This window comes from Girardinichthys multiradiatus, chromosome 4, assembly GCF_021462225.1.
Source record: "Girardinichthys multiradiatus isolate DD_20200921_A chromosome 4, DD_fGirMul_XY1, whole genome shotgun sequence".
In the NCBI taxonomy this organism is placed as follows: Eukaryota; Metazoa; Chordata; class Actinopteri; order Cyprinodontiformes; family Goodeidae; genus Girardinichthys; species Girardinichthys multiradiatus.
In genome coordinates this window covers 40,995,590-41,061,937 of record NC_061797.1, presented here as the reverse complement: position 1 = coordinate 41,061,937, position 66,348 = coordinate 40,995,590, and the positions used below count along the sequence as shown (strand labels likewise).

Below are 66,348 nucleotides of genomic sequence, written 5' to 3'. Positions count from 1 at the left end.
AAAGTCCTTGATTTGAATCACAGGCCTTACAAAAGGAACAGTGCCATCAATGCTTTCCCTCTGGGTTTTTTTAGGCAGAAATTATTCGGTGTTCTAGAATTGTCAGATATTTTCCCCTGCATACATTTAGTAAGAAAATTAAAAGTCATTTGTCTGGTGACAGATATGTTTTTTTTTTCTTTTTCTGGGCAATAGACAGCACATCTGGGGAATCTAATATGGTGAGCTTCCGCTCAGCTCTGTCACAGAATAAGGGGGAATAAAAGAGAGATGAAATCAGTTACTGTTCCAAAAAAGGCAGTTATTAGTTATAACAAGACACTCTTACACATTTAGTTTTTTTGTTTGATACATCACTTTATAAAACAGCATGGGGTACATACATATCAAGTGAGTACAGAGTAATTAAAAGACACAAAAAACACAGCCTGTCAGTTTCAAAGTAAAACATCAAGAAAAGAGTTTTGCTAACCTTTTGTACCAGTTTTACAGTCTTTTTTATAAGTGTTACATACAGGGGTTGGACAATGAAACTGAAACACCTGTCATTTTAATGTGGGAGGTTTCATGGCTAAATTGGACCAGCCTGGTAGCCAGTCTTCATTGATTGCACATTGCACCAGTAAGAGCAGAGTGTGAAGGTTCAATTAGCAAGGTAAGAGCACAGTTTTGCTCAAAATATTGAAATGCACAAAACATTATGGGTGACATACCAGAGTTCAAAAAAGGACAAATTGTTGGTGCACGTCTTGCTGGCACATCTGTGACCAAGACAGCAAGTCTTTGTGATGTATCAAGAGCCACGGTATCCAGGGTAATGTCAGCATACCACCAAGAAGGACGAACCACATCCAACAGGATTAACTGTGGACGCAAGAGGAAGCTGTCTGAAAGGGATGTTCGGGCGCTAACCCGGAGTGTATCCAAAAAACATAAAACCACGGCTGCCCAAATCACGGCAGAATTAAATGTGCACCTCAACTCTCCTGATTCCACCAGAACTGTCCGTCGGGAGCTCCACAGGGTCAATATACACGGCCGGGCTGCCATAGCCAAACCTTTGGTCACTCATGCCAATGCCAAACGTCGGTTTCAATGGTGCAAGGAGCGCAAATCTTGGGCTGTGGACAATGTGAAACATGTATTGTTCTCTGATGAGTCCACCTTTACTGTTTTCCCCACATCCATGAGAGTTACGGTGTGGAGAAGCCCCAAAGAAGCTGTCAAAATAAGGTGAGATCTTTCCATGTAATCCATGCAACATTTAGTAACTGCTCACAGTTAACTCCATAAAAGTTACAATAAATATCCTTATATCCTTATGTGTAATCCATGCAATAATTATTAAAACACACAGTTGAAGCAGTGGGTAGTGAAACAAGCATGTTCTCATATTCTGGAGCTGAGAGACTGGAGAGGCATGTGTGGAGCCACATATTATCTGCCACATGTTATCTGTTGTATCTTTTGCAAAAATATAAACAAGAATATCCAAAGAAATGATGTATGATGATTTTACATTCTTTCACATGTATTAAATGAAATTAGTAATCTTTGATTAACAAGTTAAAAGATGTATGATTGAAATGTGGTTAAGAACTGAGAATTGGAGTAAAAAACATTAAGGTTTGACATTCTCAGTCAGCTATATATGAAATAAATATAACATCAATCATTTGTAAAGCATAAATAAAAATAATGAAGTGAAGGTTTTGTAACTGTGTTTTAAAGTAAATGCTGAAAGCTGAATAATGGAATGTGTAATACTGTGTAAAGTTTAAAACTGAGCAGATTAGGGAAAGATGTAGGATGACTAGGAGTGACGAGAGCCAGCTGCATGCTGGCAGCGAACCTTTTCAAGACAAACGGGAGGAAGGGAGGATGCAACTACAGACTAACGTGGCTATTATCGGCATCTCCAAGGCTGAGTAACAGAATCAGTAGGTCACAGTGACCATGACTAAAGTATTGAGCAATAATCAAGAAGCTGAGCTGAATAGGTTGCGCAATAACTGAGAAGCCTAATAAGGGGCTGACTGGTGAAAGCATCAAGCACCATAAAAGCAACGCTGAAGGAGGGAACGAGGTTGTTTCCTCGCAGAAGACCAGCGAACAAGATCGGACGGAGAAAATAAGCTTAGATGGAAAAGGAACAGAGACACAGCCCCACTGATCGACTGCATTAAAAAAAGAGGATCAACCGGTAGGCCCAGAAAGGACTGTGCCTCAAAATTAAGAATTTGATTTCATCTAGAGCCTTTTTATCCAGACAACAGAAGTGAACTTGATCGGTGAACAGCTGATTGCTCTAAGTTTCAGGCTTCTGGAAGTCCTGAATCAACCTCATTTATGTCTCCGGGTTTCCTTCAACTTTTCAGCCTCTGGAAACTACTGTCTTCAGAGACATATAACAACAAAGATCCTGTTTAACCATCAAAGTCTGGAGCATCAGTGCCTGCCACTTAAAGGAAGAAAATTGAAGATTAAGTCGTATTCCTTTCAAGAAACCACTCATTGTTACCAGAAGAAACATCTCCATCAGGTGCATGGATGAGCCTGCGTCTTCAAAGCCTCTCCAAACTCACTAGTTTCAGCATCAGGGAAAGACAGGTTGAGTTGATTGATTCATTTCTATTATTGAAATTATTTTGTGATGCCAAATTTAAGCTGTTACTGACCCCTGCAAAAGCATTACTAATTAAAGAAAGCATATAAAATTCTATTTAAATCGTGGACATTCAATTATTTGAGTCACTGTATTGTTTGGTTTTTGGTGGTAAAAACGTCTTGTTGACTGGTTTCAAGATATTTTAGGAGGTTTTTATAGGTTGCCTTAGCCAAGTTTGTTAAAACAGCGCCCTTGGGGCTCGTGCCAAGTCACTAAAATTAACCTAGCCCATATACCAAGAGCCAGTTGTAAAATTAGGGAATGAGCAGCCGTGAACAAAAGTGACCGTTGAAAGTGTGGATGACTGCAATAGGCTACTCAGTCGTCCAGACCACCAGTTGAAGAAGGGTGAGACTTTTGTATGAAGGCTGTCAGAGGCGTGTCATTTCCCGACACCAGTTTAAACAGAACTTTCATTAAACCTGCTTAGTAAGACCTTTCAGGTTTGGGGAAGTCCAGACCCGTTGGATGGAGAGCTGGTTTGAGCAATCCCTTTAGACATAGGAAAGTAGGAGGGAGGGGTTAGCTCATCAGACAATGAAAGGTGGCGCCCGAACAGGGACCCTGACAGAGATAAAGGGGCCCCAAAAGAAGGATGCTCAGCAGAAGGATGTCTCTGCCTGAGTACCCCGGACCGACAGCCTGAAAGGGAGTAAGGTTGTCTGTGACTGATAAGGGCGTCAGTCACAACCCTCGCAGTAACTGCATAGCGTGCAGGTGAGGATAGGGCTTTATTGAGGGTAGAATGACCAGACCCAGATAGTAAAGCTAGTAGCCAAATAGTCTTAATCCATCTCTACTCGAAGGATCCTCGAGAGGCTTTGGAGACGGACAACTCGAGACGACAAAGACATAGCGATGGACGAAGAGAGTGAAATGTAGGAATGGACAGAGCGGGGAGCTGAAGGACCACTCCCGTCAACAGAACAACAGACATAAACACCGTTAGAGCTACACCGCTTACTTACCGAGTTGCTGTTAGGTGGGGACGGATATTCAACATGGGCTTCATCGGTAAAGAAAATGTTCTTCAGTTTCAACAAAGAGCAATCAAAAGAAGAACTACAGAGTCAGCTAGCATACCACCTCCAAAGAGATGAAGCATACTTTTGTTCAGAGATAAAACATGGATTTAGACTGGTCGTGATACCATGCCCCAGAGCAGTCCAGAGGAAGGAAGACATTAATCGATGGTTAAGATGGTGGACAGGGTTCCTTAAACTTTGGAGACTGGGGAAACTGGTGTCACTGAACAGTCCATCCGAAAAATATGACCCGATTGTAAAGATGGTTTCCAGTGAGTCTGGACTGAACGGGTACCTCACAAACCCCAACACTAGAGCCACGGCAAGGTTGAAAGATTATGAAATAGAGACCAGAAAGATGACCCAGTTCAAAGAAAAGCTCTGAGCCATCCAAGATGACGACAAGGAGAGTTTGCTTGAGCAGTGTAATGAGTATGGCAGACCACATCATAGAAAAGACCACAGAGTTGACTATTACCCCGTACCACCCAGATTGTTGCATGCCCAGAGTGAAGCATGGGGGTGGATCAGTGATGGTTTGGGCTGCCATATCATGGCATTCCCTTGGCCGAATACTTGTGCTAGATGGGCACTGCCAAAGGCTACCGAACCATTCTTGAGGACCATGTGCATCCAATGGTTCAAACATTGTATCCTGAAGGCGGTGCCGTGTATCAGGATGACAATGCACCAATACACACAGCAAGACTGGTGAAAGATTGGTTTTATGAACATGAAAGTGAACTTGAACATCTACCATGGCCTGCACAGTCACCAGATCTAAATATTATATATTTGGCAAGTAAAAGACAAATAGATTATTACCAACCTCAGGGTGACCCATCCTTTAATATTACACAGGAAAAGTATTTGCCTATGGCCCAAAGAGACCATCTGGAAAAGAATCAAATGCAGAGAAATGAAACACCCAAAATACTGAACAAGAAAACAAACCCCCGCTGCAGATAATGGTGCTGACATCGCTGTCGGACAACCCATATTTAATTTAGTATCTCAAACTTTGCCCTCTCCCGGACCTTCGCTGTTCCTATAAACCATTGAATGGGAAATTGGAAAAAATCACTTTCCTGAAACAATAATGGGAGAGAGAAAATCAACAAGGTGTCTTCTGGTGCAGTGAGGAAACCTAACAATGAGGTTTGAAGGAACTCCCTGAGGAGTTAAAGCAGTACAGGCCTGCAGGAGTCATGTGTGAGGTGTGGAGATGAATGCTTATTGAGTCAGCAGAAAAGTCAACCAAATAAAAATATTTTAAAAGTTCACATCTTCTTCTAACAGAGCAGTTGGACTATCAATCCTGAGTGCAGACATCCAGCCATGTTGCCAAAGATTCTGTTAAAGATCCAACAGTTTATAAGTTTAAAAAATGCTCAGGTCATTTGTCAAGTGCTTTTGTTTGTCATACAGTGGTGTACAAACTCACATATTGTGGTACATTTCTGACAAGGCTGATACAACTGGTAAGAACAATTTAGGTTAAAATCAAAACTTGCAACCTGATACATTATGAGGGTTTTCTTTTTTGTTTTGTTTTTGCGGTTTCTTTAGTGTATTTGACCGAACACCGTTTTACTGTTTTAGGTATTCAGCATGTTATTTCCAGTATTTACAATAGCACGTCTTGCCCTGAAGTTGCATACAGGAATGTTTTTGGACTTCTCTAACCTGTAGGCTAGTGTTTGTGCACAATGTGCTGACCTTTTGAATTCCCACATCTATGTTCGTCAAGCAGGATGAAGGCAAGGTCAAAGGAGTGTGTATACACACCCAGGTATCCTGTTGTTATAGGCGGGGAAGTCCATTCTATAAGAGCACATGGTTTAAGTAACTTGGATTTTGTTCTCTCATGCAACATTCTTAAAACGTGTGTATTAATGATGCATCAGCCACTAAAAGGTATCTGTTCATGCTGAGAGTTTTGCACGACTGGGTAGGTCGCATGCACTGGAAATAGGGTGCCGTGTTAATGTATAAATGTTTAACGTTTTGTCATGTCACAGCCACAAATTTCAATGCATTTTTTTGGAACTAGCAAGTCATCACAAATAAGCACATAACTGAGAAGAGGAAAAAAAGCATGCTTTTCAACATTATTTAAAAACAGGAATCTGGATAGTGTGGCGTGTATTTGCATGCACCCCTTTGTACTCCCCATAGGCAGGGTAACTGGTCAGAGTTGATGGAAGGAGGGTCAGGCCTAAATCCAATTGAGAATGTGGTGCAAGACATGAAAATGCATGTTCACAGACACTGTCCAATTTGACTGAGCCAATACTATGGGAAGAAACTTGTGCCATCAGAAACTGAATTTGAAAATCTGTATTTGGGTAATTTGAAATTAAATGCATTGGTTTGAAAAATAATTTCACTAAACTGAAACTGAATTTAATAGTTTGAAACTGAATTTGTTTGCTTTAAGTTTCATCACATACAATACATTTTACATTAAAGAATAGGGAGAAAAATCAGTTTCTAGATGCAAAACTAGTAACGGCAACAACAGCCAAAGGTTGCTGTGGAAGGTTCTGACCCACTGGGGCTGAATACCTATGGGTTAAATATTTTTCATTTGTAAAAAAAAAAAAAAATGAAAGCCATGAATCCTTTTCGTTCCATATCACAATTATGCACTAGTTTTTGCTGGTCTATCAGTTAGGGAGTGTTGCTCACTGGATCACTGGAAGAATTTAATTCCCCCACCCTGCCACATGTGCTCTTGGTCAAGGCCCCTAACTGCAAGTTGCCTAACATTCATAGTATAGGTGGATGAATGTGTGTGTGTTGTTAATATAACTCTAGTAATAAAAGACTTTGATTGCCTTACTAAAGAAACACATTCGTGATTTTATGTAACCTGAGAAAATGTGAAAAAGTTAAAGAGGTTTGTAGACCTTTTCAACAGCACCGGTAAAATAATGTAAAGCATTCAATTTACTAGAAAATTGGAAGCGTACATGCAGCCTTTTTCCATTCTAGGTTTTTGCCATGCACAGACTTGACAGTTCTATATGAAACAGAAAAATGTCAGTTCTTGACCTTATTTTGCCTAAAAATTTAGTTTTTGGTAGATTTAATGCACCAAGTTGTGACACATCAGTTTAACGATGAGCCCTGTTGATTCTGACCTTTTCTTCCAGCCTGACAATGTGATTCCCCCAACAGTATGAGGGCTTGTGTCCCTATATGGTTGTCTGTTATTGTTCACAAGCACAAGCTACTCATTCACTCAGGTCCTCAGGAGACCAAATCAAATTACCAACACATATCTCCCACAATCTACTGCGACAGGATCACCCTTCAGGCAGGGTTGAAAGGGATGCAGCAATATACAACCAAGGGAAAAGCAGCAGGATGGAGTGGTGTGGGGGATAGAGAGGAGAGCCGGCACTATGGGTGGGGGGGAATCCAAATTGTTGTAAGCGTGTCGACAAAAGGCGGTTTAATTGATTCCATGGCATCTCATCAATTTTGATCAAAATGAAATGAGCCTCTGTATGTCTGAAAAGGTTAAAACAAATTGAATGAGGAAATCACAGCTGGTAATCACAGTTAGTCTAACAGGGAGCCTTTGATGAGATTGTCTCTCCACACTTCATTTCAACCTCCTTTGTGCCCTACATGCATTTTTGTGCTTCTATTAATATTGGCATGCATATTAACATGATGCTCACAACCATGTACAAAAATCAGAGCCCATGACCAATGAAAAAAAATACATTTGAGTACTTTGCTATACAAAAGAAACTTTATGGTAAAACATTTTATTTGGAAATAACAAAAACATAGAGACAATTTTGAAATGCATTACTTTGTGTTCCCCAAATTGAGAAAGCCAATGAATATATGCTTTGCCAAATGGTCTTTTTCACATATATGTGCTAATGATACGCTGTATTTCTATCTCATCTCACAAAGGCTGGGTCATACAGATACTGAATGAGGAAATTGAACTGTACACAATCATGCATTCTGTAAAGATGACTAAAATTGTCTGGTCTTTGAGCAAATGTTTTAATTTCATATCAGCAACAAAAACAATAATAATAAAATTGTGCCTGCTTCAATGTATAAACAAAACAGCCCATTTCCTAAATTTTTATTTATCTTATTTTTCTATTTTATTTTGTCTGTTGCTTTTTTAACATTACTTTAGGCTTAACATGACTAAAATATAAATCAGTGTTTTATCTCTATTTATATGTCTTATGGTTAAGGTTTTTAAGTGTTTAACAGCATTTACAGTTCCAGAATTTTTATGTTTAAATCCATCTCTGGTGTTTTCTTGTTCATGATTGTATTTTCCTAATTATTTTCCTCCATTTTATATGACTTTTTATTTCAGCTGTGCAATGATTATGACAAAATATTTGCTTAGTTTGTTGATGGTTGTTTGCATTCGTGTTTCCTTTTCTAACTCCTGTAAAGCGGTTTGTGTTACATGTTATTGTAAGAAATGTTCTATAGAAATAATATCTGACCGATTGATACATGTCTGAATGGGTTTGCATGTAAATGTGCACAGAAGTGGGGATAGACGCTGTCTGTTGTAAAACAGTTGGAGTAGCCTGAGAGGGGGAAAGAGAGCAACCCCAAAAATCCTGAGAGACACCCCCTCCAGGGTTGCAAGCAGGACAAAAAACACAGGTTCTAGGATCAAATCCCAGCTGGGGCTTTTCTGTTTAGTTTGCATGCCCCCCCCGTGAGCCTATGGGTTCCCTAAAGGTACTCAAGCTTCCTCCCACAGTTGAAAGATATGCATCTTAGAATATTTGGCCACTCTAATTTCGAAGTAGGTGAAAGTGTGGTGGAGTGAAACCCACTGAACATTGGAGATGGGCACCAGCAACCCCCCACCCTTCCCATAACCCTAAATAAGATTAAGCAGGTAAAGACAGTGGATGGATTAATGTGTTTGCTTTATGACCTCAAACTAGTAAGATATTGAGTTGAGAAAATAAATCATTTGGGTTCATTGTCCCCTCTAGCTTTCATGCATTTGCTAAAAATTTATTGCCTAGGGTTAGAGTTCACCAAATATGCATTCATTGTTTACCCAAATACTTCTATTTTTATAAGGAACAACACCAAGTATAAGGAAGACACGAGACAAAGAGACATTAATTCTCATTTTACAAATGTATGTGTCACATTAAATCTAATTGTGTTTTCTAAAGCACAAATGACATTAAAACTCACAGAGCTGGATGGACACATTAGTTACAGAGAATAGCTAACTACTGGCACCTTGTGGTTGTTTTAAAGAAAGCATTGCAGCTGCAGTCTGATGAAAAGTAATTACAAGTTCCCGGTTAATGAAAAGCAAGCAAAAAAAGAAATCAGACAAACTGCAAAAAAAAAAAAAGAGAAACAATGGGCTAGTATTCTGTTCTTTTATTTCAAAAAGCAAACTTTGCAATGTTCACAAATAACATACAGCTCACATAATTGCAATACGCTTCACTAAATAACAATATGGCTTGTTAAGACTCAAAGCATACCCCGCTGGAATATGCTACTGTGAAGAAGCACTGTTGGCTTTTTGCTCACAAATTGCCCTATTTTCAATGCTTGATTTGCTTTAGTCAACTTAAAGCAGCACAGGCACAGTGCTGTCTCAGCAACAACTGTCTTCAGTAGAAATGCAAATAGGTACATATGCAAAGCAAACTTCTGGCTAATTACATGGACGTCTTACAAGGTTTTTGTCCCTGAGCGCTGCAAAAAAGTGTATGGCACAGCATCTATGCTCATTGTAAACATAGCTTTAGTACAGAATATAACTCTGGCTCACCAGACTGGAAAGCTCTTACTGCAGCTTACTGAACATTAATTATACAACAACACAGAAGCACAGGGACTCTTTGCTTATGATTAAAGATATGTTGGTTTGGCAAATTTTTCCTGTCATGTAAATACAAACCACAAAGACAAAGGATAGGGTACATGGGGCTGTGTTCATCTCAGTGCAACAAAGAGTGAGGCTACAAAACAAATTTAAAAATAAAATTCAAGTATATAACTCTGTAAGACTGACTAACTCCTGCTGGGTTTAGATGTTTTTTAACAGATATATTAATTTGATTTTACATAATTTCATCCTATTACAAATACTCCTTATGTGATGACTCATTTAAAATCCAAAAGGCACTACTTTTTAAAAACAAAAGAATTCTACAACAAAATGCATGCATTTTTATATTAGAAGGAAACATGTTGGCATATGTTGCAGCCTTGCATTTGTTTTATGTTTGTTTGTTGAACAAAGATTACAGTTATCAGTGGTCTCAGTCGTCTTTTTTGTCAGAGCTGCTGTCCTCAGTTGTTAGCATTGAACTGCACTGCCCGGCTAATTCCAGATCACCCGGCATTGCCTCTTGGATCGCCTGGTATCTCTGAAGCTCCAGGTAGGTCGTGAAGAGTTTGGCATACTGAGGGTGGTTAGAGGCATAAGCCTGAAATTCATCTGAAGAAACACAAGCAAAAGAACAAAGAATAACCATTAATATCCAGTGGAGCTAGATGCATGACTGGAACTAAAAGTGGTAGTAAATGTTCTTAATTATTTACTGCACACATTCTAACGTCCACGCCAAAACACTTGTAAAAACCCATCTAGAGCATCTAAATGCTGAAATGTAGCTGGCTGTTACAGATCTGGCAAAATCCACTCACTGAAAGTCACAAAGCCAGAAGAATCGGCATCAATCTCCCTGAAGAGTTTGGCCATGTTCAGGTCTGACACACCCAGAGCAGAACGCAGCAGAGCGTTAAACTCATCGAGGGTGATTTTCCCATCTTCATCTGTATCAAACAACTGCAAGCAAAGAGGAGCTAAGTTAATGTTTCATTCAAATGTTAGCAAACATGGAAGACAATTATTAAAAACAAGGAGGGTTTTAGGAGATAAAATACAGGGGTTTACATTTTACAATTATGATGGGAAAAGTTTCAGTTACAGTGAATGAATGTAAAAAAAATGTTTGTTCAAATTTATATCTGGTCTCATGTCCGGCAAAATGACTCCAGGAGACACTCTTTGTTAGCTTGATGTTGTCCATGCCTGTCTCTGTTTTCCTGCTGCTTCTGACTGCTGTGCACAGACAGTAAAGGCAGAGCTGGGGGCAGAATCTTTGTATTTTCAGCTTTTCTTTATCATTATTTACTGGTAAAATCTAATAAAAAATAATAGCAGCAGGAAACACATGATCTAATAGAATAAGTCAGATGAATACAGAATTGCAAAAAAAAAAAAAAAACACTAGTTTTGAAGGGGTCTCCCTATTCAAATACCAATAGGTTAGAGCCAGTGTGAATATTTTTCCCCATCCTACCCGGAAAGCCATTTGTAGAACATCTTCAGTGTTCGCTGGTCGACACAAGATGGTGACACCGATAACATACTCCCTAAAGTCGATGGTGCCATCCTCGTTCTGCGAATGTGAGAGACAAGCAATGTTTACCATGTTGCAAATTCCTATATTACCTATTATCTATCATATGGAATTAATTGATTATCATTATGCATTTGATTTGATTTATCCAGCAACCAGTCTCATCAGTTCAGACACAGTTGCACAAGAACAGCTGGTGGGAAATGAAATTTATTCTTGATAAAAAACATTGTATAGTGTACAGATTAAAAATGATGCTTGAAGCTGTTTTTGCATTTAACTCGGTTTTCTAACTCAAAACTGCCTGCTTATTGGCATCCCTGAAACGGATGTGTAAAAAGACTTCAGATAAATACATTTTTAATGGGGGTACCAAAATCTCACGCTTGAAAAACTCCCACTATAAACCCACATTAATCGCTGCTAAAATAACATTGATTATTATGGTTATGTAAGCTCTTATTTTTTATTTTGATTCATAGACATGTTGAGAGTAAAGGGTTGAAATATATTTCAGTCGCATGTAGTGAGTCAGTTGTCAGTCTAAATTGTAGGATTTCTTACAAGATGCAGTATTTACAGATGACTTGTGAAAGAAATACAAGCTCATTATAATAGCTTAGGCCTTTCCAGATTATGTCATATGCTGACAACAAGGGCTTTGCAAGAAGGGCTTCACTTTGATGAGAAACATGTGTCAACCTTGTAAGGAAGGAAAAAGTGTAGGAACAACCCATACCAACCAGAATCAGGTAGGGGAGGAATGCAGTGCTGCTTTGCTCAGTGCAGTACAGCACTCAATCTGGTATCTCATTAAAACAAATTTGAACCATAGAAACAGTGGAGGAAAGTTTAAACGGTTTTGAGACAAATTCGGTCTACTTTAATACTGAAACCTGCCCCATGTCTAACTACAACACCGGTTTTTTAGCAATAGTACTATTCAGTGGTCAAAGCTGCATTGGGGCATACATCCTCACCCTGTCAAACAATGCAAACAGCTCCTCAAGAGCCGGGTTGACCGGTAGCTTCAGGATCCTGGCGAACTCCTCAATGGTTATGCGCCCTCCCCTGCAGGTGGAGGCCATGGATGCAAATCCCTCAAGTTCCTTCTTAACACTGTCCCACTTCAAACTACAAGAACAAAGTAAAAAAGATTAGTATTTTTATCATTTTCCGATATAACAAACTGGCACTGAAAAAAACAGATAACGTCGGAAGGGGGGCAGTTGTTGTTCTTACTTGAGTTTGCGACTAATCTTTGTGAACTCCACCAGGCCAGCCTCCATGGGAAGTGTTAGCTCTCCAGCTGAGATCATGAGGCGACAATCTTCATAAGTGTGGTCTGTCACTGGAACGCCCAAAACCCTGTAGTTAAAAGGCTTAGCAATCAGCCTGAATACTTTTAGAAGATGGTGTGAGGAAAATTTAGATATGAAGACAGTATTGGTTAAATGATCAAACTCAGTATGCTCTGACGTGTTTCTAATCAACAAACTTCATATGCCTTCACTTATTGTACAAATATAACCTTTCAGTTTCTATTGAGTCTTGTTCCTCAATGTGCTCAAGGGTAAAACGTGAAATGGGAAATTCAAAGCATAGGAAGTGTTTTGTATAGCAGCTTTAAACAACAGAACAGTGACTTCCTTGAGACCTAACAGACATATAGACAATGAGCACTCACTTGGCCATAGCGTCTCTCACTCTGCTGGCAAACAGAGCGGGGCTTTTCTTTTCATCCTGTGTGGGGAGGTGTGGTGGCAGGAACTGGAAAACAGAACAAACGGGGAGAAAAGGGTTACAAGGAAGGTCAAGCAGAAAGCAAACCTCTAAACCAGATATGCTGTTACCTCAACCTCCACTGTGGTGTAGAGCTGGCACAAAGTTAGCAGCAGTAGCATCTTCCTATTCGTAATACAAGAAGGACAGTCTAGTGCATACAGCATATTCAGTTAGGGAATATAGAAAATGTTGTTAGTGCTTCGTCTTTAAAATGTTCCCGGATATATAAACATGAACATGGATTTCATGTAGGTAAAGTGTTCCAAGGAACCAAGTCTAAACTCGCATACTATTAAACCTATAGATTAAACTGCATCAATTTAACAGCACTTTGAATCATACTCACGAGCTGAAACCTTGCCAAGTCCAGGTCACTGTATCCTAAAGAGCAAACATAACATACAATAAAGTCTGAAATGCATAGAAAACATAATCATAAAAAAACTTAATCTAAAACAACACCGAGAACCAATATAATTTGTTGAAATGAAGTAAACCTCTGCTTGCTCATTTGCATCACAAGGGGATTATGGGGTCAAACTGTTAATTTTATGATTTTTTGTGAGTGTTAAATATTACTTTTCCGTTGTGATGGTACTACATCAGGTTGGAACGTACGCACATCGTCGTCATATTGTGCGAGGATTGCTGGAAAGGTTGTTCATTTGGCCTGTTTTGGTCCCACTCTAATCAAGGCAGTGATTTTGGTCAGAGTTGTAAGTCAGCACAGTTGCTCAGATAAGAAGTAACCAGCCAGCACTGGGACAGAACCAGGATGCATGACTATTAAACCAAGACTCATAGCAGCTCTCACCTTTTCTTACCTTAGTATTTGCGATTTATTCTGTTTTTACTTTTTGTTTCAATTACATGTTTTAGATCTTTTAAGAATTTTAATATCAGATAAAGATAACATGAGTAAACATAACATGCTGTTTTCAAAGAAACAAAACCTAACAATGCAGACTAACTTATAGAGTAGACCACATTGACCTAATTTTCAGTAGTCTAACATTTTTCTATTAAAAATGATTTTTATTGGTCTTATGTATCAGAAAATGAATCAGACTCCCACTAGCTGTGAGAAAAGATATTTAAAATTAAAAAATGCCACAAATATAGTGAATCTATATAACATATGAGTTTCACTTTTTAAACTTACTTTTGATTTACTCTTATTTACTGAGATGCACCTTTTTGGTATGACAATAGTGAATGAACTTACTGTAAAGTCATTTTAGTCACTGCTGAAGCTCTTTGCCATTAATAAATATCCATCTGATCGTATTGCACAGTATGGCAATACGATCAGAGAGTATATCAATTCAATTCAATTCAAAGATACTTTATTGATCCCCGAGGGGAAATTAGAATTCCAGTACAACCCATCCAAACATACATCATGACACAAGACAAGGGGGTATATCTGTTCTGTATCACCACCAAAATGCCTGAGCATTATTATAACACTTAAATAGATGAGTTAGTGTAAAGCATACTCACCAGTTTGTTGGGATATCTAATGAGGACAGGCTGTACAGGGACACCTGGAATAAAGGCACCTGCAAATAAGATGAGATAGTTATTACTGTAGACTGACAAATATGTGGCTTTAATTTATGTTTGTATTTTTGCTCAGTGGGTTAGATTTAAGCTTAAAAGGCTGCCTGTGCTAAAACACAGAAGCAGAAGAAGAAAACATTGAACAGGAAGTGAAGTGTCTGCTTGGTAGTTTTCTTTTCTTTGCTTATTATCCTTTATTCTGTTTTTATTTTGTCCTTTACATGTTTCAGATAGCAGATTTTAATATCAGACAAAGATATCCTGAGTGAAAGGAGCATGCACTTTTCAAATGATAAAGGGAAAACGTTATCCCAGCCAAGTTGTCCGAATGTGAAGAAGTAATTTGCAGTGATTGGCACTTTGTTGATATATGGCTGTAGAAGAATTTTTGACTACTCTTTGCAGAATTATTTATTCAGCCAAATTGGAGGCTTTTTGAACATGCACATCCTTTTTAACATTATACCATAACATCTTAGGAGGATTGGGCAGGGGACGAAGGTGGAACCCATCTCCTCAAGAGGGGCTGGCATTTATTCTACTCTGGAGTGGCCCACAGGGGGAGGCGACGGGCTGGGGTAGGTTTGCTTTTTGCCCCCCAGCTCAGCCGTCTCGTGTTGGGTTTACCCCAGTGGATGAGAGGGTCGCATCCCTGCGCCTTCAGGTTGGGGACAGGTCTCTGACTGTCGTTTTGGCCTACGGGCCGAGCGGTTGTGCGGAGTACCCGGCCTTCTTGACATCCCTGTTGGGGGAACGACAGTGACACCTGGACAGGCGTGATCGGGAGGAATGGCCTCCCCGATCTGAATCCGAGTGGTGTTTCGTTATTGGACTTCTGCGCTAGTCACGGATTGTCCATAATGAACACCATGTTCAAGCATAAGAGTGTTCATCAGTGCACTTGGCACCAGGACACCCTAGGCAAGAGATTGATGATCGACTTTGTTGTCATGTCGTGAGACCTTCGGCTGCATGTTTAGGACACTCAGGTTAAGAGAGGGGCTGAGCTGTCCACGATTACCACCTGGTGGTGAGTTGGAAAACGGACAGACTTGGCAGGCCCAAGCTCATAGTGAGGGTCTGCTGGGAACGTCTGGCGGAGCCCTCGGCCAGGGATGTATTCAACTCCCACCTCTGGGAGAGCTTTGACCAGATTCCGGGAGAGGTTGAAGACATAGAGTCCGAGTGGACCATGTTCTCCGCATCTATTGATGATGCTGCTGCCCGTAGCTATGGCCGTAAGGTCTGCGGTGACTGTCACGGCGGCAATCCCCGAACCCGGTGGTGGACATCGGCAGTAAGGGATGCTGTCAAGCTGAAGGAGGAGTCCTATAGTCTGTGGCTGGCTTGTGGGACTCCTGAAGAGGCTGACAGGTACCGTGAGTCCAAGCGTGCTGTGGCAGAGGCAAAAGCCCGGGCCTGGGAGGAGCTCGGTGAGGCCATGAAGAAGGACTACTGATTGGCCTCGAAGCGATTCTGGCAAACTTTCCGGCACTTCAGGAGGGGGAAGCAGTGCTTCGCCATCACTGTTTACAGTGGGGGTGGGAGGTTGCTGACCTCAACTGGGGACATTATCGGGCGGTGGAAGGAGTACTTCAAGGTTCTCCTCAATCCTGCCGTCACACATTCCCTGGTAGAAGCAGAGGCTGGGGACTTGGGGTTGGGCTCTTTCATCACCCAGGCTAAAGTCACCGAGGTGGTTAAAAAGCTCCATGGTGGCAGGGCTTCAGGGTTGGATGAGATCCGCCCTGAGTACCTCAAGTCTCTGGATGTTGTGGGGCTGTCATGGTGGACATGCCTCTTCAACATTGCCTGGCAGTTGGGTACAGTGCCTCTGGACTGGCAAACCGGGGGGGTGGTCCCACTTCATACTGGAGCCTCCCTGGTAAGGCCTACACCAGGGTATTAGAGAGGAGAGTCCAGCCGATAGTCGAACCAGGAGGAGCAGTGTGGTTTTCATCCCAGCTGTGGAACACTGGACCAGCTCTACACCCTCTGCAGAGTACTCGAGGGTTCATGGGAGTTTGCCCAACCAGTCCACATATGTTTTGTGGACCCGGAGAAGGTATTTGACTGTGTCCCTCGTGGTGCCCTGTCTGGGGTGCTCCAGGAGTACAGAGTGGGGATCCCTTTATTAGGCGCCATTCGGTCTTTGTACAAGTGGAGCAGGAGTTTGGTCCGCATTGCCGGCACCAAGTCGGACCTGTTCCCGGTGCATGTTGGACTTCGGCAGGGCTGCCCTTTGTCACCAGTCTTGTTCATAACTTTTATGACAGGATTTCTAGGCGCAGTGGATTTCATCTCTTCTTTTTGCAGATAACATGGTCCTGCTGGCCCCCTCTAGCTAAAACCTACAGCATGCGCTGGGGCGGTTTGCAGCCGAGTGTGAAGTGGCTGGGATGAAGATCAGCTCCTCCAAGTCCGAGGCCATGGTTCTCAACCAGAAAAGGGTGGCTTGTCCTCTTCATGTTGGAGGGGAGTTCTTGCCTCAAGCGGAGGAGTTCGAGTACCTTGGGGTCTTGTTCATAGGAAGAATGGAGCGGGAGATGGACAGACGGATTGGTGTGGCTTCCACAGTAATGGCACTGAGCAGGTCCGTTGTGGTGAAGAGAGCCTAGCCGAAAAGTGAAGCTCTAGATTTACCGGTTGGTCTATGTTCCTACCCACACCTATGGCCATGAACTTTTGGTCATGACCAAAAGAACGAGATCCCAGATACAAGCGGCTGAAATGAGCTTCCTCCGTAGGGTGGCCAGGCACTCCCTTAGAGATAGGGTGAGGAGCTCGGCTATCCGGTAAGAGCTTGGAGTAGAGCCCCTGCTCCTCCACATCGAGGAGGAGCCAGTTCAGGTGGCTCGGGCATCTATACCGGATGCCTCCTGTTCCAGAAACGTCCCAACCGGAAGGAGGCTCAGGGGACAGCCCAGGACACGCTGGAGGGACTATGTCTCTCGGCTGGTCTGGGAACGCCTTGGGCTCCTCCCGGAGGAGCTGGAGGAGGTGTCTGGGGAGAGGGACATCTGGGTGTCTCTACTGAGTCTGCTGACCTTGTGACCCGGTCCCAGATGAAGCAGAAGACAACAAGTTCAAAAAAACAATTATATTATATTAAGAAATATATATTTAATTTAAACTTGCCTTGTTTAAAAGTGATAAGACATGAACGATTTGTACATGTTCCCTCTGGAAATATCAGGACCTAAAAGACAAAATATTGTTTTTATGTTATATCTATATATATATATATATATATATATGTACACATACATATAAATCAGAAGGAATTGTGGTTTCTGAAGTGTGTTACCTTCTGCCTTTATTGTGTTTACAAACCTGTGGCCATTGGCCTTCAGACTTAGCTCTACTTTCAATCGCCAGGATTGTGTTCTTCCTGGAGTCTGGGTCCTTTCTAGAGACCAGCACTGGTTGGAGACACCGGATAAACCCTGCAGAGAGAGTTAAACATCAGTAACATTAAAACATACAGGAAGATAAAACAATGTTTATATTTTTCTCGCTTTCTTTAAGTTTGCATTGTACTGAAAGGAAGCAAGCCCTTTGTGACTGTTTACAATGGAGTCTGGAACAAGTTTCTTTACAAAGGATAATGTTTCAGCGATGTCTCTATTCATGTTGTGCTTAATACTGAGAGCACAAGTGTCAATCATAAATGCCTTCTGCAATTAAAATACAGTAAAAGAGAGTGTGAAATTGTGCTGTCAGATGAAGACAAAAAAAAAAAAAAAAAAAAACTAAAATAGTTTCACACTTGGTTTCACACTTCATTCCCTCAATCACACATGCCCCAAAGTTCCTTTATTCAAACATCAGCATGATTGAGAAATGTCTTACTGCCAAAGATGGGCGTAGCCAGGTTCTCGACCCGAGAGACAGTGGAGGGCAGGCCAGATACAATGCATGCAATCCCATCGAAAAAGGTGGAGTGGGGGGCCACGGCCAGAATGGGGGCCTCAATGCTGCTAACCTGTTTACCTTTCACCACAACTCTGAAACCCATAGAGAAGTAGTAGGCCCTCCCCAAGGCAGCCATCAGTCTTTTACACATGAACCTATAAATGGTGGGTAAGAAAGCAGGCATGCATTTTATCAGCATTTTTCAGGATCTCTCTTTGGTAATTATTTCAGTTATTCTTAAGTCATTAAGAAACAGACTAAGTTACAAAATGTAGACTCTATATTTGCAATAAATGTTACTTCCTCAGTCAAGAGACAAGGTAGGAAGTGACACTGCAGACTGAAACACAAAGCATAAATGATAAATGTCAGTGTGGAGCTTTTCCAACCATAAATATTTAAAGCTCTAATAATTGGGCTCCACTGGGCAGGAACCTTAATGCAATGTGGATAAACTAGGATCAACTTTTTTACTCTCTTGCTCTCGGTGGAAGACACACGCGTTTTCTCTCCCTCCCTCCCTGCTGATCCCTGCTTCTGCTTTTTGTCTGTATTTTTCTCAGAGCCTCGATTTGCATATCCTCCGAACTTTTAAATTATGGATTTGGTCAGCTGGACTCTCAACGTAATTGATCAAATTTTTTTCTTTTCAACGGGAAGACAGGGTAAAGGAGACCTTCTTGTCCAGACGGGACGTTCTTCTCTGGATACACAATGGATTCTTGGCAGCAGTGGAAGACTGTGTGCCTGACTACGATGTCGGTTGAGGACATAGAAAATGTGTACATATTTGGACTTTTGATAACAGGATTTCTGCCTTTTGGAGTTGGTGGTTACCTGGCTTATCGAGTGATTCACAAAACGCGGGTGGCTGTTCAAAGCACTCCAAAGCTGCCTGCGATGTTGGATGGAGTCTGTAGCGTGATCAGCACTCAGACTGAAATGTTAAGAGATCAGAATCGCAAGCTGGACATGATTCTTGAACAGAATTGCAGCCTGGCAGCAGTTGGACTCAGAGGTTAAAGGTTATAATCTTGGAGAAGTTGTACGTTCCAGATCTGTGGAAAGTACCAGAAATTTGGCTATTTGGATTCGCAATTGAGACATACCAGTAAAACTCTTAATGTAGTTGGAAATTCACAACTGCCTGAACCACAACATTTATTGTTTTTCTAAATCCGGCCCCCAATGTGGCCTTGGCAACTTCTGCTAACTGGCTATCGACAAAATATCTCCTGGATGTTACATAAACACGACGCTCTTCCCCAGCACTCCCCGACCAGCTGTGTGCTGATAGGACTATGCGACCGATTGATAAAACTTCCACCTCTCTTCTCAAGGACAATGGCGCTTCTATCAGTGTTGACAGTCTAATTCTTGCAAACACACTCAGACTTACATTTGCACCCTCAAGATTCCACCGTACCCTTGCTAAATCTTTACTTATGTGTGTTGCTTACCCTTGCTGAAGTTTTTTGTACTATTTCAGACTCTATTCTGCTAAGAATAGAGTCTGAAATATGATTTTTTTTTCCTCCTATCTTATTTCACCTAAATGTGTGATTTCATTACTTTTCATAGATTTTCAGATTTCTCAGAAGGATTACCAGCAAAAGCCAAATATTATTAGTATTTCATTACTTTTTCATTTATTTTTAGTTTTATCAGAAGGATTACCAGCAAAAACCAAATATTATTAGTAATTTGGACTTTAGCTGCTCTTACACCGATGACTCAGCTTTTTAATTAGACTACAATGGACTGTTATTACTTAGTTCAACTTCAGTACCAGAAAAAGCAATATATCATTAGCACCTGAAAATGTGGATTAAAGCTGTTTTGTACCAGTGACTCAGCTTCCCTAGTTAGAATTCAGTGGAATGATGAGACTATTCGATTTCTTAGAAGGATTCATAGATCTTTAGATTTGTTAGAAGGATTGTAGTATCATATGATTTGTTTTTCTGTGTCTGTATCAGTGTTTATTTTCTTTGTGATTGTATTGTAATTGTATGTACAGCGCTTTGAGTGTCTTGTTACTGAAAAGCGCTACATAAATAAACTTACCTTACCTTAACTTACTTTATGTGGTGGTAATTTTAAAAAGAGCTTAACCCTGACATGGGATATTGTATTATGTACAGGGCACAGATGAATTTATTGTATTGTAACACCAAAAAGTCTTCTATATCTACACTGATCAGGCATAACATGATAACTACTGACAGGTGAAGTGAATAACACTGATCTTCTCTTCACCATGGAACCAGCTGGTTGATAGGATAAACTGGTTAGTAAGTAAACAATTGAACCTTGAAGTTGATGTGGTAGAATCAGAAAAAAAAAATTGGTTAGAGTAAGATTATGATTAGTTTTACAACGGCCACATTGTGATGGTTACACAACTGGGTCAGAGCATCTCTAAAACTGCAGGTCTTAAAGTAGTCAGGATCTTTCAGAAGTGGTCCAAGAAAGAAATAGTGGTGAACACTCAACAGGGTTATGGGGGGCCATGGCTCATTGGTGGACGTAGAGAGGGAAATCTGACCCCTGTGGTGTGATTCATGAGATAAACTACAGTAGCTCAACTTATTGAAGCATGTATTGCTGGTTCTGATAAAGGGGCGTCAGAAGACACATGTTTTGCATCAGTTTGTTGCATATGGGGCTGAAGAGCCGCAGGCTTTTAGATCCTGCAAATCTGTTACTAACATCCGTGTGCCAGATCTCATGACACACCTTAAGGGGTCTGGTGGAGAACAAGTCTTGATAAATTATGATGTCTTTACGACAAAAGAAAGAGAAAAAGACTATCAGGTAGATGGTCATAATGTACATACTTGCTTTCGACGTGCCTGCACAGTGGTCACAAGATCTGTGTGAAGCTGCAACTTTTGCAAAGTCTTGTTCTAGCTTGTTTAGGACATTGGAGTAAAATAAAGCTACATTCACCTCTTATTTTAATTATCCTACCTTACACATAGAAAGACACATTCAAGTGATAATTTACTGAAAATATGCTAACAATATTTTTAAACGTTTGAAAAGTAACAGTTTTAGGTAAAAGCAGGAAGTGCCTTTTGAGTTACCCTTAAGCACCTTCATAATAATACTCGCTATTTCCTTTCTGAGAGCTGTAGGAAGCTGAGGTAATGCTTGTGGGGCAGATATGATCTTGCAAGAGATGATTCAGCAGAAGAGCATGCACCATTTTTTAAGCCACGTCAGCTGCTAATATTTTGAGTAAGTGCAAACTTTTACTGTGTCCATTTTATGAATTTGCAAAAAATAAAAAAACATCTAGTTTTAGAACAACTCTCATTTAGTTGTTAAACAAACGATGTTCTGTGGTTCTAATGTATTTCTTCATTGGTATGTTTTGGTGAGCTTCCAGTATCGATGGTGATACACTGATGGCCTTGGTATTTGTTAGTATGACTAAAAAGTGAATAGATATTACTTGTAATTAGTTCTTTTTATGTCAATTAAAAACTCAGCAGGTCTGTAGTAGTCCATTATACAACAATATTTATAGGGCTTTTAATCATGATGATCAGAAAAAAAAAATGGTAACATTTTGTTAATAGTTGGTGATACAACTCTTTACTTCCTAGTGCAGCAGCTGGGTGAATTTGCATACACAAATGTAAGCCCACACAAACCTGATAATAAACAAATTATCTAGAATGTAACATAGCTAGTGAATGCTTGTTTTACATGTGTTTATATTTTCACATTTCTATTGTTCTAGGGACTGTGTTGGATTTCTGTTTTGAGTGAGTTGTACAATTGGCAGAAATATTTAACACTGTATAGTTAGTAGGTAATAAGCATGGTTTCTAGTATCAAAGTACACCAAGGTTTTAAAAACTTGTGGTTTGAAAACCGCTAAGAACTTCCATCGCACCTACAGTTTAATCTGTATAAAGCATAAAATAGTACAGAGCTGCCTATCCAACACATATTGCTGCACACTGCTGGTCAGATGGCTGAAAGAAGTCCTCAATACTTTTCGGGCATAACCTAAATTCTGATGTCTGGAAATATTTTGGGTTGTGAAAAACTAACACAGTCGGAGTGTGAAAACCAAAAGGGAGCACCACCAATCATTTGGTAAGCAACAAGCAGCTTGTCTGTCAAGCAGTTGACTGCAGGCTGGCTACCTGAGCTGATAACTTATTTAAATTTAATAAACTAGGTAATATCAACTGTTTTCTCTCCGAAGACATGTATGTTTTTGGAATAGAATTTGACCTGTTTGTCTTATTAAGAGACTCAAAAATGACATATTTTGGGAACTAATGCTATATAAATAAAATAACTATCATTGAAATAAAGAGCAGAATTACAAAAATGTATAGTAGTCTGTGTAATGAGCATTTCAAAACTAATACTAAGTTTAGTGGGCATTTATTCTATGTGAGTCTCAGCCTGTGTATAAAAATCTAATTACTATAATAATAAACACATGTGAGATTTAACAACACTGTAATAATAATGTTATATTATTTTAACAATATAATACTGGCCCATGACAACTGAGGAAATTATTTAACTGTTTTTTATACTGGCCCACATCCTTTTGGTATTTTTAGTCATTGCAGTTTCTCATCTTTGTTTTAAATGGCAATATTAGAGAGAGTGAGTGTCATGGTCGGGGTCCCTCCAGGCAGGGGTAACTCAATTGAAGACTAAATTGAAGCGGGATGGCATGAGTTACCGTCTCCAGCCTGTCATTGGCTCCACTGCTCCTTTCAGAGGTTGATTGAAGGTGATTACGAACGCCACAGGCCATGTCATTATCAGAACCAGAGACATGAAGATGACCCGAAAAGGAACCAGGAAGATTCCCATCAGGAGACACTGCATGAAGAGGGGTCATAAAGACATATAAGAACCAGTGCGACTGCAGCCTAAATAACACTTGAATTCAACGAGAAGAAAAAAAAAACATGTTTCACCACATAATTCCCAGTAACCGATTAGTGCTCTTGAAAGCACACAATCACCGTCATTGTTGGTGCAGCAGGCCGATTGTTAAAGGCGATTATAGGCCCTGCATGGTTACTGTGTTTTTCTGTGTCTATGTTTTCACACATCTAAACAACGTGAGCGCCGAGAACTACAACTTCAAAGCTTGTGAAGACCACTTGAACAACCACCGTTATACTCACTTTAATTACTGCAGTTTTGGTTAATTCTGTGTCTTGAACGAACGGGTTGATAACCGCAGGCAGGAGCAGAGACTGTTGTCTCGGCAGGGCGAACACTCGCTGCGGGGGCATCTTGTACACTCCTCGGTGAAACAGGCAGTCAGTGCGCCGTTATGTTATCATCGCACTTCCTTTAACTGCCGGGGTTTGTTCTCTTTTTGCCCGTATCAGACAACCGGGGCAGCTCACACTAACAGACCTACAGTGGTCTGACTACGAAGCTCCACCTCCAACGTGACTGAAGCCGATTTTGGACCCATGTTTTTTTTTTTTTTGACTTACTTAAGAACATTATCGTTTCATGCCTCTCCTTTCCAATTTTAATGCATTTATTTCACAAACACAGAAAAGACAATAGCAGTATTAGAACACGTTGTGAATTCAGGCTTTAACGCCTGTAAACTTATTCTTATAGATTGCCACAAGATGTCGCAATTTCACACAAGATTTTAGTTCCGCCGCGAATGAAAGTCTTCTTTTGGGTCTCTTATGGCAAGCAATTTGTGTATTTATACAATATCCCACATACCATACTCTTAGTTGGTTGAAAAGTTGGTCATTCTCTTCTACTGACACTGGTGCCACCCCTGACTTTTAACCTCATGGCTTTTAATACTTATAAATAAATACTAATAAATATATAGAATATTCAAATGACCTGACTTTAATAAGGGCCGAGTGAATTACTTTGGGGTTTAAAACGTCTCGTTTTTGGACTAAAACATATGGTTGACAATGTGATAGTATGCCCTGTTTTACCTTAGGTTTAACATCTCTTTCATGTATGCCCTTTTAATTACTTTTTTAATGGATGGAGGTAAAAGGAGCTGTAATCTTGTTAAAATATCGAATGGATAAGAATTACCCAGTCCCACTGTTCCTGGAACCCACTATATTTCCCACTAACACCTAGCCGGCAACTTTATGTGGAAATGAAGACCAACTAGTGGCATGTGTTTTTTAACATAAATGTCTCCCTTAGTGCCTGCTCCTCATCTCAAAGCCACCTTTACGAGAATGGATGTAGTCATTGTTTTCCTCAATGTCCTCCTGTTCTTCGAAGTTGATGTTTATTCGCACCCTCTTTACAATCTGGTACTGAACTCTACAAATGAAGGCCTTGCAGATATCCACTCCCTGAATGAAAGAGACCATGACTCCTATCTAAAAGTGGCCTACATGGGCTAACAGAATTTGTGCTTAAAAAGAAAATATTTTTTGTTGGAAATGCATGATTGACTAAAGGACAAGACTTCCGTTTCCCCAGACACCCCTTCCAGTTCCTGCGGGGGGAGCCCAAGGTGTTACCAGGCCAGCCAAGAGACATAGTCCCTCCAGTGTGTCTTGGGCCATCCCCTGGGCCTCCTCCCGGCGGGACGTACCTGGAACACTACCCGCGGGAGGCATCAGATGCTCGAGCCACCTCAGCTGACTCCTCTTGATGTGGTGGAGCAGTGGCTCTACTCCAGGCTCCTCACCCTATCTCTAAGGGAGTGCCCAGCCACTTTGCAAAGGAAGCTTATTTCAGCTGTTTGTATACATGATCTTGTTCTTTCGGTCATGACCCGAAGTTCATGCTCATTGGTGAGCGTAGGAACGTAGACCGCTAAATTTCTTCACCACAACGGACTGGCACAGCATTCCCATTACTGCGGCAGCCGATCCGTCTGTCGATCTCCCGCTCCATTCTCCCCTCACTCGTGAACAAAACCCAGAGATATTTGAACTCCTCCACTTGAGGCAGGATCTCGCCTCCAACCTAAAGCCACCCTTTTCCGGTCAAGAACCATGGCCTCGGGGTAGCTGATCCTCATCCGAGCCGCTTCACGATCGACCATGTCATCAGCAAAAAGAAGAGACGAAATCCACTGGTCCCCAAACCAGATCCTCTCCGGCCCTTGGCTGCGCCTAGAAATCTTGTCCATGAAAGTTATAAACAGAACCAGTGACAAAGGGCAGCCCTGCCAGAGTCCAATATGCACTGGGAACAGGTCTGTCTTAGTGCTGGCAATGCGGACCAAATTCCACTTGTACAGGGACCGGATGGCCCATAGTGAAGGGCACCCTACTCCGTACTCCTGGAGCGACCCCACACAGGGCACCACGAAGGACACAGTTGAATGCCTTCTCCAAGTCCACAAAACACATGTGGACCAGTTGGGCAAACTCCCATGAGCCCACCCTGTAGAGGGTGAGGAGCTGGTCCAGTGTTCCGTGGCCAGGACGAAGCCCCCGCCACCTTAACATGGTGGAGGGGTTTGAGTGCTCGAATGATTCAAGAGGCTATGTTGTCCAGGGCTTAAATGCCCCTGGTACGGTCTCCAATGGCATACAGACTCTGGGTGACGGGTCAGACAAAGAACGATTCAGACGCCTTCATGAGGACCACTAGAATGAGACATGTGACGTAGCCCAGTACGGTGGAGACCAGGTCCCACCCTGGAGCCAGGTCTGTGGTCGGGACACATCAGTGAGCGCCTGGTGGCCAGGTTAATCCTCGCAGGACCCAACTGGGCCAAACCTGAACGAGAGACGAGAGGCCATCCCCCAGTGGGGCCACCACCTGCAGGGAGAACCATGAGGGACCGGTGCAAAGAGAATCAGACGAAGGTGAAGATCTCAATGACCAGATCTCCGGATTTTTTTTTATTAAATATATACTCACTGGCCACTTTATTAGGTACACCTGTCCAACTGCTCGTTAACGCAAATATTTAATCAGCCAATCACATGGCAGCAACTCAATGCATTTAGGCATGTAGACATGGTCAAGACGTTCTGCTGCAGTTCAAACTGAGCATCAGAACGGGGAAGAAAGGTGATTTAAATTACTTTGAACGTGGCATGGTTGTTGGTGCCAGATGGGATGGTCTGAGTATTTCAGAAACTGCTGATCTACTGGGATTTTCAAGCACTACCATCTCTAGGGTTTACGAATGGTCCGAAAAAGAGAAAATATCCAGTGAGCAGCAGTTTTGTGGGCACATATGCCTTGTTGATGCCAGAGGTCAGAGGAGAATGGCTAGACTGGTTCGAGCTGTTAGAAAGGCAACAGTAACTCAAATAACCACTCGTTACAACCAATGCATGCAGAAGAGCATCTCTGAACGCTCAACACGTCGAACATTGAGCCGGATGGGCTACAGCAACAGAAGACCACACTGGGTGCCACTCCTGTCAGCTAAGAACAGGAAACTGAGGCTACAATTCGCGCAGGCTCACCACAATTGGACAATAGAAGATTGGAAAAACGTTGCCTGGTCTGATGAGTCTCGATTTCTGTTGAGACATTCAGATGGTAGAGTCAGAATTTGGCATAAACAGAATGAGAACATGGATCCATCATGCCTTGTTACCACTGTGCAGGCTGGTGGTGGTGGTGTAATGGTGTGGGGGATGTTTTCTTGGCACACTTTGGGCCCCTTAGTCCCAATTCATTATCGTGTCAATGCCACAGCCTACCTGAGTATTGTTGCTGACCATGTCCATCCCTTTATGACCAAAGTGTACCCATCTTCTGATGGTAACATCCACCAGAATAACACGCCATATCCTAAAGCACGAATCATCTCAGACTGGTTTCTTGAACATGACAATGAGTTCAATGTACTCAAATGGCCTCCACAGTCACCAGATCTCAATCAAATAGAGTACCTTTGGGAAGTTGTGGAATGGGAGATTTGCATCATGGGTGTGCAGCCGACAAATCTGCAGCATCTGTGTGATGCTATTATGTAAATATGGACCAAACTCTCTGATTAATGTTTCCAGTACCTTGTTGAATCTATGCCACGAAGGATTAAGGCAGTTCTGAAGGCAAAAGGGGGTCTAACCCGGTACTAGCAAGGCGTACCTAATGAAGTGGCCGGTGAGTGAGAGATTGTTGTGTTCTTGGGTCAATGTCCTTTGTTACATCATCTTGTTAACTACATTTAAAAGAAGACTGCAAACAAGTCTTTAGTTAAATGAGTGCTAAATTGTGTAATCTATATCCAAAACATGCCATTAAAACATACAAATTGCTGGGTTTCTTTCCCCAAAAAATAATAATTATTTTCTTTTTTATCCTTGTTTTTACAATACTGGACAGAGATTTTTGCCCTAGCCAAAAACCTCTAACTTTATTATATACTAAACACACTCTTTCGGCTTGGCCCTAAGCTCTTAAGATATCAAGTGTGATTTTTGTTTTTTATCTCTGTGACTTCCTTTTTAGTGCCCATTCAAGATGTTCTTAGAGTTTTGTTAAAAATCCTTAATGAGATAAACAATAATAAAACATGAATTTCAATATCCTTAGCAGTGTGCCACTATCTATGACCATAAATATGCTTCTACAGTTGCTACATTGTTGCTGAATTTACAAGCTTGAATATGATGAATCGTAATTGTGTCAGTCCCAAGTGTTTGCAAAACATAAGAGTTAAAATAACCATGTTTATTGATGTCAGTGACAAAGTGCACAAGCTTTAGAAAAAAATACAAGATCTAATGACTATATTGTTAAAACCTAAAACAAAAATCTTAACATAAAAACACAAGTAAACAAAACTACTGCAGTATTCTTGTTATTGTTCCATCATGGAGCAAACTTATATAGCCTCTAGAGGCAACCTGTGCCTTTCGTATACAAAGTGCAAACCAAAGAAAGAATAACAAGCCTTTGATCGCTACTTTCTAACATCCAGATGGTACTAAGTACTCCCATAAAGTACAAAATACAAAATACACACTATAAATGTAGGACTATATGCAAAAAGCAAATTCTGAAAGCACCATTCTCGGTCACATTGTGCATGTACATTTTTTGCACAACAAGGAGAAAATTAATACAGCTGATACGTTTATATAAAGCTTTTTACACTGGATGTAGAAGTAATCTGTGGCCAGTATTTTTAGAATTTTTAGAATCAGAATTAGCAAAAATAGCCTCTTGGTATAATATAACACTGCAATGCAGTGTGGACATACCTGATGTCTGTCTTCCTAAAAAAAAATAAACTAACCAAAAACATAGAAAAAAAGGGGATCATATCTTTTTTTTAAAATGTGCATCAAAGTCATATAATTACAAAATCACATAAAAATAAAGCAATTTACCAGATGCATACATTTAGCCCATGTAAAAGGTCTTGAGATACCATTCTACAAAGCTGAGACTGGTTATACAGGCTGGAGGTACATGTGTCCCACAGAAGCGTGCAGAGTTGTTAGGCTAAAAATGTATAACAGTGTGAACTGCAGCAACCTCAGGTTGCATGCGATTAACATGGATGACCTCACAAGACCACCATCACCTGCTGTGAAACATTTTGGTAAATGTTCAGCAACCAAGCCAGTCCTTTGTGATTTCTCCCAACTTGACAATCTTCAAACTGCTGTCTTCTAGTTTGAAATAGTGGTTTCCTTTGAAGAAGTAGCTGTAATCTGCAAAGAGACAAGCATAGCATTCACAATGTTAATTAGAAAGTTATATTAACTTCTTGTCTTGAACAAGGGGAACTCTGAAGTAATAATGTGAAATAATTATGGTTCTTTAAAATTATTAAAAGAGTAGAATCATGATTTAAGGCAAAGCCATACCCAATCAATGCCCACTGAAGTTAAAATTTGAGACTCCCTTCCTGTGAAATACGTTGATTAAGCAGTACACAAAGGAGCGTCTGTAGTTGGTCACAGACCTGCTTTATATAAATGTGAGTTTGTGATGCTTGTGTATATGTTAGTAGAGGAGCAATGGAAAACTCCAGGGCAAAAATTTGAATGGCCTCTAAAACCACATGGACACATGGCTGACTGTTAAGTAGACGTTTAATACTAATTCTTAAAAGTTCACCTCTATGTAGAGTTCATACCAGATATGTCCATACACTGTATAAACAGTAGACAGATAAGATTTTTTTCTCACTGTGTGACTTTTAATCTTATAAACGTTTCCTGTTTTTGGGCAGTAAGGATACCAACAATCTTTCTATTTGCTAAATTCCAGAATAATTAGAGAGAGAGAGGGTTTTTCTTAGCTTTCTTCAGATTCAGATGTTCACAAATACTAAGATTACTATGCTAAGGCCAAGATTATGATGTCATGGCATGAGATTCTGTCAATTCAAAACATTTGAGTGAATTGGAGGCACACTTGTGGATGTATTTTAGGTGAAGATCTTAAACAAACAGACTTCTTATGTGGCATCATGAAAAATCAAATACAATCAGTAAAGATATCAGAAAACCAACTGTGAAACTCCAAAAGTCTGGTTCATCCTATGGTACAATTTTCTGTTTGCTGAAGGTGCCATGTTCATCTGTTTAAACAAATATACAAAAGTATGAACACCATGTCAAGTATGGGGGTGGCAGCATCGTGTCAGGGTGACTTGTTGTTGGAAGTTAGTAGTTACACATAATGCCACTACAAAAATGTCATTGTTTTGTAGTGGCCATCACAAAGTCCGCCCCCACAGCCCCACTGAATCTTTGCAATTGGTGCCGAAAATGTGTGTGAAAACATGACAACCTACAAACGTGGTTCCATCACACCACTTCTGTAAGGAGGAATAGGTCAAAATCATAGCAAATAAATAGCAAATTATAGCAAGAGGCTTGTGGAAGGATAATGTAAGGCATACTGTTTGGCTCTAGTCATAAAGGAAAGGAAATGTTAATTAACTTGAAATTTTAGACATTTCTAGAAATTTCAAAACAATCATTCTGTCTAAGTTCTCTCTTTGTTCTGGCATTTAGCAAAAATAAATAACTTTGGTCTTCTTCCTAACTCTCCTAAAACAGCAAAAGCTTTTTTTGTTTGTTGTTTTTTTCTTTTTTCTTTTGTACCGTGTCCTGTCCAGCAGAGAAGTATTCAGAATTGTTGTCTGAGTGCCAGGAAAAAGCCCAACAGATTTACTTTCACAAGTGGAGCATTACAGCTAGTGCTTTATAACTCTGCTTGATATTCATAAAAAGAAACTTTATTAGAAACTGCTTTGGGATTATTTCAATTGTTACAGACACGGAGACAGAAATGGAAAGGAACAAAAAAGAAGCACAAAAGAGAGAAAGGGGGCAAAAAGGAAAAGGGGAGAGAAAGAGAATAGAATGGAGGAAAGAAAGAAAGAACAATGAAGAGAATACAAGATAACACCCTGCTTGCTTCTACACCTGCAGAAATGTTCATATTACCAGCCTTTTTACCGAAAGGTGCACTGTACTTATGAATGCAAGATGTATTTAGTGGTAAATGCGGCTCAATTTAGAAGATTTGTGTATCTGTTAACACCTGAATCTAAACACCTATGGGTCTGAGTGTGAGTGCGCATGTGTATACAAGGTTTCTCCATAAAAATATGCAATAGTGAGTGTGAGGAGCCACAGACCCGCCCCCCTGGACCCGGAACAGATATGGAGGAGATCCAAGCCACAGACATCCAAAGGCCCCTCAGAGCACAGGAACCCCAGGAGAACCACTGCCAGGACTACCGTAACCCCCCCAGAGAGGAGCAGGGGAGAATCCCAGGGTAACCACCCAGCATCTACAGTGCAGAAGCCCCAGAGAGCTGCAGTGACGAGCCCACAGGCCCCACCGGCAGCCGTCTATGCCCAAGCCATGGACCCAGAAACCTGAGACCCCAGGACATATCACTCCCCATACAGAGGCCTGACCGAGCCCAGGGGTCCAGGCCCCGGCAAGGAGCCACCAGGAGTGAGCCAGCACACACCAAAGCACACAGCCCCGGATACTGAGAACCACAAGTACACCGGCGGACAGAGATACCAACCACCGGTAGGTAGTGTGGCAGAGAGGGAATAGGCCCCACATATAATGGGGGCCTAAACTGATCCAGAAGAGGGAGCAGCCCAAGACCCAACCTGACACAAAAAAACAGGCACACAATCACAATCACACATTCCCACCCTCATGCGTACACATAAAAACACTCACACCCACGCGCCCAACGTAAAGACAAACAACAATGGACGTCGTACACTCACTCACACTCCCCAGCCATACTCTATACCCCCAGACCTGAACCTGGTCTGGGCTAGCCTGGGCTCGTGCCTGAACCTGAGTGACCCCGGCCCGGCTCCCGAAGCCCCGCCATGACCCCAGTTCCCAACCACCCCCATCCTCATCCGGAGGGAGGGTGGGCATGTACAAAAGAGGGGTCTACAATGTCCAAACAAGCCTGCCAACCAGAGCCGTCACAGAATAGAATAGTCCCAACCCCCAATGAGGTCCGATTCCAACCCAATGAGCCCTCCACCCCCAATGAACCCGACATGAATCTCCCCACTAGGCCAACCCCAACCAGGACACAGATATCAAACACATGTACCCGAACCCAAACGCCATGAATCACCCCCCCACACCACAAGGGCACACTCCCACAGGAGAGCTTCATCCCCGAAAGGCCAACAAAGCAACACCCACACAGCGCAAGCACCACACACAGCCCCGCTCCAAGCACCCCGCCACGTCCCACCCCCACCACACAGTATGCTGTGACAGCAAGGCAAGGGCCCCACGCGATGCTGTCCCAGCCCTCGCCCACAGGCACAACAGGGCAGACACCGTCGAGCACCGAGCTCACAACGGATCCCCCGACCCCACACCAAGACGGGACAAACTCACCCGGCAAGAGGTGAGCACTCAAGGCCGGCGTCCCCCACCTCGCCCCCGCAACCACACAGACACACCACATCACTGCTTCTGAAACGATAGCCCAGGTAGAAACATGATCCAGCTCAGCTCTACCCTCGCCGCTCTCCCGATCCAGATACCGGTGACCCCACATTCAAGAAGAGGACACAACCCCCTCATTCCACACGCTGCAGTCCCCCACGCCACCCCTAGTCCGCCACCCTGATCCCCCTCCCAGACACAACAGTCAGCAGAGCAGCACACCGCCAAACCCACCCAACCATTCGGCCACCGTCAGCAGCCACAGCCCATCAGTCCGTGAGAGGGAAATATGCACCAGCTGGGTAACCGGGCCGGGCAGGCCAACCGCTCCAGGCCAAGCACATCTCATCAGCCTCCCCAGTGCCGGCACAAGAAATGCCCCACCGCCCCACCCACCTGACTACCAATCGTACCCCTGCGCCTGGCCAGGGGCAAGAGCCACAGAAGGAAGCATTGGAGGAAGGCCACCACAGCACACCAAGGACCGGGCACCCCGCCAACCCCACACCCACACCCCCAGGGTGAAACGATAGACCAGGTAGAAACATTATCCAGTCCACTGGAGCCGACATCCTGGGCTCCAGTGGGTGGCCCAGGATGTCGGCCTCCCACCCTCCCGCACGGCACAACCCACCGCACCAAGCAAGCTGGCCAGCCCCTCCATCAAAGCGAAACCACATCTCAATCAACACTGCACACCACCCAGCCAAGACCCCCTCGCCGGAGCCCGATGCCTTCCCAACCAACGAACCCATCCTGAACATCCGTTGACTTGTATAGTATACTCTATGAAGGATTTTATATTGTATTAATTGTAGACTGGTGTTAGTCATTTTAAAAGTTCTGGAACATGTCCGAGACCAAAATATTTGGTCAAAGTTAACTGATAAGTCCACCTCCCATATCATAATAGGAAGGGAAATTGATTAGCCTATATTAGACAGTGTCCTGTGTATCTTAGACATTAATTTGGGGGGGTTGAGTTTTAGGAACTCTAGTAAACTTGACGGCATTTTTAACCCAACGTTTTTAAGTCTAAATTTATTTTGTATTATAGATTTAATTTGTTGATATTCTAAAAATATATTCTTGTCCATCCCATATTGTATAATTAATCTGTTAAATAGGATGAACTGAATTCCTTCAAAGATATGTTCCAGGTATCCAATTCCTTTACTCCTCCAATCTGAAAAGTTTATCATATTATTTTTTTGTAGGATGTCAGGTTTGTTCCGGATGGGTGTGCGCATTCGCATGGGGTTAGTGAAGACCTTGTCATTTTTAGATATTCCCACCATGCTGTCAGGGAGGTGCTCATATTGAGGCTTTTAAGGCATTCATGTTGTTTGATATTTCAGCTAATAAATGGTAGATCTTAAATCTTAATATTATTGCATAATGTCTGTTCTACGTCTAGACAGGGTTCATCTAGAGGACTGTGTTTAAACCATTTTGAGATGTATTGAAGCCTGTTGGTTAAAAAGTAATGATGAAGGTTAGGCAAATCTAGTCCTCCTATATCTTTGGTATTTTGCAGCATTTTTAAGCTAATACGCAGGGGTTTAATCTTTCCAAAGAAATCTAGTAATGGAAGAGTCCAGAGATCTAAGCCAGTCAGATAACGGTTTATTTGGGATCATTGAGAATAAGTCATTGATTTTTGGCAAGACCATCATTTTTATTGAAGCAACCCTGCCCATGAGTGATATGGATAGAGATCTCCATCTAGCGAGATCATCTTCCACGTTTTTTTAAAAGTGGGATGTGGTTTAGTTTGTGAAGTCTGCCAATCTAGGACAAACATTAATACCCAAGTATGTAATATTCCCTGACTGTAGTTGTATATTAAGGGAATTGTGGAAAGAACAGTTAATTGGAAGAACTGTCGATTTCAACCAATTTATAGAATAATCCGAAATTCTTGAGAAATAATTTATCAATCCAATTACCTGAGAGACAGAAGTTTGCGAATGCTGGAGAAAGAGTAATACATAATCTGCATAAGGACAGATTTTATGTTCAATATTCATGCATTTTATGATTGCTGCCGCGAGTGGTTCAATAAAAATGGCAAATAATGAGTTAAGCTGTTAGGAGACACAAGTCCAAACTTGCAAAATATTTTTGTGCAACCTCACTGTAACTAAATGCCCATCTAGCACACTTTAACTCAGCTGCATCAAAACTAAAGCACACAATTGCTAAAATGTTGGTTCCAGAAAAAAAATACAAATTATAAAAAAATAATCCAATTATATCAAAATGTGCTTTTACTTTGCAAGCTGGTGCAGACTTTCTACCCCAGCTTCCTACACAATTCTAGTATTATGAAGTCCTAGATAATAACAATATGACATTTTTTTTTATCCAAGCAACACATGATCAGCATTATGTTCTTTTAAGAATGTGTCTTGATAAATTTGGCAAAGATTAGAAAAAAACTTTGGCACAGCTGGACTGATGTGGCCTGGATGCCACAGCAGGACTTTATATTATGAGCTAATTAGCAGAATGACAGCATGCTAATACACTGAGAAACCTCAGCAGTACAGTAACTACAACAGGCTAACATACTAAATTCAGAATGAACTTAATGGAGTTGCCAGCTTGGCTGTAGGCTTCCAGCTTTGCTGTACTGTAATACTGTTAAAGCATGTGATTTCAAAAAGTTTTTTGTTTTTTTTTCAGTAATGATCTGTGTTGTCCAGTATGCTGCCAAAAAAACTGGACCTTAAAACAAAACTACCAACCAGCAATTTGCATATATTTAATATGACTTAAAAATTTTATGTAATTTACCAATTCCATTCAGACTGAAAGCCGAGTCAATGGCATCAGGGATACCATTCCAGGAGTCAGCAATAAGTTTGGGAAAGCCAGGGTCCATTGCCTTACTATTTTCATCATATCTGCAAAAAAGGAACAATGACAAATAAAAATGCATTTTTTTGGAGGGGCACAAGAAACTTACACTCACATTTTCATTGGAGACTGCTGATAAAACACTGAGTCAACAATCAAAATTCCCATGCTGTTTAAGCACTAACAGATGTGGAGTGGTTTATGGTGTTGTTCAGGTCTTACCAAACACTAACGTAATCCAGATGCAGCACTAGCACTGCGATAAAAGGCTATGACATCAACTGTATAAGCTCAGTTGGGTGGGATGGTGGTTGCAGTTTTGCAAATAGCTGCATAAGATACCCCTGTCCTCACCTCCAGAATTTGTCCACAGAAAATAAGTAAGTCTTCCTGTTCTTTCTAAAGTTGAAGGCAGCATCGATTTGCTGGATGTCTGTGGGAAGTCCAAGACTGGAGAGCCTCTTCGGGTAACCTCTTTCCAGCTCATCGGCTTTGTAAACCCACATCTCATCACCTGGGATCAAAGGAGGCAGCCACAGGGAGGAATTTGTGTTATACACAGCCCTTCATCAAGTTTTACTAATATTAGATAACTTTTAAAAAGCACATGTTGGTCCTATAAGCAGGATATTTAAATGATACATATTTTGTGAAATTATTGGACAGCTACTCCCAAAAGTTAACGTCCTCAAGGCTAATATATTGTTTAACTCTCCCCAGAATTCAGGAATATTTTCATATTAATGTAATGCTGAAAAATGTTTCAAAAACCATTGAAGATTATGGTGGAATATCTTAAGTGCACGCTAGCAAGTGCTAGCCCAACATTCCTTTAGCTCCTTGGTTTTAGAATTGGGTGATCAAGTGGTAAAATGGTGGTAAAGTAGTAAAGAGAACACTATGAATTATCTTATGAAGAAGATCAGCTTGAAAGGATCAGATTGATTGTTGCTGAAGTATCTTTTGTTTTTTTGCAAACCTGAGAAGAAGACTGTTTTCTCCTCCACTGGGTTTTCATAGGCAGCGTCTATCTTCGCAGGCAGGTCCGGCCAGTAGGTGGCCACTAGCATAGGGCCACTGGGTTTGCTTCTGAAGTTGACTGACCTGAAAAGGAACCTGTCAGAGAGAGAACAAGTGGGTGAATGATCATGCAACAGACAAGCCGGGGAAAGAAATTAGTATGATAGGAAAACTGACACAGAGGGGCTGATCAGAAGGTGGGGGAAGAACATGTGCAAGTGTGAGTTCTGTTTAGTGCAAGAGCTTCACTGGGACAGCCAGCTACAATGGCCTGATTCATGAGCATCTGGTTCTCATTAGAACTGAGGATGCAGACGCCAGCAGAACAAGACCAAGCCTGGATTTCCAATACGCAGCTGCAAAATAACAGCAGCAGCTCCCTGAACTTTTTTCCACTGACCTATTTTTTAAACAGAAAAAGAGTTGCCAGTAGTAAAGAATTGTTTGATCATTTTTAAGCAAACACGTAAAAAGCAGAAGTTAACTTTTTCTTCATTTTAAAAAAAGGGACGATGATCTCAACTACCCTGTGTTAAGGCAATAATCCTCGATGATGCTGTTGATGATTTTAACTGTGGTGATTTATATTCTTTCAGCAGGTTTACATATAACATTTTTTTTGTTTTTGCTGCAGTTGAATCCACAGATTCTGGAGATAAATTCATAAAAGCCCTTATTCTTAACAAAATCATAAAATATCTATTAGAAAAAAAATATTCAGGCTTTTACTAGCTTCTAGTAATTTTCTTGCGATAGCGATGCTTCGCCTTACTTTTTTTTCTTTCAAACTAAATAATATGGGACTGATAATCTAATGCTCTATACACAGTGCCCCAAAGGGGTTTAACTAACTCTTAGCTGAATTAATCAGAAAGTAGGTTAGTCGACTCTCATGGTGTTCAGCTTGGTTTAGCTGGTGTTCTGACTCCACATTTAACAGTACAGGCTGTGTAAAAAGGCGATGCTGAAGGGTTTTTTATTTAAAGCAGTGTATCTTCCTGTCCAACCAAACAGGTTGGGCTAGGGTTGCGTTAAGGTTAATGCAGGGCAGATATATGATAGTGTGATTGGGGTATAAAAATTATGACAAAAAATCTTTTTGGTGTAAACTTTGTTTTAATTCAATGGTAAATTTGACAAACATTGACCATGGTCTTATGGATGCAGTACTATTTTTCACAATAATAATTGTGTATGTAACAGACAGAGAATAATGCTATGGCAGCTTTATATAGAAATTAAGAGTTTTCAAATGCCTCAGAGCACAGTATAATTATCTCTGTAGTAAGCTTTGAGCGCAGCCTATTATTAGTAATGTCTTTACAAAATAAGAGATAGGGACTTTCTTAGCCATCAGGACAAATAACCTTTACAATGTCCTATATGAGCTTGTGTAGATCAATAATATGATCAAACCAGAGGGTACTTCTCATTGTTTCTTACAAAATTTTATTTAGAACAGCATGAGTTTCTTTAGTTGTTTCTGTTTGTCCAAGTTGATCTAGATATTGTAAAGTGTTTTCTACATCTGTCAGCTACAGTGCAGTTATTAGTGGTATTAACATATCAAATTGCACTGAAATTCCACATTTTTAATTGTGAAACCATTTATACATGTTCTTGTACCTCAATGCACAAGCAGATGTTACTAGGAATGAGTTTAATCAGTAGGTTTCTCAAGCTGTTTCTAAGCAACAGACTTTATAATAGTGTTTTCCTTAAGCCTCTAGACAGACAGACAGACACAATTTTATGCTGAGCTCAGGGAGTGCTAGGAGCATTACTCACTGCACTCTGTTAAGATTGGTGGGACATCATTCACGTGCTGGTTCAGCATAAAAACAGACTCCAGTTTTATAATGAAAGACTCAAAAAAATCTTTAGCACTACAGGCATGGCAGCAGTTTTTTTTAAAGCTTTAAAACTTTGCTTATATCAAGGCTCTAGAATATAAAACACTAATTTAACTTTCAGGCAACTTTTCTGGAACTTTTTGGAAGGTGTCACATTTTAAACAAAAACTTTCCAAACATTATAGGGCTAAAATAGTAAGAAAACACTGCAATGACGTTTGTGTGATTCAACAAAACAAAACTTCGTAGCATGGTCAAACGTGAAGCTCTTATATACCTTTATTCCCCTGCCTAAATCTTCAACTCTCTAAAGCTTTGAAGGAATTTAAGTTTCAGCTCAGCTTGATTTCAAACAACTGAGTCAACGTTTTATGGTCCAAAGAGCACTCTTTGAGCTGTGCTGCTCTGGTGCCCGCTTTAAATGTGGATAGGGCCCATTGCGAACTGAAAAGTAATTCTGCAATAAAGCAGGATCTGTGAACAAGACTGGTTTGTTTCTTTCAGTTTCTAACCCAATAGTTTCAAGTGGGGAAAACAAAGCTAACCAAATCATTTGCTTTTTTTTACCCATTAACCAAATGTTGACAGATATACAATGCCATCAGCCTTTGTGTTTTCTAAAAATTCCTGTTTAAATCTGGGGGATGCAAACAACTTTTGTGTTCACCTTTAAGCAGGAAAGTGCAAACACCCACAAAGACCATTGGCCAAACTGTGGTACTTTATGAATCTACTCACACAGATGCTCAGCTTGATGAGCTTTGTAAAACACTGGATGTACTGGCGCCAGTGGAGGACAAGATTGTAGACTGTGTTGATGACTAATGTCTATTTTGTTTGTCACTGCATGAGATGAGGAGCAGCCTGCTGTTCTCTTCCTCCCTATTATCACATTCTTTAAACCATAGTGTTACAGTATAATAAGAAATCTTTAAATCAGTATATCATGTCAGTCTATTGAGTTTTGATTACATAAAATGATAAAGCCCTAAGCCATCTATTTCAGTGGGTTTTTTTTTCTTTAGCTTACTCAAAAAAAGAAAAAAAAAAACTTTACTAGGGTTTACTAAGGTTATAAAGAGTTATATTACTGTAACTGTTACCAGTGGCAGTTTTTGACATGGATCATCTGGGCATTTATTAGCTGGCATTATTACGTTTATGCTGTAGTCATAGTTTGGGGTGACAGAAGATGGGGCACACCATGACAAGAACCATCAAAGATAGTGACATGAAACACCCAAATCTATAATTTAACAGATTTTAACTGTCTCGTCTAACTACCTTAAAAAGGCTCTTGTTGGGCTCTACGAATTAGCCTCAAAAACCCCTTGCCCCACACTGATGCTATCCTGACTCTAAACAAATGCAGGAATGTTATGAACTTGAAGTGTTATGCTCAAAAACGTCTGAATGCCTGTGACTATTAAAGTGTCTGTTAGAAACTCAGAAAAGCTTTATTTTTAATAATTTATAATAAGTTAACTTTAAATACTGATTAATGTGTTAAGTTCCTCCAGGAGACAATGTTTTATCTACATTAACACTTCTGTCTCTTCTTGAGTTAAAACAATGTGATTGAACAAATACTAGAATGCAATTTTCTTTTATAGCTGTGGAAATGTGATGTGGTCACACACCTACCAAAATGCACATATAATTTTTGTATTAGGTGTCTTACCCCAGAAGCTGCCCAGAGATGGGGTGCTGACAGAAAAGAAACATAGAGAATCCAAAAGCCAACAAGTAAAAATCCATCCTACCTTAATTAGCCTATAATATTTTGGCTGCAATATTGTTTTAGAGCACTGAATGCTTTGTTGTGTAAAGTTCCAGCAGAGTTTGTTTTGTTCTCCTCCATGCTTCTCACATGTTCAGCAACACTGACTTCCTGAGCATTCTATATTCATTTTTAGTTCAGGTCAGGAATAATTCAGAGTGGGAAACTCTCCAAACATCCAATAGCCCAGGCCAGATAAGCTAGTCTCAACCTCCCGGACACTGTGACCTCTCTGGCCAGAACAGTTGCTCTACTGTGATTCCTCTGCCAGCTGAGCATGAAAATAGGAATGAGATAGCCACAAACCTGCAGAGATCTATTCAGTTTGTGGGTAGGCCAACATTCTGACTAAGGAACAACAAAGAAGGCACTCTCTTGTCATATTCTATCATGGCGGCTCTGAGTTTTGAAACTGATGTCTTCAGATGCTTCAGACACTTTGAAGTTCTCCTTTTCCGCTCTCACTCTATCCCCTGGAAATGTACCATAAGGTACTAGAAATGAAAATCTGGCCCAGGCCCTTCCTTTAAGCTCAAAAGAAACACCAGTAAAACTTTAAAATAACGTTTAAATAGCTTGTTTCATATTCATAGTTGTGGGGTAGACTTAGTATTAGCATCTTCATATTACGTTGGTTTTTGTGTTTCTTTTACTGAAATAAATCAACAAAAAATTGACCTTAGTGCCAATAATAATAAATATAACCCTTAATGAAGTGTATTTGTTTTTAAATTATGAATCAAATTCTATCTTTGATCAAAATTCAGAATGACCTTTCTTCTTTAAATGTGTCATCATTTCCTGGGACAGGTAAATAATTCATCCTTCAGAATGGATTTTTAAACTATTTTTGAAAGTTTATGTGACATATTATGTAACTGATTTACGTAGATTAATATAGATTAAATGACTCATCAAATTTGCACAAAAATCCCCGAATTTATTAAACATGTCTACAACTCAAAATGTCTATTGATTATGTAGTCAACCATATTTTAAACTATTACCTGTCTTTGAAGAAAAAAGTCTCTCCTCTGATTTGTGCAACAGCATCAAAGATAACTGGCTCTTTACAAATGTCCATTGGAGTGACAGGACCCTGGGTTGGCGGCAAAGGCTTGTCAGTGGGCACACCTGTTGGATATACCAGGAAATTTTACTCTTACTCTACTCTGCTTGTTCCTCAGTTAAGAAAAGCATGCCTTTTTTGAACATGGTTAGAAATTTATTTTCACCATAGAGCTCTTGGATGCCTTGGATGTCATCATGAGAAAGTCTGAAGTCTTTGGTAAAAGTATAGATGGGAGCCATCAGGGCTCCGGGATCCTGGGAGTGCTCCAAACCCAGAGCGTGACCAAACTCATGGGCCGCCACCAGGAACAAACTGTAACCTGAAAAGAAATGAGATCAAAAAAGATTGTGAGTCATCTTTTATTTGGTTTTTAAGTAAATAAGGCAGATTTAGGACTGGAATTTCCATCTTTTCTGTTACAAATGTCTAAATTTATGCTGCTTGTTGCTTTTGGGAACATTTTTAGAATTAAACTTGAAGCAGATGTAAAAATATCATTCCTTGTTCTGTGTGGTCTTTAAACATGTTAATTTCTACACCAACAGTCTACAAGTACAATTTGTCAAAGCTGCCGCACCTTGGTCAGGACAGAAACCCCATTTGCGGTCATCATCGTAGTTCTTAGTGGTAGCACACCACATCTTTCCATCACTGCGTCCAGAAGAAGTGCAGGAATCATAGCTGTCTCCAAGAAAGATGAAAGGAAAGACGCAGGGGCTTCCCTCTGCATTTCCTCCCACTGTTGACATTGCTGAAAACCGCAGCGGATTATTTCATAGGTTTGTGTGCAGTAAACCTTAAAGTCTTATAAACTGATTGAAATGTCAAACTGTGTTTTAAATAAAGTTGGGTTTCCTGGCTGTACTCTGAAACAAGTGTGGATGAAGTGAAGAGCAAGTAGCACAACACAAATAACGCCATCAGCTAATCCACACCAGGAACCTAATCAAAAAGCCCCACCAGAATTATTTTTATTCATCCTACCATGTTTTCTTTTTTTTCATAGCCACATTATTAAAATAAATAAAAAAGAAAAAAATATAAGTCAGAATGATCTTATTGTTATCTGTCTGAAACTCCTAACCTACTTCTCTATCTAAACCACTAAAGAGATTTTTAACTAACCGAATGGAAAGTAAAGCAAAGCAGTGCACATTAAAATAGTTTAACTGTGATTAAGCTAACCACAAGCAAGGCTGAGAAGCCCCAGTGGGAGAATTCCTGCAGAGCAACAACATAAAGGCATTACACATGTCCAAAAAGATAAACACACAAGTACCTTCGCCTATACACACCTAAACAAACACAACATGGGAATCTCAAAACAGTATGAAAACACTGTAATCATCACTGCCACTTAAAAAGTCTTACAAAATTTGAGATTACATAATAGTGGGTTGATGTATAGTGTGCAATTCAAGGAGCAGAAGACAGCACCTACCAGTTTCAGGGCAGAAGCCATAGGATTTGTCACGGTCATAGTCCTCAGTGGTGGCACACCAGCGATATCCATCATCCCTGCCCTGAGTGGTGCAGCTGTCATAACTTTCCCCCTGAAAGTTGAAGGGGAATTTACAAGGAGCCCCATCTCCATTACCACCAAGGGTGAAAAGCACTGTAAAAAGAGAAAAAAACAAGTATATTCAAGCTTTGTGGATGCCCTAAAGACATTACACAAAGTAACTATTTATGACTACAAGAAAGAAACTTCAGTATAACATGCCATGAGAGATAATGTAAGACAAAGTACCCAGAGAACAGAGGAAATACAAAGAAACCATTTCCACATAAATATTACTAAGAGCTTAACAGAATAAGCAGTTCTAGTACAAACATTGCCCAAACATGTTCACATCATCTAAAACAACTTAGTACATGTGTACTTTGGTAGTTGGTTGGACCAGGTATGCATCAATGTTATGTATACCATGAACACCAGAGATACACAAAGTGGTTAGTAAAGCGCAGTGTTCTAAAGTGGGGCAGAAACTTGGAAAATAAATGTTCCATAATTACTTCAAAGCAAGACAATAACATGCTTTCCTGGCATACAGTTTAACCTACTTTCTTCCTGTCCAAAATCACAAAATAGTTTTGAGAGTGGAAATCATTGTATTAATATTGCTTTAAAGTTTGAAATGCAACTTGGATACACCATCAGTGTTGCTGAGGTAAAGAGGCCACAAAGTAATGGTGTCTCAGAGAATTTAAGCTGACATGTATAAGGAGACTACCAAGCCTTTATGATTTCAAAATTTAGGAAGTATGTGACAAGCTTACATTCATGAGGGCAGAAGCCATATTTGCCATCTTCATCAAAATTGTAGGTGGTGGAGCACCACAGAAATCCATCATCTCGACCCTGAGGCGTACAGCTGTTGTACTCGGTGCCCATGAACAGGAAGGGGAACTTACAGAACTCTCCATCAGCATTGCCAAACTTCACTTTCACCACTGTAGAAAAGAGAGTTGTCTTGTTAATGAGAGGTGGAGTGAACGCTGTAAGTCAATGACTGAATCCAATCTGCTGCGTTTCCTTGGGTAGAAAATCTTTTAACCAATTTGAATATTAAACTGAATTTAACTGCACTGTTTGATAAATAAGATCAATTTGGATTGTATGTACTTAACTTGAAATCTGTCTGCATGGTTTGATTGCTTTGACTAGTGGCGACGTGTTGTGAATTGGCACTATATAAATAAACGGAACCAATTTCATGATGTATTAACTGTCTTATTCACATAATATTAGTTATTTGCAAAGAAATAAAGTGGATAACCTTTTCTCAATTCCTTGTTACTTGTGACAATGACCATAAAGGGTATTCTAAATCTGAGGCGACTCTTATTATCTTAAGCTGCTATTTACAAGAAACAAATGCAAAACTCTGCAAAAACCAGTAGTAAAATACTTTAGAATACAACACTATAAAAAAAAGTAAATTTACAATGCTGACTATTTTAAATCAAGAGATCAAAATGAAATAAATTTATTAACAAATAAAACTTGGAGCAAATATATCTGGGTCACTGAGTGTAATTCCAAAATGTCTGCAATGGAGATTTTATTTCTTCTAATCATCTTCCAATTGGCCTCCACTTCAAATATCAGGTGCCAGAAAATTCAGACGAAGATTAAATAATCGAAACAAAGTAGCTGTAAGGAAGTTTTAGGATTATCAATTTAAAAATCTCATGAAATATACTATAGCAGTTAAATGTGCAACAATACCTTTTCAATTACTTATTTTTTTCGCTTTTAATTGTCGATTGAGAAACCCACCAACTGAGAGCAAAGAGAGCAAATCTACACCAAAGATCAGTTTCTAGTTTCCACTGCAGGAACAAGGCTTATTTTCTGTGTCCATGATTTTATTTCTGTTAGTGTTAGTCCCAGGACTAAGACAGATTGCAAAGGCAGAAATCTAGCCCAGAATGGCTGAAAATTCCCAGCAATTTATTTCAGTCATCTCCCACTTTACATTCCTCTACAGATCATATTTTCTGTTAGGTTTTAACTTTATAACAAAAGTATTTAGTATTATTAGTTACACAACATCTAAGTCATATTGAATATTAAAGTTCTTTAAATATATAAATACAATCAGCGTGGAGAAAATTACCCATGAACTTACACTTTCAGCCGTTTCTGGAGGTGAAGTGAGGAAACTCTTTATTCAGGCCAATACAACTAATCATTTTTAGAGTTTTATACAGTCTAAGTTCCGAAATACAAACTAAAACAGTCACAACCCCATTAAAGCGTGCATCATTAACCAACTTCAAGTTTCAAAGAACCAAAGTAGGTAATGGTGTTGTGTGTGGTTAATGTTCTTAGGGACGCAATGCACAAGCTTTAATTATTGAAAAACATCTGTGAATATTAAAAAAACTATAATTTTAATAAACATTTATCTGGCAAAGGTGATTTTGAGTTGGTTTTAAAGTATAACTACTGTGAAATAAACAAAAGTTATAACTGTGGAATACTATATTGTAATCCTGACCGGAGCTCTCTCTCTCTTCTCACTCTAAACGCAGGTAGATACAGAAGTTCGCCATAGCAAAATTAATTCACAATTTGCTAAAGTAACACGTTTCCATAAAGTCGTGAGTGACTCCACGTAATTTATAAAGTTTACCTGCTCTGACAAAATCTTTGATTATCATTCCAGATTTGGACACCAATTTATGCATCAAAACTTTTGAAAAAAAGTCTTTATCTCATAATTTTCTGTGCTGTTCTTAAGAAAAGCATGTAGTGAACAATCAAAAAATGTTATATGTCTCGCTCAAGCTCAAAGGTATAATTTTTTATGAGATGCTTAAGTATTTGTATGCTATGCTTTGTGCAACACAGTCATGAGTTAAACACACGTGTTTTGAAAGTAATTTAGGACTATTTTAATTAAAAATTGTGCTTACAGGGCTTGAATGGATACATTATTTTTTATTGCATATCATGATATAAATGTTATGATTACAGTAACAGGATTGCAGTAACAAGAGTTGAAAATCCATGCAAATGTTAGAATTTGTAGGAATGTCTGCTAGCTATACAACGTAGTGCTAAAGTTAAAGTCAAGACTTTGTTATACTAATAAATAAAGTTTTAAAAAAGCCTTTTAATTAACTTGTTTTTATTATGTAAATATGGGTAATGAGGTTATGCTAGTTAGAGTGACAAACTCAACCAAGGCTGAAAAGATTTCGAAAATATGAAAAGTAGAGGAGAGGACTGAGCTTTCACTTACCCAGTGAGTTGCACATGTTATGGAACACAACTTCAGTTTGTTTTTACTATTACTGTATATAAACTATTTGTCCATTTAACTAACTGCTCTAACAATTACAAGAAACACATTTTAACAAATTTACAGTGAAGTTATTTTTTTAAACCATATGTTAATGAGTTTTTTTAATATGCTTTTAATCAAAAAGGTGATACAAGAGAAAAACTCCATTTAAGGGGTATTTTGAATATTTTGGAAGATATTAACTATATTTACATTTTGTCACATGCAGGACATATATTATTGAAAGAACAGGTGTATGTGTTTGTGTTTTGTATATAAATTATTACAAATTGTATGGGTTGGACAGAAAATGTCAATTTTGGAAAAGGCGTTTTTATTTATTAAAGTCATAGCATTCCCTTTTACAACATTACTTTCTTTCTCTATCTGGGTCTGTGTTTCAGTTCCTTTAAAATCCATTTTAGTTTCACATTTTCACAATGTTTGGATTGACATTTACTTTTAAGCCTATAACTATTATGAAAAAAGAGAATTCTGTTATTTATGTATTGGTCCAAATTTTGTGTTTTTAATGGCTTTCTTGACTATTTTTGCATTGGGCAATGGTCTGTGTCCCCAAATCACAAGAGATGAGGCAGCATTGCTTCTACTGCGGGAGGACCTGGTACCTTTGACAGTATGACAAGAGTATGCAAAAAAATGTAGTGAAGGCTGTATTACCATTGCCCTCTCCTAGGGTCCACTGCTCATCATCATCAAAATGGGAATCTCCCCCAATTCCTGGTCCCGGAGCAAAGGCATGAGCCAAGAGGCCATCTTTGCCATCAAAAGGATAACCGTCTCCATGTTCTGTTGATAACACATCGGAACAAAGGTTAGAAAAGGTGTAAAAAATAACTTTTTTTTTAACATTAATATTATTATTACAGTCCCTATAACACTAATCCTCTGAAGCACTTTTGTTTGTCTTTCACTGTAATTACTAGATTCTTTCTCAAAGTGGTTGGCTATGACCAGAAAGAGTGATTTACAGCAGTGTAAGTAAATATCAAGTGCTTATTTTAGCTGGAATGACTGGAATCATCTGTGCAAAAACCACAGTTCCCACTGTTTTATTATGCACTCCCTAAATATAGAATGGTTTGGTGCAGAGTCACCATAATAACCTGTGTGTTATTGGCCTGTGCAAAACAGTCTACAGGCATCTGAACTTTGGCTCAATGTTTTCTGGATAGGGAGGTGCTTAAACAGCTATTATGGAGGAATACAAAAATCAGCACTGCATATTAGCCATATAAAACCTAATTTACATTTCAATACACAGCATACCATTGCGGCCGAAATTAACCATGATGTCAGCCTCTCCATCCATAATGCGGGTGAAAGAAAGTGGTGTGACATCACTCCATACTTTAAAGGCTCTGTAGAAAGCATCATTTATGACTTCCTCATCCAGGTCAGGAGTGTATCCCAGGATTCTACAATGAAATGACAATGTGGCAATTCAAATTAGATTACAAATGCAGACAAATTCCAGGAAAAGACAAAATATCCCCTGAAAGTTTCAAATAGCTCTGTTCTCTTCTTAAAATGATGGAAAAAAAGCTGGACAGTATGAGTCATCTGTAAAAGCATTTCCTGAAACTCCTGAAATTCAGCGACAAACCTAAAATCTATTGGCTCAATTTACTATGTAATTTTGTTTTTGATCAGTAAGTCAAAGTAAGACTTTGTAGTTGGTATTGTTTTTGTCTAGTTGTTTTCTGTACAAACACAATAACAGGCATCCTGTAATGACCATGTCACATAAAACCACTAAAATATATCTAACTCTAAAGCAGGATCATAGCAAAGTTCTTGACGCATACTGCATAGGAATGCATGTTATAAGAGAAGCACTTTAAACTGTTTTGAAGCTGGTGGGGGTGAATGGAAACTTGGGGGAGTTTTTGCAGTGTCAGTGGGGAGCAAGTACCATGTTACATCTGAAATGCCTTGATTTATCTAAAGCTTTTTTGTGAGATTAAAAAAAAGAAATATCATATGGTAGCAACTACAATGGAGTAGCCAAATGGACTCCTGGGTCTTTTTTATAGGTCCCTTTAGTGTTGACAAGCAGGTTGATGTTCAATTACTTGACAAATGCACAGTTATAAAGTAGGAAATGTAGGTGTTGCTAAAGCCATTTTACTAGAACATGTGCAGAAATCAATAAAACTTGACAATTTAAATACAGTGTATAGGAATGCTATGGGTCTGACCTGTAGGTAACGTCCTTCTTCTGCCACTTGGGTCTCCTGTGGAAGAAGTTGTAATTAGCCACATCTGGGACACCGCAGCGGGGCTTTTTCATGATCTCCACCGTTTTGGCATCTATTTCTCCAGTTTCTTGCAAGGAGAAGAACTTCTGCATTTTTTTCAATGTGTCTTTGAGCACCATAAGGTTGCATCTGTCTTGTGGGCATCCATAAAACTTATTCAGATAGTGCTACAGGAAAGGTGCGAAAATAATAAAAAAAGCAAATGAAATCCTCCCAAAATAAAAACAACAAGTTTCACACAACGGTCTGCGCGTATAAAAGCAAAGCTTTTTTCAGCAGCTTTTGGATGTATATTTGGAAAAACAAATTCAAAAAGAAACTCACCAGAGCAACTTCTTTGTCTGTTCTCGGGGAATCGTCTCCGGGAAACCTGATTAAAGGAGACGGACGAGCCTTTGTTGCTTGAAACACGATGAACTGAAGCAAAAAAACTTTTAAAATAACCCGACGACAGCTAAATATCGTCTGGAAGCCCATTTTCGCAAGCCAATGTCCCCAAGGTTTGGGGAATAAAGCTGCTTCGGAGTGGTTGTTGCTTTCAGTCTTTCAGCTTGTGCTGTGTTTGCTCTTCAGCAGATTTTTTTTTTTCCCTCTTTAGCGGGACGTCCTGCACAGCGGCTGCATGAACTTTCAAAGTTGTGTTTGTTAATGCATTTTTTTCTCAGACGCTTTCTGCGCAGTCTCCAGACTCAGTTTGGTGCGGGGGAGAAATACATTTTTGGTAGCATGTATCACTGAAGATTGTCCCTCAAAGACCAAAACAAGCAAGGAAAGGATTTAATTTCAGACAGTGGAAAAGTGGTTAATGCAATCTACACGCAAAATGTTTTACCACTTACCAAACAGCTGAGGTAATGTTTTTCACTGAATAAACACAGCCCGGATGGAAACGATTTATTTTCTGAATGCAGAGTTATAGCCCTACGCCGTGGTGATAACGCTGCTTTGCAACTATTTCAGCATGTTTCAGTCTGATCCTATAAATCAAAGCTTACAAACTTGTGTGTCGCATTTTAGAGTTACAGTCCCAAAACAGTTTGTGTTTTAAATTGCTGGAATTGGCTGGTGACAATATCCTGCACATCTGTTTATTTCAGCATGCCTTCTCCCCCTTCTTAAACATTTTTCAACGTTTTCACACCATCTGGGAAACTGTTTTTCACTTGAAGGGAGCTATTGTTGTATCCCTAAAGAAAATATATTGTTCTAAAATTGTTGATTCCTTATACATGGGCATCTCAATAAATTAGAATAATTTAAAAAAAAGTAAAACAAATAGACAAAATTTTGTTCCTCAAAAAATATTAGCATTACACTAATATAAAGGATTATTTGGCCTTTATGTGGAATACACAATCCTAGGTAAGACTGATAAGACAGTTGTCCAGCAGACCCTCATTGACACCAACACGGTAAGCCACAAAAGGCAGGTTGTAAAAGAAGCTGGAAGTTTTCATTCAATTGGTAAGTTAGGTGGAATGACAAAGTTAGCTAGAAATAGGTGCTGAAATATTCTGGAGAAAAAGTGGAGAAGCATCCAAGATGCTTGAGGTCCAGTGTAAAGTTTCCACAACTAGTCAGAATCAGAATCATATTTATTGGCCACATTTGTGTGCACAAACAATTTATAAACTTCAGAGGAAAATAAGGATAAAGGAGCAGAATGTACATGTATGTGTTCATACACCCATTTTTTTTTTATAAAAAAGGAAGGCAGTTTGCGGTAGTGCAAACATGCTTATTTTGTTTGGCAGAGTAGCTGACTACTCTGAATGTAAAGTGTTCACTGTGTTCATCAGATAGATAGTTTCAGGATAAGAAGCTGTCTCTGTGGTGGCTGGTTTTTGCCAATAGTGCTCTGTAGCACCGACCTGAAGATAAAAGTCTAAACATTTTGTGACCAGGATGTGTGGGATCTGCAGAGATGTTAGATGCCTTTTCCTACACTAACTTGACACTTGCCCACACTTATGAGTACCAAATAGCTAATTTAATTACCATGGTGTCAATGTGCTTGACTGACCAGCAAACTAGCATCAACTAACCCTAGGAAATATATGGGATATTGTGAAGATAAAAATGAGAAACACAAGACTTAAGACTGCAGACAAGCGGAAGGCAGCTATCAAAGCAACCTGAGATTCCTTAACATCTCAGAAGAGCTAGAAGCTGATCATCTCCATGCCATGTCACACTGATGCAGTAATTTATGCAAAAGGAGCCCAACCAAGTATTCAGTTATATACTGAATAGCATATGGAAATACTGTTACATAAGTCAACACTACTGTACTTAAAAAAAAAAAAACGTTTTTCATTAATCTTATGCAACTTAAATTTTTTTTCATTAGCCAGTTTAGTGGTTGTGATTTCTACTGACTGAAACCGATGCTATGAAGCCTATCTGGAGAGTTTAAAAGGGATAGAGTAATCTCTTTGTAAATGTTCATTGAGCCATTCCTATAAACTTGTCCAGTCAAGGTCCAGTAGAGAAGTGGCTAGGAGCACTGCTTTTATGAGGGATATAAATGCTCAGCAAAAATATTTCAGTTATGAGAAGATTCAAGCTCAAAAGACCTGTGAAAGTCAGGATGTAGGTTTTCCCAGAATAATTGTGTTGTAACAAAGACACAAAGTGCTGATTTAATTTCTAGCCTCTGGAAAGAATTGCTGTATGGTTGGATGCTTCTAGAAAACCCCAACAACATTTGGCTGCAGACAGACAACTCTTGAAAATAGTGTTATGTTGACATCTGCTGGTACCATTTAAAAACCTTTTTTTGCTCTCTAGTGTTTGTTACAGGCGTAGCATGACTTTGTTTCCTGCTGTCCTCTTTGCTGAGCTGCAGACTACAGCAAAGATTGGATATTTTTACTGTAACACTCTTTGACATCTTTTTGTGTATGCTCTCATGTTGCATTAGTCTAAATAACAAATGAGAGCAGATCTTAACAGAAAGAGCCAAATGACATAATTATTTCGTCTTTGTTCTTTTTCTCCACAAAACAAGATATGTCAGATGGATTGCTCACAAACAAGGGTTTGTGGTATATCTAGCAGAGCAATTTCCCATCCCTTTAGCCAAAGTACAGTTAATATTTCATAGCTAGGACTGCTGTTGGTGGTTCCTGGATGGATTTAACATCCATTTGCCAACAATATCCAGGGCCTGTCACTTTGGTGCAGAAGCTTGATTTTATGCACTGATACTTGCTGCCATCTCCTCCAACTGACACACTCACAGTGATCTCTCACAGAGTTGGGGGAACAGAATGGCTGCCTATTAAATGTACATAGAGACTGCCTCTCCAAATAGAAAACGCTGTGAGATGTGAAAAGTTGAGACACAGCTACAATAATTGAATGCCTTTGTGCATATGAATACAATTTTGCAGGAGAAAGTGGAATAAAGAGATTGAGATGATAACATTTGATTTGCATGTAAATTGTTTTCTTATTTTCGATGCTGCTGTTTTTAAAGGGGGGTGTGTTGTTGTTGACTGTCGGCACATCTTCCCCATTTGTATTTGTTTGTGGATGGAATGGTGGATTTAAATTAAATCATGCTGCTATTGAATGCTTCACATTCATACATGTGAGCTATACCATTATAAAAAAAATTACATAAGCAGCCTTAATTTCTAACTGTTTTGGTATTGATAAACTTATGCACATTCACTAGCCATTTTCTTAGATGCACCGTGCAAGTACAATGTTGGAGCTCCTTTAGCTTTCAACAAGGTGTCAGAAAAATTCCTCAGAGACATCCATCCATCCATCCATCCGTCTGTCCATCCATCCATTGTAGGAGCAGCAGCCTAAGCAGAGAGACCCAGACTTCCCTCTTCCCAGCCACTTGAGCCAGCTCGTCCGGGGGAATCCCGAGGCGTTCCCAGGCCACCCGAGAAACATAGTCCCATCAGCGTGTCCTGGGTCTTCCTCTGGGCCTCCTACCGGTGGGACGTGCCCGGAACACCTCACCAGGGAGGCGTCCAGGAGGCATCCTAGCCAGATGCCCGAGCCACCTCAACTGGCTCCTCTCGACGAGGAGAAGCAGCGGCTCTACTCTGAGTCCCTCCCGGACGACCGAGCTTCTCACCCTGTCTCTAAGGAAGGGGCCAGACACCCTGCAGAGGAAACTCATTTCGGCCGCTTGTATCTGTGATCTCTTTCTTTCGGTCATCACCCACAGCTCATGACCATAGATGAGGGTAGGAATGTAGATCGACAAGTAAATTGAGAGCTTCGCTTTTTGACTCAGCTCTCTCTTCACCACGACAGACCGGTACAGCGCCCGTATCACTGCTGATGCAGCATCAATCCATCTATTGATCTCCCGCTCCATTTTACCCTCATCTGTGAACAAGACAAGTAGGCGGAGGGAGGCTACCCTCTCATTCACCGGGGTGAATCCCAATGTACAGGCGCCGAGATGGGGGACAACAAGTATGCCCACCCCAGCTCGGTCCCTCTCACCAGAGTGGAACAGTGTCCAACATCTCTCAAGGAGACTGGTGCCAGAGCCATGCGTCGAGTTGAGCCCAACTATTTCTAGCCAGAACCTCTCTACCTCGCACACCAACTCAGGCTCCTTCCCCACCAGAGAGGTGATATTCCATGTCCCAAGAGCACAGCTTCTGCAGCCGAGGATCAGACCGCCAAGGTGGCCGCCTTTGGCCAGCATCCATAACACATTGCACCCGAACCCTTCAACCCCCCCCCCCATGGGTGGTGAGTCCATTGGAAGGGGGACCCACGTTTCCTCTTTGGGCTGTGCCCGGCCAGGCTCCATGCGTGAAAGCCAGGCCACCAGGCACTTGCCAGCGTGCCCCACCTCCAGGCCTTCAGAGACATATTTATAGTTTTTGACATCATGGCTTCATGCTGCAGACATGTGCAGTTTTGGACTGTGATCTGGTGACTGTGGTGGCCATTGGAGTTCAGTGAACTTGTCATGTTAAAGAGACCAGTTTGAGATGATTTGATCTTTGTGACATGGTTCCCTTTTCTGCTGGAAGTAGCTATCAGAAAATCAACACACTGTGGTCATAAAAGGATGGACCAAGCTGTGGTGTTTAAACAAAGTTCAGTTGGAACTAAGTGGCTGAGAAAATGTCCCCCACACCATGACACTTCTACCACCTGCCTAACCCGTTAATATAAAGCAGGAAGGATCCATGCTTTCATGTTGACCCTACCATTTCAATGTTACAGCTAAAGTGGAGACTAATTGGTCCAGGTAGCCACAAGAAGTGGCAATTGGCATGGCCTTCAGCTGCTCCAGCCTGTCTGCATCTAGGTTTGAAATGTTGAGCATAATTTGGTTGTTACGAGTGGTTATTTGAGGTACTAAGGGCTTTCAATTATCTCAAAAATTTCAAACATATTATTTGGTCAGTAAATTCTCTTCTGACCAAGACATGCATATCTTCATAGCTGCCGATCACTGGATCGCTTCTCTCTCTCTGTAAAACACAAGAAACAGTTGTACGTAAAAATACCAGGATGTCAGCAATTTTGAAACACGCACATCAGCTTTTTTGGCACTAACAACCATGGCACATTTAAAGAAGTCCCCTAAATCTCTGTCTTCCCAGTAAATGCTTGTTTTGAGCTTTAGTAAGGTGTCTTCACCACACCTTCATGCCTAAATGCATAGAGCTGCTGCCATGTAATTTGTTGAATAGCTGTTTTTGATAACAAGCAATTCAACAGGTGAATCCCATGAATGACACTCAGGTGTAGTTCCTAATTTACTAGTTTTTTATTTTCTTTCAACACAAAACTTGGGCCTGCTCGTCTGTAATATGCTATAATATGTTTGCTGCTGTCCTGCACATATCAAACTCTTGTCATAATTATAAGCAAGCTGCTTCCTTCAACTTGCCAGTGAGAGCTTCTCTTGCAACTGGGAATGGGACATTCCGGACACGGAGACCAGTCTTATCATGATTTTCCAGCTGGCTCTGGATCTTCAAGCCAAGTGATTGACCCCCATCCAGCTGAACAGACTGCAGACCTAGAAGTCACCCTCTGCCCCACCTTACCATTAGGTCCTCTGGCTCTTTCAAGGACCCTGACATTCTCTGATGGGTCATCAAACCTAAGTCCCTCTATGGTACCAAGGTCATGAATGACAGATATCACAGCCGCCCCCAGCTGCTCCTCTCAGTCCCCATCCAAAGGTGTTTGATGTATTTAAAAGGGAAGTGTTATTCGCTATGTTGTTTGGTTATATAGTGAGCCTGAATGTGTAGTTAACATTGACGCTGAGTGGTTTAGAATCAGCCCATTGGCATTGTTTGCTTTATTGCTTTGCAGGAGTAATTAACCAATGGTTGCTGAGTTAATGAATGCAGCAACAGCCCTGTCAATAAATCTGATTCAAGATAACTTAATTTGGCTAAGCACTGTGTTACAGAAATTGTGACACATATTATATCACTCAGATTGAAACATTCTGATGATGAATTATTGAACACAAATCCATTATCTTGAACATATTTTATTTATGAATGCACCAAGACACTGGAGGACTTTAACACTGCGGGGTAATTATTGTTCCACATTGTGTCACCACTTCTCTCACAGATGCAACAGCCAGAGAAAACTGCAATAAATCAAAGAATTGTGAGTTTTGATTGACATTCTTTGTGTGTGCAGAAGGCCCAAAGCGACATTAGCCGAATTGCCTTGTTTAATGCTTTCTCACACATTCTGTTTCTCTTTTAGTACGCCTTGTAAACACTGATGCAATAATGCATTCTATTATACAGAGGAGATGGGGAGGAGTGTCTCGCGTGGCTCTTCTCCATCTCAATAATAGGTCAACAGCTGTATTTAAAAAATTAATCACATTCTTGGCAGTTGCAAAGGTTAGCTGCAGCACTCTGAGATGCAATATTGGAAGCTCAGATCAGCAGCAAGTCTCGGCGGAGAAGGGGAAGACTCGCCTTTGATGAGTACAGCATGTAAATGATTTGTGTGTGTTTATAGGACACGGGGCTGGCCCTGCCTCACTCCAATGACAGTAGCGTCGACACCACTCTGTGGCAGAGGCTGGCAACAGCAGATGGAAATAAGCAAGAGGGAAGGGTTGACCTCACTGCAGCGATGCACAGTTTGTACTCTCTTTCAGAAAACTATTCATGTTTTTCTGTTAACTTGCTGAGGCTATATATGTTCGTTTTTGCATGCAAAGATATCCACAGTTTTCAAATATTTTGCTATCAGACATTGCATTGCCTAGGCTTTTTCTGGGACTATATAACACAAGGCTGCCAGCCAGCAAAGCCTGCATGTGGTACATTTTCTATCTGAGGTATGAGTTCTCACACTGAGGCCTACAAAACATGTAATTAGTAATTCAGTGTTCCTTATCAAGCTCTTTGTGAAATCTTTTAAGAAATTAAAATATTGATGTCTCCCTTACATCAAAGACAAATTACTCTCACAGATATCTGGAGGTGCGAGGACATGATTATGAAATATGAATGTCTACCTTGAAATGCTTTTAGTTATTCTGAAATATTTACAGTGGTATTGTGCTGTGCTGTGGCTCCTTGCTTGTTGCGTGTAGGATGACACTCAGATCTGAATTTTTCATTAAGGCTCTGATTTAGCCGTCACAGCAAATGGATAGTTTGTATAAGTCTGGAACAGTGCTACCTGGATTAATAAATAAAAAGGTAATTCTGCATGATGCAAATGAGTGAAAGCATTCTAATGCTGCCATGAGCACGATGCTCTTCCCAGTTCTGAGAGCTGTGCATTACCTATAGTGCTTCAGAAGCTTTTGCTTTTGTATTACTTTCTGTAGATATGTATATAAGTAAACCTAGGGATAGAATAATATTTTGCCCATTTATTACATCCGCCAACACAACAATTTATTTGTTAACATTTTAGCTCATAATCTGAGGATGCCACCTGGGCCACAGTTCTCATATTATCTAGACTGTTTAATGCAAGTTGTGATTTCTATTTTTTTCATTTATTTTACCCTTGGAGTGTAATTAGTACTAAAAAAAACTAATCACCAGTTGAGTAATTATCCATTAAATTAGAATGAGAATAGTGTTCCCAAAACAAAAGAAACCCTTTGGGAAATCATATTCATCAGCTCTGATTCCTTTCACTGATTAAAAAAAGGAGATGACTAGGCCTGGCAGGAAGGTTCCTGGCTCTTTAAAACTGCTTAGTCTCCTTTTAACATGCTGTGTTTGTGTTTACCAAAAGAAAAAAAAAAAAAGAAAAAATGTTGTTTGCTGTCATTCAAAACTCAATACTTAAAAATTGCCAAACGTTTTTGTGCTGATAGTTGGCAGACCTTGTCATCATATATTAGAGACTAAAAAACCTAATATGAATGAAACATAAATAAATCTTCATCATCATTTTTTTTATTTCAACGCATGAAATGTAATTTTGTAATGCACTTTTCTGAAACTGAAAAAGCCTTTTTAGTCACTCCCACTGAAATAGGGAGGCACTACCATAAACGGATGATGAAGAATCCTCTGTAACTGCACTGTCTAAAACTCTGTCAAAATAATCACAGAACAGACTGTTTTCCTTTCAATAAAGATATTTCCAATAGGAAAATGTGGTTGTTCAATGGCAACATAGAAAAAAGATGGAGATACCTGTTTCACAACTAGGTAATTTATGCAGGAAACAAACACGAGGAGAAAATGGATTCCTGCTTACAACCCTAAAAAAAAAATTATTTGCTGGAAACAAATAGTTTTTTACCTAACATGATTATGACACATTTGGAATCCTTGATTAAAATATAAATATAATCCAAACCTAAAGAGAACGGACAAACACAACCATTCCATTGGCTGGGACAGATAATTCAAGCAAGGAGCATAGTTTATCAGGTAAAAAAACTAACAAAAAACTATTCATTTAATATTAGTTTAATTAATAACTGTTTTTCCTTTCTGTCCTCTGTCAGTACAAAATATTTGCTGATATACCATGATCACACTAAACCAATAACTTTCCTTGCCAAATAATCCTCCTGTTTGCCAAAAAAAAAACATTTTCTGCGGCAACAGTTTTTTTTTTTTCTGTGCCTGAGCCAAATGAATTTGTGTTTAACTGCAGCTGTAGTCTGATTACATATCAGCATTTTAACTTCCCGTCCATGCAACACGTTTGTAGCATTAGCTTAAAATGACTTTTTGAGACCAAACAACATGTTATTGTAAGAAAATCTACTGTTAATGGACTGATAGAGTTTGAGTGGCATGTTAGGCAGTGTTGTCGGATGAATGTCCTGACAGTTACATTACTGTGGTGCAGTTTAACTCGTTACAAAGGTGTTACAGCATCTTCAATGCAACCAGAGCTGATACTCAGAAGGCCAGACAGTCTCAGTTCGATTTGACACGTACTTCACAATGGGTTTCAACAACTGGATCTGATTTAACATTTTTCCTTTTGGCCTTTGCCCCCAAAATCAGACATCAGTCACTTTTAAAGCGGATCAAACAAATCCCCACAGTGACCTTACCAAACTTGCTTGTTACCGAACTTGAAAGATAACGGTAATGATCTTAAAGCTCCAGAGGTCATTCATTATTATGGTTTGGACAAACCCTTCACAAATTCCAGACAAAAGTGAATTTCCTATTCCTCACCAATAACAAGCTCTATGTCACCTCTAAATGCAAGAAAGCATGATTCAATTAAAGGTCTTTTCCTTCTCTTTTTTTCCAGTTTGACCCTATGTCACCTTGTTAGTAACAGATACTTGGATTACAGTTTTTCAGGTAATGCCCTGTGGGCCTCCTGGAAACACACAACAGACAGACTACACTGCATGAAGCCTTTGAAGATTTTGCCACTGTCCACACAGTTCCTTTAGAGATATAAAGTAAAAAGGAAAGAGAAAGAACAATTTTAGCTGCAGTAACAAAGGTGTCCAAAGAGTTCCCAGAGTCCTTGAAAAATGACCTTGTTATGTAGTGTGACAGCAGAGTTGTGCTAGTGCCTGAGCCTTATGGGAACAGTGCCTCCTCCTGTTGCTACTACCTGTGATCTGAGTCATGTTGTCGGGCTGTCTCTGCAGCTAACAGTTGTCCTGTATTTTAAATACCGGATAGTATGTGTGCCACCTATGTCCGTGTTTGCAGGATGTTGAAAAAGACCCTTGGCAGGAAGCTGAGGCCCACTAGCCATTTGGGAGTTGCATCGTGCTTTTCCTTATGACCATCTCACATTTCTGTCTACATCCTAATAAACAACCAAGTCAGTGTTACAATATGTGACATTCAATAGACTCCTTTGCTTTTAAATATCATACCCCGAAATAGGTAAAACCTGAACAGTGTCCTAGTTTATGTTTCAGGGTAATAATAATGATAATTTTAATCACAAAAATTTCTAGGAGCATGATATTGATAGATTTAAAACATAGCCCTGTTGCCATTACTATGCAAACAAGAAAGATAGCTTACATTTAATTTATACAATACTCCCAGAAGAATGATTTTAACAGAGGGATCTTGGTGGTTATAAAGAAATTAACTTTGCCTCTGCGCTAAGTACGCCAATGCATCAAGCCATTATCTCTGTAATAGATGAATTATTGTTGATATTACACCAGACAAATGTATTCATATTGCATAGTTTTCTAATTTTTCCTGTCTGACCATCTGTGTGCATTACGTCTTACCAAGATTAATCCGCTGATCCTACAGGGATAGAGGGCAGATGATTTTTTTCTCCTCTCACACACAATAATAAGTAAGAACTGATATCAAAGCATAATCCACTATATTGTATTTCAGATCTTTGTAATGTATCAGGGAGAGTGCTTTCCATAACTGGGCCATATTGTGGTGCTGACTTTATCCTGTACTTAATTTGTGCGTGAGTGTGCGTGTGTAAATGTGTTGAAACTGGGCATATTGGGACAGACTGTGGCCAGAAAAGTCCAATATAGAACATTTAGAATATTACTTTCTTATGAAATAGTACTTTGTGTCCTTGGATCAGAGCAGTAAATCAGTTAAGGAAAATGGCTCTTGATAGGATTGGGGAGAGAAGAGTGGGTAACCTGGACAATATGGGAATTCTCAGACCTGGCTGATCTGTGAATGAAAGGGCAAAGGTCTGATTTACATTTATCCTCTTTATAACAGACAGCTTCAGAATGTGATTTCAAATAAGTTATTTTCTGTATTTAGTGTCTTAGGGTCATAGTGGTGACTAAAATAATATGTATAGAATTGCCTCAACACAGCATTTGGACCCTAATAGTTTCTGCCCTACATTTAGCATCCTAAATTCACTTTTATAGAACACTTGTCTTTCTCAAGGCGTTAAACAGGACGAATGGATACACAGACAGATTGCAAACTAAAGTTAATGATTGGCCTGTCAAGCAGAATCTTTATTACTTAATCTCTGGGTCATGCCATACACGATCAAAGCACAGCAAATGCAAAGCTTTATTGATTTCTGCAGCCGTGCCCTCAGACTTACACTACTCCTTTTAGAGCAACTCACTTTTTTTAATCCCACATTCATTGTGTTTGAAACAATATAGGGATAAATATCATCAATTAGTTCTTCTATAAGCAAAATCGAGATAACATGTTACTTATTCTCTTTGCTTACTAATCTTAAAGTCTCTAAAAAATGATTTATTCTTGGTATCTTTAATTATAAATCTAAATAAATATATTTTATTCTAAGTCTAAATACGTCATGTGTGATTTGAAATGTGTCGATTTAAGATTATCGGATTTAAAAGGACACTAAGCTACAACAGATGGTTTTGTCTATAATGAGTCACATATGCTTATCCTTTTAAAATCCATCCACATATCTAATATTCTAAAATATAATGGACAAGTTACTCTTAGCATACTCATTGCACTCTGTAATTTCTACTTTGTAACCTAAAATCCTTTCCTCACAAATAGGCTGTCTCTAACAAAACAGAAAATTACGTAGTGTTACAGTAACCGGTACAGCTATAATCAAGAAGACTGCATAAGCTTGAATAAAATACCTGTTATTATTATTCATAAAACACACTGCTCTACTGCAGTGAAATCAATTTACAATACCATTCTTGATATGCAAGCAGCCGGAGCAAACACTTTGTCACATGGAAACATTGTGATTAAGACAGTGAGTGGGAAATTAAAATGAATTTCTTCAGCTCTGGAGCGGTGGTGTGTAGAACTGTCACAGGTTAACCCACCCAAAGGTGCCTGGTATGGGCAAAGTAATTTATGTAATGCATTATCCATATATTGTTATATTGGAATACTTATGAATAGAGATGCTTTTTCTGGAAAATAATTAAAAGTATAATAGAATAAATGGTGAAACAAAAATAATTCTATACACGCACACACACAGACATATATATATATATATATATATATATACATATATGTATATATATATATATATATATATATATATATATATATATATATAACTTTACCACACTTTCCACTGTGCCTTGATATCCCTAATTATTAATTTGCTCAACATGGACAAACACAGAACAGTCTTGCCAGATGTGCCACAATGAACAGATATATTGCATATTTTCTTTATACAGGTTTTTTGAGAAATATTTTATAACAGTTCTACGCATATGATGGTAGTGAGTTTTAAATGTACAGTCCTATTTAAATCTATTTTTGGCCACTCAGGGGCAGCAGACACAAGGCTACATACACAGGTTTGTTAATGATATGAGAAAAAAAATATGTGTGTAGTAAAAACCCCTGGAGATATGCAAAACAATGTAAATACACAAAGGTTTAATTTTAATGAATTTTAAGGGATATTAAGATCTAGGTTATCCAGAATGGAGTTTGAAAAGACATGTGGACAAGTCAAAATCTAAAAAGGGAGCAAACCAGAGTAGCAGCACTGTTCAGGAGTACAGCCTTGAGGTTCAGTAGAAAGCCCACTCCAGAGACCAGGTAGGCAGTTATAGGTAGACCATGCTAGAGGTAGATGGCATGACAATAGATGCAGTAATGTCTCCAGAGACTAGCAAAGTCTCACTGGCCAATCCTATGACCTCTGTTTAAGCAACATTGCCTGACCACAGAACTTAAGAGAGAGAAAGCTTTGCAGATCCTAGGACCTGGTCTGGTGGGTAATCAGCAAATGTATGGTTTGATTGTCAGATAAATGGGAAAAAGTTTAAGAGAAATCTTGCAAAATCCCTGCAAATAAACTTGGTGAGAGATCTCTTGGAGCCACCCAAACATTGGATTAAGATTGCCCTTGACCCCCACAAAGACTGAGAGTTACCTTGGACCTTTCAAGGAGAATTACAGAGGAGCGCATTTCATTCTCGTGGAGACTAGCTGCTTTGTATATTGAACTTTTCTAGGGCTTTAGCTAAGATCTGTCCAGGGTATCAAAGGTTATCCACTTGATAAATAGGGGAAAATCTGTCAGGTTTTGCAAAGACTAAGTTAAAGATATTTACAAAGTAAGAGGGAATGATTCTGATGAAGACAATGACAATGGAAATGTGTCATGGTAAACCTGATCAGATTTAAACATCAATAACTAAAGTGAAAACTCTCGCTTGAAATATTAGTCATTGTTGGCCTTGTGCAACTGTAAATACATGTTCTAACTACATGTGCTCTTCTTATTCCCAGAAAGTAGCAAGACTATTTATTCTCTGTGTAGATGGCACCCTTTCGTTTTCTAATTGATGACCATTGGGTGCAGTCTGAAGGAAGCAGAACTGGCAAGCACAGGGGAGGAAACTACTGCCAAGACAGATTTTTCTATCAGATTGCTCTTTGAACTTCGGGCTCATGAGCTGCTGACAAACAGGCTCTGCATGGCAGCTTACCACAGTGCCCCTCACCTTCCTTCCTTGGCTCAATCTCTGAGAACTTGTGAAATATACAAAATCAACACTGAAGCCTAAAGAAAGGAAATATCCTGCTGTTTTCCTTCTCAAATGTGTACAATCTCAAGCCCTCAGTGATTCCGCCCTTAACTCTAAATGGAAACAGTGTTGCTTCTTTCACCTAGCAGCAAAACATCTAGCGTGTCAGAACACTTTTTCCTGAATAATTCTGGGCCTGAGAGGGTCACTTTTGCCTGCACCCCATTGGACTTCATTAAAAAAAACGTATTGGTTGCACATGGCCAAAGTAGACTGTGTGTTTTCCTTGTGGATAAGGTGCTGAGGAAATTACTGTCATAAGACAAGAGCTGAAGGCTATTTCCTTGACTTGCTTTGCACAATGGCGTCAGCCCAGTGGGGTGGGGAATAATGCAGCTTAGTCGGAGTAAGGCCTGAGCCTGGTAGAACCTCCTCCTTCAGTGAAAATTGATATCTAAAGTGAGCTGGACACTGAACCATGAGGGATATCAGAAGTCATCCTTTGGGAGATTAGCAGTGTAACCATGGCCTTGTAGTAACCTTGTCTTCATGTACTAAACTAATAGTATCGTTACAAATCTAGAAGAGAAAAATTTAATTAAATATTTACAGAACTTGGCTACCGTGAAGGTTAGACATACAGTGAAACAAATAATTTGGTCTTTGCCTTTTGTAGCTATATCTTAAGGCACCAAATTTTGCAAGACTTCTTCAGTCCTTCATACCTTTGTAGAAAAATATATATATACATTTACAACATGCTTAGCAGCTGGTTTAAGATATTTGTGTTTCAAGATACAGCTTTGCAAACCTGAGTTTACAATATTATTTTGGTGAGATTAATCTTTCTTCTGACAACCTTTCCAAACAACCCATACTTGTTCAGACTTTTTGAAATTGTACTGCCATAAACCCTAACATTTAATATGCTGACTGAGGTCTTTAGAGTCTGAGAGGTTGCTCTTGTTTTCTTGTTTTATCTTTTTGTTGCAATTTCTCTGGTTTGACCTTGGTTGAATTTGTTGGGATAATTAACATTTGTCTTAAAAGATTTTGGCCTCTCAATGCTTCTTCTTATTGTAGCATTTTGGTAAACTTCAAATAGGAAATGAACTTATAACCCTTCCCAGCTTGATGGACAGCAACATCTGCATCTGTAAGGTCATGGCTGATTCCTTTCCATCTTGGCATTGTGTTAAAACACCTGTATGCTGCAAACCAAATAACTGCCAAAATATTTGCTTTTGTACATATGGACACACATGATGAAGATCAATTAAGGAAGTTCATTTGATTTGTAACACTTGGCTGCTACCTCAGCCCAATCTTGACTAATGTACAGTAATAGGAGGCAGTTTTACTTTGCAGTACAATTTACTTTCCACCAGGCAACTGTGCCTGAGCTTGTAGGTGTGTTCAATTTGTTAAAAAATATTTTATTCCTTTAATTTTGTTTCTATGTTGCTTTTAAAGTTACTTGAATGCAATTTTTTACTTGCATTCATATCAATAACATTTCAGAGTCATAAAATGTATCTATTTATCTGTCAAGAATAAAACTCAACAGCATATTGAAGGACACACACAGACACACACATACAAAACATGAATATATATATATATGTGTGTGTGTGTTTATATGTGTAAAAAATATATATACACACACACTGTATATACTGTACAATATAATAAATTGCCATTAATGCAGCAATAGTGATGTAAAATAAAATGCAGCAATAATAGACACTCCTGGACATTTTTCTTAACAGAGATGTGGACAACTTCTAATATTAAGTATATGTCTTTTTATGTCTGTACACTTGTGCCCCAGGTGAAGATGAAAAGTTTTTTTGGCCTTGTAACCCCACTTCCATTGCCGATAATCACCCTAGAGCCCTGTAATCCCTGGAGCATGCAGATGCCGCTAGGGGAATATTACTGTTCATAATATTAATCTGCTTGGAAATTCCTTTCTGTTACCAAGATGAGGGGCCTTGTGCACCATGTTCCTAAGGGTATTAAGTGTGCTACACAGGATTCATTGAGAGGTAGATTCTGACTCGTCAGGGATCAGGACCAGTCTGAGGTTGTATCGTTTCTTTAAGGAACACCCACGAGCATGCAAAACCCATCTCCATATTGCTACAAACACACTGAACATGAAAGATGCTGTGCTAAACCACCGAGTCAAATCCAAATCTAGCCCACATGAATCATGTCAGACTCATCCAGAAGCAGGTTAAAGCCTCTTTAAAGTGCTCTGTCCCTGGCTGTGATACCTGTCTTAGGAGCAGGTAAACCCCTGTGCCACAGGGCTAGGAGAGCACCACAGTCTCTATTAGCTGATCAAAGGCTCACCACCACCACATACTTCTAAATTCACCAGAAGACAAATGAATCTGAATCCACCAGATGGATTTGAACCCATTTTGACTCCAGCTGCTATTCTTCCCACAATACCTGGAATTAGTGCATTGTGCCATTTGTTGTACTCCGCTTTGCACCAGTGTGGATTCATGGCTTTTTAAATTGTCTGAGCACGACAATGTAATCATACCAAGCCTCTGGGAATTTATTATTAAAAAATGCAAGGCTAATGACAACGATTATATTAATCACACAGTATTTGTCTTTGAGGTGTAGAGACACATAATATTTAGCTAATATGAGTTATTAGGCAACTCTGATGACCGTTTTCCCAAATGATTAATTTCCCAGCTTTTCTCATTTTCACAGTGATGCGGTTCATCATCACTTGAATATATATTTTTACCAACACATGGGGAGCAAGTTTAATGTGCAAAAACTACACAGTGTCCTTGCCCTATACTTGTTTGAGTTGTCTGAGCTGGTGTTGGATTAAATGCAGTCCACTGTGTGACTAGAAACATTTATAAAACCGGGAAGTGAGTTGGCGGCATGTGAAAGCTGGTTGTATGATTGCAACTTACACAGGCCTGCAGAAGATGCCTTTGAGACAGATGTACCATTGGTCAAGTTTCAAACAGAACGCTGCAGAGAAACTCCAGCTCCCCTCCCCATAACTAAACTTAGGATGAGATAAATAAAGGTCTCCATAAAAATACACTATCCTTTTGATGTCTCTGAAATGCACTTTCAATTATATAGGCAGTGTTGCATGTAAAGCTGTTTGTTCAGTTTCCTGAACTGAATCACCAAGCTAAGAACTTGCAGTGGAAAGTCATTCTCCTGAAGCACTGAGGCTTTACATGCCAGGTGCCACTGCTTTCACAGGAGATTGGAGGGAAATCTGCATTATTTACACATTAGGTGTCTCTGTTTTTGATCTTGTACAGAGGAACAAAGGAAGATGGAGGAATATGTAATGCAGTGTATTGATCAGTGTTAGCTGATATTTCATTGTCATTCCCCACCAAGTGTGGCTTGGACTGACCTTTAGCTACCCTCTACAGGGGTATTAGTCACCATTAGCCAGACTGAGGTCACCTTGCAATGAGCCAGATGTCTCTGTGGAGGTGACACTGTCATGGTGTTAGTCGGCATATGCAGACTTGTGTCTTAACCTTGACAAAAGAAAATGTATTTTGCGGTAGTTAAAGATTTCCAATGGGGCCGTACAGAATAAGGCTTTGGGGATTTTGCTGTCCAATCCCCTCCACTTGTCCTGCCGGCTGCCCTGTTAGCTATCAGTATGAATGCAGACCACCAGCCATGCATTAACTGCATAATTATTCCATTTCCAAGATAAATCTGTTGTATAGTGTCATATCCATCATGACTGTCACCTCCTACGTGGAGAGTAGGGCGCTAAATGAAAGCCTTTTTGCTCATGTGCACTTTTATATAGTCATCAATTTTGAGCAGTCTATTCATTGTTTTCTTTGACAGACGTGAGCTAATAATGAATGATCAAGCAATGTCCCTCAAACAAGAACAGCCACCATAAGCATCCACAGGCGGGAAGGAGGAGGAGACAAGCAGTGTTTGAAATGTCATTCCCAAACACACAAACTAAAGATACAGCTATAGAGGCAATCCTCTTTTGCATTAGCCCTTATTCTTTTCAAGGTTGCTGTCCTGCCAATGAGGACAATGTCAGAAATTTGTTGCGATCAATATTTGACAGTATGTCTGATCAACAGAGCGACCAGGGTACAAGTGTTAACAAAGGGCCTAGGCCACACCAACGTGGGTTTATAGCTTGTATACACTGGAATATGATGTGAAAACAGTGGTTCTGTCGTCAGATGGTGCTCAAAGTGGAGCTGTGATCCTTGTCCCCGCCTTGTTTCACAATAAATAACATTGCTTGTCCACTCAGGCAGACATGAAAAAGAGATTTCAGCATTTGCCAAGGGATGATGTTTTTTCCTGAATTTATTATGTGTTATTCCATTTAACATGGGATTAAGCATGTTACTGCTGATTTAAAACTGAAGTAGGCCTTTTGGGCTGATTGGAAGCAAAGAGGGTTATGTGATGTACATAATAAAAATATTCCAGCAATATTGGGGTTATTTTGAAAGGCTTAGTTGAGAATATT

At 39.9% G+C, this 66,348-nt stretch overlaps 2 protein-coding genes across 2 annotated transcripts; both read right to left on the bottom strand.

The window, feature by feature from the left end:
* Window positions 1-9,090: 9,090 nt before the first annotated feature.
* lpcat2 (lysophosphatidylcholine acyltransferase 2) lies at window positions 9,091-23,801 on the bottom strand. Its single transcript, XM_047364077.1, has 14 exons — window positions 23,543-23,801; window positions 23,089-23,231; window positions 18,306-18,523; window positions 17,787-17,899; window positions 17,592-17,652; window positions 14,394-14,452; window positions 13,237-13,271; window positions 12,959-13,013; window positions 12,793-12,875; window positions 12,348-12,473; window positions 12,086-12,239; window positions 11,046-11,144; window positions 10,387-10,528; window positions 9,091-10,177 (listed from the first exon to the last, which is right to left on the bottom strand). Exons 1-14 carry the CDS (start codon window positions 23,651-23,653, stop codon window positions 9,999-10,001), a joined length of 1,578 nt encoding a protein of 525 aa, XP_047220033.1. The 5' UTR covers window positions 23,654-23,801; the 3' UTR covers window positions 9,091-9,998.
* A 4,197-nt stretch (window positions 23,802-27,998) lies between these two features.
* mmp2 (matrix metallopeptidase 2) lies at window positions 27,999-48,568 on the bottom strand. The gene is made up of 13 exons (XM_047363826.1): window positions 48,248-48,568; window positions 47,864-48,090; window positions 46,932-47,080; window positions 46,323-46,451; window positions 43,126-43,299; window positions 42,287-42,460; window positions 41,423-41,596; window positions 41,009-41,164; window positions 40,781-40,907; window positions 36,100-36,236; window positions 35,475-35,634; window positions 35,058-35,167; window positions 27,999-29,008 (listed from the first exon to the last, which is right to left on the bottom strand). Exons 1-13 carry the CDS (start codon window positions 48,398-48,400, stop codon window positions 28,905-28,907), a joined length of 1,974 nt encoding a protein of 657 aa, XP_047219782.1. The 5' UTR covers window positions 48,401-48,568; the 3' UTR covers window positions 27,999-28,904.
* Window positions 48,569-66,348: the final 17,780 nt, after the last annotated feature.

Coding starts and splice junctions, on each gene's coding strand:
- mmp2 (XM_047363826.1), bottom strand. CDS start 48,400: ATGGGCTTCCAGACGATATTTAGCTGTCGTCGGGTTATTTTAAAAGTT. Junction 40,908..41,008: donor AGGCATCCAAGAGCTCTATG/GTGAAAATAAAT, acceptor TATATCCAACAG/GTGTGCCCACTGACAAGCCT. Junction 36,237..40,780: donor ACTTTTTTCTTCAAAGACAG/GTAATAGTTTAA, acceptor TCTCTCTGACAG/GTTCCTTTTCAGGTCAGTCA.
- lpcat2 (XM_047364077.1), bottom strand. CDS start 23,653: ATGCCCCCGCAGCGAGTGTTCGCCCTGCCGAGACAACAGTCTCTGCTC. Junction 17,653..17,786: donor CTGAAGGCCAATGGCCACAG/GTTTGTAAACAC, acceptor TTTGTCTTTTAG/GTCCTGATATTTCCAGAGGG. Junction 14,453..17,591: donor TCTTATCACTTTTAAACAAG/GCAAGTTTAAAT, acceptor TCTTATTTGCAG/GTGCCTTTATTCCAGGTGTC.